Source organism: Phocoena phocoena, chromosome 19 (assembly GCF_963924675.1).
Source record: "Phocoena phocoena chromosome 19, mPhoPho1.1, whole genome shotgun sequence".
In the NCBI taxonomy this organism is placed as follows: domain Eukaryota; kingdom Metazoa; phylum Chordata; class Mammalia; order Artiodactyla; family Phocoenidae; genus Phocoena; species Phocoena phocoena.
Window position 1 is genome coordinate 18,526,358 of NC_089237.1, and position 70,876 is coordinate 18,597,233.

The 70,876-nt window shown below is 47.3% G+C and overlaps 2 protein-coding genes across 5 annotated transcripts; one reads left to right on the forward strand and one right to left on the reverse strand.

The window, feature by feature from the left end:
• Positions 1–1,055: 1,055 nt before the first annotated feature.
• Positions 1,056–15,146, forward strand: ETV4 (ETS variant transcription factor 4). Of its 4 annotated transcripts, XM_065897198.1 has the most exons (13): positions 1,056–1,198; positions 1,725–1,835; positions 2,012–2,105; positions 2,327–2,374; positions 9,283–9,336; positions 10,485–10,611; positions 11,085–11,246; positions 11,471–11,757; positions 13,593–13,667; positions 13,829–13,897; positions 14,054–14,226; positions 14,498–14,599; positions 14,922–15,146. In XM_065897198.1, the coding sequence occupies exons 2-13, from the start codon at positions 1,776–1,778 to the stop codon at positions 15,144–15,146; spliced, it is 1,476 nt and encodes a 491-aa protein (XP_065753270.1). In that variant the 5' UTR covers positions 1,056–1,198; positions 1,725–1,775. The 4 variants fall into 4 exon arrangements, with proteins under 4 accessions (XP_065753270.1, XP_065753268.1, XP_065753267.1 ...); XM_065897196.1 differs by lacking the exon at positions 1,056–1,198 and having other exon boundaries at positions 1,776–1,835; positions 13,593–13,652; XM_065897195.1 differs by lacking the exon at positions 1,056–1,198 and having other exon boundaries at positions 1,776–1,835; positions 10,488–10,611.
• Positions 15,147–18,997: 3,851 nt separating this feature from the next.
• On the reverse strand, positions 18,998–46,814 carry DHX8 (DEAH-box helicase 8). The gene is made up of 23 exons (XM_065897178.1): positions 46,585–46,814; positions 41,673–41,758; positions 41,099–41,171; positions 40,601–40,686; positions 39,804–39,913; positions 39,075–39,416; positions 38,551–38,695; positions 38,254–38,457; positions 37,475–37,562; positions 35,521–35,618; positions 34,418–34,565; positions 33,198–33,379; positions 31,849–32,043; positions 31,357–31,542; positions 31,021–31,231; positions 29,986–30,167; positions 27,614–27,754; positions 24,677–24,832; positions 22,166–22,303; positions 21,551–21,679; positions 21,176–21,372; positions 20,518–20,697; positions 18,998–19,689 (listed from the first exon to the last, which is right to left on the reverse strand). The coding sequence occupies exons 1-23, from the start codon at positions 46,730–46,732 to the stop codon at positions 19,470–19,472; spliced, it is 3,645 nt and encodes a 1,214-aa protein (XP_065753250.1). The 5' UTR covers positions 46,733–46,814; the 3' UTR covers positions 18,998–19,469.
• Positions 46,815–70,876: the final 24,062 nt, after the last annotated feature.

Consider the following 70,876-nt stretch of genomic DNA (forward strand, 5'->3'; position numbering starts at 1 on the left):
CAGCACTGTGTCTGGCACAATAAATATTTATTGAATGAATTGGTAAATGAATGAGGTGACAGACTATGAGTAGCTTTTGGCTAGAACTGACAGCAGTCCTGCCCCCAGATCATCAGATCCCTTGGGGCTTTTGCTCCCTCATACCTTGTGTTTGCTCTCAGGATAAGAGGAAAGATGGCGGAGAGAGAATTGCATTTTCAGAGGTCCATGCCGGGCCTCTAGTTTCTGCTGCAATCAATAGAAAGTGGGTCACAGAACAGCTCTGTAGAGAACAGAACCTTGAGAAAAAGTCTGGATTCCGTGCCAGCTTACATCTATTGAGGGCCTACTGTGTATCAGTTGTTGTCATATAGCTTTAATTTATTTAATTGTGGCCTCAAAGGGCTGTACAGGAGAACATAGGGGATTGCGGGCTGCAAACCCCAGCGGCGCTGACGGAGTGACCTCCGCAAAGCCACTGCCCCTCTCTGAGTTTTCATTTTCAGTCTCTGTAAAATGGAAAAAATAGAACCCCTTCCCTAACTTATGGGAGTGAAATGAGCACGTGGAAGCAGAGCGCTTCATAAATGCTCTTTATTATTGTTCCTCTGGGCATGGAAGTCCGCTCGCTTCCCCCCAGGGCGCACACACAGATATATTCACACTCCCACGTACACGCAGATGCACAGAGATGTGTGCAGACGCCAACCGGAGGTGCTATGCGAGCCTCAGGGCCACAGACGAGTCCCGCAGAGGAGCCGTAGGGTCCTCGACTTCCCCCGTTTTCTCTCAGCTATTTATGAATGAACTCCGGCCGCGAGTTTATTTTTTTATGAATGGGAGCCCGAGCGGTGAATGAAGCCGGGAGCCAGCCCCTGCGTTCTGATTGGCCCCCGCGGCTGGGAAACTCCGCCCCTCCGGCTCGGCCGGGCGAGTCTCGGGATTGGCGGGCGAGCCGGGCCCTGGGGTTTCATTCACAAAAGTCAATGAAACAAAGGGAACAGGGTGGGGGGAGAGAGCCGAGGCCGAGGCGAAGGAAATGCACCAATCAGCGGCTCCCCCGGGCTCACAACTGTCGGCGGCGCCCGGAAAACAAGCCGGTGCGCGGGGGACCCGGGGCCGGGGCCGCCTCGCTCCGGCCTAGCCCCGCGGCCCTCAGTGAGGTCCCGGGGTATGCTCGGGACCCCCCGCTGCTCCAGCACAGACGCCCGGGCCTCAGGTGAGGCTGCGGGAGGGAGAGGGAGGGAGAATGTCTGCGATTCCCAGCCTCGCCTCCAACACGCACCACACTCTCACCGCCGCCTCCGCAGATTCCAGGGCAAGGGGTGGGAGACGCTGGGATTCAGGGTTGGAGGGGGCGCCAGAGTTGTGGGTGTGCGAATGGTGCGGTCCTCGCCCGCTCCTCCGCGCGCCAGCGCACACGCGCGAGAGAGCGAACACACACACACACACACACACACACACACACACGTCTTATGTAACTGAGCCTGGGCAAAGCAGGGCTGCAGAAAGCAGCCGAAACGGCGAGCCCGGCTCCCAGGAGCAGGTGGGACCTCCTTTGGCGGGAGGGGAGTGGTGGCGGCGCTAGGCTCGGCAGGCGGAAGCCTCCCCATCGCCTAAGTGAGTCGGAGAAGTTTTGCCGTCGGACCCAGAGCCTCGCGACTGCCCCTCCCGGTCGCCCTTCCCCACCCCCACCTCGCTGCCTTCCCCCAGACGGTGTGCAAACGCAGCTCCCCCGCCCCCAGGTCTCTGCCCCCGCGCGGGGCCCGGGCCGTGTGGCCGGAGGGAGCGGCCGGATGGAGCGGAGGATGAAAGGCGAATACTTGGACCAGCAAGTGCCCTACACCTTCTGCAGCGTGAGCGCTGCGCCGGCCTCCACGCCCGCCCCCTCCCTGCACCCCGCCCCTACCCACCCAGCGGCCCCAACGGGGTCCAGGGCTGCCCGCCCCGGAGTCACCCCGGGACCCCAGCCCCGCCCCCCAGACCAGGCGGCCTCAGGGTGACTCGGGGGCATTCTTCCCCTTCTCCGCAGAAATCTCCCGGAAATGGGAGCTTGCGCGAAGCGCTGATGGTCCCGCAGGGGAAGCTCATGGACCCGGGCTCCCTGCCGCCCCCCGACTCCGAAGGTAAAGAGACAGAGCGACAAACCGCTACCCTCCCCACCTCACACACCCCGAGGGCTGACCCTGGAGCCCCCGCCCTTTTCCCAAAAGGACTCGCCATCCAAGGGACTCTGGTCATTATCCGCCAGTACCCCCAAGGGGAAGGTCATCCGGCTCGCTAGGGCTCCCGCTCTCTCACGAGCACCTCCAGCTCACCTTCTCCAATTCCATTATTCACCCCTCAGATCTATTCCAGGATCTAAGTCACTTCCAGGAGACGTGGCTTGCTGAAGGTGAGTGGTTTTGTGACCTTTACTATTATTGGGGTGGGGGATGCTCTCTACCCCTACTATTCCAGCCTAGCCCGCTTCCTCTCTCCTCACCCTCAAGGGCCTCTGCAAGCCCCCTTCCCCACGTCCCCTGCCTCTCCACTCTTTCCAGCTCCCAGCGTGGTTACTTATATTGATATTTATTTTCTCTGCCTTGAGCCAGGCTTGTGTAACTAGGCCTGCGGATGAATCAGACCATTGTGTGGGGTATTTGCCTATTTGAATGGAAGTTGGCCCCAGGCCCGTTTTCCTGGTTGAAATTTTCATTTGCAAAGTTTGTTTGGCACCAGCCGCCAGGCCGAGGTGTAGGTTGGGGTGTTGCGGGAGTGGGGAGTTTAAGAAACAGGAGGAGGAGAAGTAGAGATTCATTTGTTACTTGCTTTCTGGAATTGCCAAAACATTCATTGTTACACCCTTGGTTTCTCTTCTTCCCAGCCCGCAGCGCCAAACAATTTACTGTTTGAGCCAAAAGAACTGCAAAAGTTTAAATAATTCTTTTTTGCCTCACTTTGGCAAAGCAGCCCAGGGCTTCTCCCTCAAACAGCCTTGATTGTAATTCTAATGGCAACTGATCCTCCCGCCTCCTTCCCTCCTGACTACCTCCCTCCCCAGGCAAATTGCCCCTCCAGTTTGCTGGGGGCGGGGGTGGGGTCAATAGCGAGGCCTCCTCTGGGTAGCGAGGTGTGTTGGCGGGGGTGGTCTCCTGGTTGGATTCCTTGGTGTGTTTGGGTGGGGCCTGAGGGTGTCGCCGGTGGGGCTGCAGGTAAGAGGCTAATGGTGTTTAGACAGTCTCTGAGAGGGAAGGGTTAACACCCCCATCTGAGGGTCCCTTCAGTGTAACACTGAAAACCAAGAAACTACAGCACTAGGAACCCCTTCTTGAGGGCTTTTCTCTTCTTTGGGATCTCCCCTTCCCTCCACCTGGGTATCTTTGACGATTTTTTAAAACTCAAACCCAGCTCCTCTAGAGCCATCTTTAAAACCTTGGGGTAGAAGAGAAAGACCCCTGACTAGGTGAGACTAGATCTGTCTTGACGACTGTGGTGTCCCCAAAATATGTACGCTAACAGACTGACTGTTTAGCATAGAGCAAGCACTCAAAACATTTTGTGGAATTTGAGGCTGAACGGCCTCGTGGGTGCTGGAGGGATCTGGGGGTTCTGGGGGAGATTGTGCACGTCTTGTCTTCCCCGATTCTGCAAGCCCTGTGTGCCCAGCTGCGAGTTACATGCAGAGCTATGCTCAGTCCTCCCATCTTCCGCTCGAGGTTTCGGAGCTGGGCTGGAGCTGAAGGACGCAGCGGTGTCGGTTTCCACCGTCTCTAAAAGACTTCCTTTCCCAAAGTCTGATTTCTGTCTGGCTTGCCAGGCTCCTCGTCTGTCAGCTGAGGGTCCCTAGGCTCCCCAGGTGGGCAGCTCCCGGGGCTGTGATCTAGGGGTAGGCTCAGAGGGTGGCATTTTGGAAGCAGCTGGGTTTGGAATGGGAAGGGGAGGAAAACGTTCTCATCTGCTCTCAACCTTGGAAGCCCCACCCCTTGGCGGTGGGGGTCTAGAAATTGTACTTGTGTCTATCTGCATGTGTCAGTGTGACAGCCAGTGTGTGTGCTTCCTGCTGCTGCCCTGGAAGTCCCTGTACACTTAAATCCAGTGGGTGGGGAGGTGGGGGTGGGGATCGCAAGACGGAGGTGGGGGGGGGGCCGCTGGGGTCTCCTTGGTTCCCTGTCCTTCCTTCTGAGGGAGCAGCTCAGGTTCCCAGCTGGCGATGGATGGCCAGGCGTGAGGGGGGGATGCTGAGGCCGATCGCTCCTTCTCGCTCTCTCTGCGGAGACAGATGCAGCTGCCGGGGCCCTGTCCCCCTGCACCATCCCAGCAGCGCCCCAGCCTCCTCTCCTGCCTCTTCCCACCAGGTCAGTGACCCCTGCAGCCCAGAGGGAGTTTTGGGGTGGCAGGGAGGGACTAGCTCCTTTGGAAACTTGCCAGTGGTGGGGCGCGTGGGACTGGAGGCCAGAGCCCATCCTCCCTCAGCTTGATTTCCCCCTAAAGCCCCAATGTGGAGAGACGCAGTGGGTCCTTGAAGTGTGGGTGAGGCTGTGAAGATTTCGGGGGAACACCAGGCTGGATTCTGGCGGAGGCGGTTCTGGGTGCGGCGTCTGGTGTCCGTGCAACATTGAGGGGGAGGGGCAGGGGGGCTCTGTAGAGGCAGCTCAGACAGCTTTGGGTTGGAGGTTTTCTAGATGGAGAGGGTGGGGGTGAAGTGAGACTAAGAAGGTGTGTCTGTTTTCGGGGTGCCTGGGATCTGCTGAGTTGCTGGAGAAATAATCAGGCTACTGCAGGGAAACCCAGGCTCAGACAGGCTGAGCCCAAGCTGTGTCTGGCTATGGTTAAAGATGTGCCGCTTCTGGACAAGGGTTCCTTTCCGGGCTTGTCGGGAGCCCACAGGAACCCTCAGAGACAATGATGTTGGTCTCTTTGGCGGTAAGGAACATTGACTCTGGGTCATGTATGTCCTTTGTATGAGGCGGGGGTCCATAACAGGGTCGGTGGATTCCCAAAAGCTCTGTGGATAGGTTGCAGGGGTCCTTGCGCCCTCTGATATGTGTATAAAATTGTTGGGGGTACACCATACACAAAGGAATGTGAATTTTTCTAGGAAGAGAATGGTCCATAGCTTTTATGAGATTCTCAAAGGGGTGGGTCTGTGCTCCCCTTGCCATAAGAATAATTGCTCCCAAATCTTCCTCCAAGGTCTTCAGCTCCCTTGCCCCTTGGTTTTCCCTCATCGTATTTTTAAGTCCAAAAAGAGAACCTGTGTGGGAAGGGTATGCATAGAGGATGTGTTTCATCCATGTGCTGGCGTGAAGTAGAAGGCATCAGGGTGTGTGTGAATCTGCGTGTGTACACGCTGGTGCTGCAGTCTGTCTGTGGGGCGATATGGGGTTAATCCCCTCTCCCAGTCTTTCCTAGCTACAATGCCTCCTTCTACATCTTTCTGTCTCCTCCCCTTCCAGAAGGCTCTTGGGGACAAATGTCCCCCCCACAGATAGAGAACTGGTTCCTTCCAGCACACTGCCAGGGTGGGGGCGGGGTAAGGGTGAGAGAGATGAGGCCAGTGGTGACACGATGGAGCAGAAGCTCCGGGGAATGGCCCCCCTTCCCCCTGGGGCTCCTTAAGAGACCCCTTCACCCTGTAATTGCACCCTAGGAGGGGGAGAAGGTGATGGGGCATGTATCATATAGGTGGGTGGTTTGCCTGGGGTGGGCTTAGCTACTTGGTGGTTTTCACCTCCCAGCTCTCCTGGAGTCCAGCTTGGGAGGCCCCTAAGCCCCTTCTCTTCTACTGACCCCCGCCCCCCATTGGAGGGATGTTCCGTAAAATTCTCTCTTTCTGGGTATCGTGCTGGCTTGGCACATTTCCCGTCCCCTCCTTAATCATCTGCCATGTCCCCAGGCAGATAAGTTCCACCTTAGTGCCAGGATGGAGTTGAGGGCAGACCCTGGCACACTGGCTTGGCAGCCAGAGCTCAGCCAGCTCAACAAATACAGAGCGGCTGACACTCAAGACCAAACACGGTAATTAGAAATTCTCCTGCTGTCCAGGAATGAGAGGCTCCGCGTCACTGTTCCTATTCCCATCCTTGACAGTCTCTGTGCGACTGAAGCCCTGTCCTGCCCCTTTGGGAGAAGCCGGTGTTCCGGAGAGGGGCCAGGCAGGGACTGGGGTTCCCACCACAGCCCCTTCTTGCCTTGGCTGATTTCTCATGGCCTTGGGATGAAGATGGTGCCACCTCTTTTGAGGTGTGGTCAGTGTGCTGGGGCGGGGGTGGGGGGGCTCCTCTGGGACTGCTGGGGGGACTGGGGGTTCTGGTCAAACCCTCAGGCCTGAGGCAAGAGGAGAGACAAGATGACCCCAGGGCTCTCTAGTGTCACGTGTCCTGGTCTGTGACGCCAGCAGGAGATGCCCCCAGCCCGTTACCTCCGTGTAAACCGGCAGTTAATGTAGCCCCAGAAGCAGACCTATGTGCGTCAGCCTCCCCCGTGTTCTGTACCTCCTCCACCCTTGGAACCCTCCTTGCCCAGGTGGCAGGGAGGGAAATATTGTCCATCTTGCTCTTATCACCCCCATCCTGCCACTCTGGGGGTCTTGTCTGGGGGTGGGCACAGCAGGGATGGGCTTGGGCCTTGCACCCTTCCCTTTATCCAGTTTTCCAAACCTGCCTATTCTTAAGAGCTACCAGGGGCATGCGTTAAAATACAGATGCCTGGCCCCCACCCCGGGCTTATGGAATGTGACTCTCCAGAGGAGGGGACTGGGAATCTGTTGTTAACAATGCCCCGGGATCCTTGATTGGGCCCAGTCTGGGAATGGTTGCCTTTGTACCCTAGTCGCGCTCCTGAAAAGATGTGCTGTGTGGTTTTTTGGTTTATTTGTTTTTGCCACGGGATTTCATGCCCTAGTGATCTATTTGATCGCTTTAGGATTGTTCTATGCTTACTTTTCTTTCATAAGTTCTTTAGCTGCTAGTGGTTCCTGATTCTTAAACCCCTCAGCCATTGGGTTCCCTCTGTCAGGAAGTCACCTACCTACAAACGTATATTTTATTTATTTTATTTATTTTTTTATTGAAGTATAGCTGATTTATAATATTGTGTTAGTTTCAGGTGTGCATCAAAGTGATTTGGTTGTACATGTATATATGTGTATACCTATATTTTTTTATTCCTTTCTATTATAGTTTATTACAAGATATTGAATATAGTTCCCTGCTCTATACTGTAAATCCTTGTTTATTTTATATATGGTAGTGTACCTTTGTTAATCCCACGCTCTCAGTTTATCCCTCCCCCCCACCCCGCATAAGTGTGTATTTTAAAGCACTTGACACCTCTGATATTTAAAGTAAGTTGGTGAAGAATCCACTTGCCAAGCAATTGATCACAGCCTAAAGCATCCCTTGTGAGATGTGCTTTTCAGGGGACCTGCCTCTAATGTTACCTGGTGGTGGAGAGGGGGAGCCCTAAAGGGGAGGGAAGGGCTGATTGGTTAGGATCTCTTCAGTTCTTGCTCCCAGGCCCATGTTGCTGGCTCTCACCGGCCTGAGGACAAGGCGTCATTGTAGTTTATTCATATAGTTGACAAATAACGCATTGAGTGTCTCTTCTGAACGAGACCTTGTTTGAGGGGTGCTGGGGAGTCAGACAAATAAGACAGACAAAGCCCCTGCCCTCAGCAAGGTTAACTTTCTGGTAGAGGAGATGGACAATAAATTACACATAAGTTACATGTGCGTAAATTAATAAGTTCAGGTAGTCATATGTGCTAGGGAAAAAATAAAAGAGGGATGCGATCGAGAGCCAGGAGGGACCACTTTGGTTTGGGTGGTCAGAGCAAGCCTCTGAGAAAGCAAAGTGAGCTAACACTTCAAAGGCCAGAAAAAAACAGGCCAAGATGTGGGGAAGAGGGTTCAAGCTGGTCAAGTTTGAGGACCCAAAAGGAGACCAGAGCTCTGGAGAGTAACAGGCAAGGAGAGGCAGGTGAGAGAGGTAAGCAAGAGCCAGAAACTTGGGCGCCACAGAGGCCAAGGGCAAGAGTTTGGGGTTCATGCTTTAAGCAAGGGAGAGAAGTGATCGGATTTCTATTGTAAAAAGATCCCTCTGACAGTTTTGGGGAGAGTAGACGTTGGGAGTTCTGATAACATGTCGTGGCTGACATCCAAGGAAGAAATGATGGAGCCTTGGCCCAGGAGGGAAGCCGTAGAGACTGGGGTGTGTCCTGTATAGACTAGGACGAGTGGCCGTGACCTCCAGCCATCTCCTCATATCCCACACCCTTACCAGCCATTCTCAACTCTCCGGTCATTTTATCCATGAGTTTTCCTATTGTCCAATCTGAGAGCAGTCTCCAGGGAACAAAAGACCCCTCTCCATGGGTTCCATTGCTTCATCTTCAAGCCAGTCTCTTCCCAGATTGATAGGAAGGTCCCTCTCGGTGTCTACCCTTCCCCTTCCTGCTGTGATCTATTTATTCCTGAGAGAGGGGCAAAAAGTGGGCAAAGACTCTGGGGTCAGGAGAGGTGCTGAGCTGTATCCCACCTGAAGGAGTTAGTGAGCCCAGGATAAGAGCTAGAAATCAAAGCCCGGATATCCAGTCTGGAGGCCACGGATGAGCTGTTGTTCTATTTTAGCTTTCCTGCCTAATCCCCAAACTCAACTCTCCCCACGCTGGCGCCCTGGGAGTGCCCCTCAGAGCTCCAAGCTTGGGAACCCTTCTCTCTCTCCTAGCTGCACATCAGAGCGATAAGGCACCTGGCCTGCCAGTGTCCCCAGCCTCCTCTCCCATTGTCATCCTCTTATCACCTCTCTTGAACCATTCTCTTTCTTCCATTCCATCTCCTTTACCAGGCTCTAGATTTCTACCTTTCACCCGGGAGGTTCTATAAAAGGCAGATAGATTCCTGGGTCCAGCCCAGATTCAGAATCTTCCCATATGATTCTAAGTCCACAGAATCTCACTCCTTATAGTACCTGCCCACCCCAGATGTGACTCTGCTGGGAGCTTTGAGGGAGCTTTGTAAACTCTGAGGGGCAGGGCTGTCTTCACTCATAGAAGTGGAGGGAAAAAAAGACAAAGCATCTAGGACAAAACTCTGGAATCTGCTCAGACGGGTTCTGAGAACTTGCAGCCTTCCCTCCAGGGTGTTAATGGAACCCAGAGATGGAGGTCGCTAGGACCTGGGGTGGAGTTGCCTTCAGTCCTAGGAAAGCTGTTTCCCCGCTTCGGGCTGGTGCTAATCTGCAGGGCTGCGATAATGGTGTCTGCCAGGGGCTGCCATCCAGGGCCCCCACCCCAGACTCACCTCTGGCCTCTCTCTGCAGCTCAGGTACCGGACAGTGATGAGCAGTTTGTTCCTGATTTCCATTCAGAAAACTGTGAGTAGAGGGCCCTGGGTAGAGGGAATGGGGAGTAGGGGAGGGCAGGAAATGAGTCACAGGGATAGAGAATCACAAAAGATCAACTTGTTCTGTCCTCTAGAAGAGGGTGAAGGGCAGGGCGCCCCATTCTTGGGTTTGGACTCAAAGACCAAGCAATAACTGGGAGATGAAGACCTCGCTTCAGATCGGGGCTTGCCCATCCTAGTCGTGTGACCTTGGAGCAGACACTTCATCTCTGTGATCCTCCATTTCCTTATTTCTGAAACGAGGGGCTTGGACCAGTGCGGCAGGGTCCAGTTCTACCATTCTAAGTTACTTTCATGCAACTGGGGGCGATTTTGCCCCCCAGGAGACACGGGGCAATGTTAGTTGACATTTGGGGTTGTCACAACTGAGGGTGGGGTGCTATTGGCATCTAGTGGGTAGAGGCCAGGGATGCCGCTAACATCCTACAATGCTCAGGATAGCCCCCATGACAAGGAACGTTGAGAAACGCTGCTTTAACGTCAGATACTTTGCTCTCAACCATCTTCAGTGAAACGAAAACAGGGCACAAATGATCGACGACAGAACAGTCGATTGCAGGTTTTGACTCTCTCACATTCACTGCCTCCAAACCAACTCTGCTGCTCAGCCCGGTGGCTGGAGTTGGCGAACCCAGCAGGGGCCACAGGAAAGGCCAATGTTCTTCTCGGATAATTAGGAGCATGTGTACGATGCTAGTCAGCTGACAGGCAAGTGGGCTGATAGCCAACCTTAACCAGAAAAAGAAAGATTCTTCATAGCCCTGAAGAAGAAAACATTTTTCTCCCTTGGAATTCTACAGGGCAGTCAGGAAAACCAGAGGCCTTTCGTTGGAGGTGCTCACTCCTAGAAAGGTGTTTGGGGGGTGGGGGGATTGCGTTAAATGTTGAACTTCAGACAGTTTCTTTGGTTCATATTGGACATTAGCCTGAGGTATAAAGCTACACATAACGTAAACAGCCAAACCGTTCTTAGAAGTGTCTGACAACGGAGATCCAGAGAAGGGGGATGAGGCTGTACTGGCACCCAGCTGATCCTTAAAGAGCAGAAGGTGTCTGAAGCTCTTCCTGCCTCTCCCGTGACACTCTCTGGCCTTGCTCTGCCTCTCCTGACCCCCACAGTAGCTTTCCACAGCCCCACGACCAGGATCAAGAAGGAACCCCAGAGTCCCCGCACAGAGCGGGCTCTGCCCTGCAGCAGGAAGCCGCCCCTCTCCTACCACCATGGCGAGCAGTGCCTTTATTCCAGGTGAGCCCCAGCCCCGCCCTGGGGAAGGGTTGGATGGAGGGTGGGGGTGGGCACCTGTGAGCACTGGCAGCAGTTGAGATGCAGGTTAGACACAGAAAGGATTTCCGAGCTCCTGTAATACAGTAATATAGCTCAGGATTTCCTGAGTAGTTAGGATGAAAAATGCAGCAGCGGGTTCAAGGGATGTGTGTTAAGACCCAGGCAGAGTGTTTCCACTGGAGAAGCTGCTGTCTGACCCAGCCCAGCTGCTCTGGGCTGGGGAGAGGTGTTCTAAAGATTACACCCAGCTTCAGGATTAAGAAAGGAGAAAAACAAGTTCATTTGGGGCTGAGTCTGGCTCATGCTGTTCCTTTCCCGGCACCCTCTACTCTTCTCCCATAATCCCTGTGACCTGACTTCCCAGGGAGTGAGGCGTTCAAAGATGCTCGCCCAGCTTCTCTGCCCCCTCACCCCTGTCTCCCCCTCACCTCCAGTGCCTATGACCCCCCTAGACAAATCGCCATCAAGTCCCCCGTCCCTGGTGCCCCCGGACAGTCGCCCCTGCAACCCTTTCCCCGGGCAGAACAACGGAGTTTCCTGAGATCTTCTGGCACCTCCCAGCCCCACCCTGGCCATGTGTACCTTGGGGAGCACAGGTAAGGTGACAAGGAGAACCGGGTCTCACCAGTTGTTTCTCAATCCCTGAGTGTTCTTCGCTGCCCTTAAGAAACCTGGCATGGGGGGAGGTAGGGAGGAAGGGATATTGACATCCCCCCCATCCCCCCCACCCCGGAGCCCACTCTGTAAGCTCTGGGAGCAGCAGGCACAAGGAGGGCTTCGTTTAATCTCTCTTCTTCCTTCTCCATCCAACCACATCCAGCTCTGTCTTCCAGCAGCCCCTGGATATCTGCCACTCCTTCACACCCTCTCAGGGAGGGGGCCGGGAACCTCTCCCAGCCCCCTACCAACGCCAGCTGTCGGAGCCCTGCCCACCCTACCCCCAGCAGAGCTTCAAGCGGGAATACCTTGACCCCCTGTATGAACAGGCCGGCCAGCCCGGCCAGCCCGGCCAGCCGGCAGTGGGCCAGGGTGGAATCAATGGGCACAGGTACCCAGGGGCGGGGGTAGTGATCAAACAGGAGCAGATGGACTTCTCCTACGACTCAGGTAAGAGATGCTCCCGGGAAGGAGATGGAGGGGTTTTGGTGGGATTGCTGGGTGGGGTGGCATGTGATCAGTTCCATTAAACCCAGAATGTCTCCCCACAAGTTTTTTTACCTTCCCATCCATTTACCAGTTCATACATTCAACCCACCCACCTACCACTTCTTTTCATAGATTCAAAAGAACTGTCACTTTTCAATCAGCAAACTTATATTCAGATAAGAGATAAGTGACATGTGCAGGTCCTTGCCCTCGGGTAGCTTGTGACTTGATAGGATAGGAAAGTTAAGACATTTCTTCCTGTTTCTATTTAGCAGGTGCTTGGGGGTTTAATTACCTGCTGAGATTTAAGTACCGTGCCAGGAGCATGAGTGTGTGCAGTTGGAGGACACAAAGATGAATAGGACGTGTCATTGGTCCCTGTCCCCACAGAAGCTTAAAAATACAAAGGGATTTTAATGAGGAGAAACATGAACTTGAAACTAGCCAGGTTCACAGTTCCCAGTTGGAAGGCGGGGTTCACATGTGTTTTTCACATCCTGTTCAGAGCCTCCAGGTTGGAAGGACGCGCCATCCTGGCCAGACCGGAAGTAGGGACTGCTTTAAATTCTAGTTCCACCTGGCTGTTGACAGGAGTGAGATGCACTCAGCTGCTGTGTTCAGAAACAGCTACAGCTCAAAACCCCATGCGCCCAGGAAAGGCCCAGAAAACCTTGTCTCCTGTTAACATTGCTACCAGCTCCAAATTTGAGTTTATCGGCAAACTTGCATTAGAAAAAATAAATTCAGAGATTAGGGTAGGCTCAGAGCTGGCCGGAGCTTTTGAATTTCTCTTTTCCTGGTGCCCAGTCTTTTCGGGGCAGGGGGGTGAGCCCCAAATCCTCCAGGCTGCCCCAGCAAGAACCAGAAGGGTGCACCCACCTCTCCTCAAGCCCGGGCCCTAAGCCTGAGCCGTGCCCGGCAGTGAGATGGAGGAAGGAGGAGGGAGACGCTCTTGCCGCCGACCTTCAAAGGATGTAGACCGGAGGAGATCGTGTTACATGCCCTTGAACTCCTGCCCCTCCCCCTTCAGCTTTCTCTGAATGGAGTCAGGAATTCCATTCACAAAATGGAGGCATGAATGAGCCCACCCTCCCGCCGCCTCCCGGAGGTGTCGGGTTTCACCATCTCATTCATAGGTGGGAGTGGTGGGGGTAGGGCGGGAAGGGGCTGGCACTTGAAGGGCTGGCTTTGCACCGGGGCCGCCTCCAGGTGGGGTGGGGAGGTGTCAATTCCGTGGAATGGAATGAAATAGAGTGGACTGTCTGCTGTCAGACCTGAAAACACACAGCCCCGTGTGCCCGCTGCCTCTTCCACAAATAGATGCATGCGTGTTCTCTCTCTCCCCCCCCGCCCCACCCCCACTCCTTTCCTCCCTCTCTCCCTCCCTCCCTCACACCCGCACTGGGCTGGAACCTGCCCTGCTGACCGGACGTCAGCCCATTCCAAGGGAATCTTAGGCTGGGACACTGAACCCTTTCCCCGGAGGTTCATCTCTACCCTCCTCCTCCCCATAAACTCACAGGAAACAGCTGCTCCCTGGAATCCTGGGCCTTGTGGAGCAGCTTTGCCCAGCCCCAGCTGCTGCCCTCCAGGCCCTCTGGCCCCGCCCTCAAGTTGAGGGCTTCCGGCTTCTCACTCCCTCTGGGGGGAACTTCCCCTAGGATTCGGCGGTAGGCAGGCCTCTTGGAAAAGAACCGGAAAGCAGGCTGGCAGAAGAAGTTCTTGAATGTGTGCAGGACTGCCGCCCCTACCCCAGCTACCTATAACATCGCCCTTTTTTCTTTCTTCCCCCCCAGACGTCCCTGGGTATGCTTCAATGTACCTTCACGCAGAGGGTTTCTCCGGGCCCTCTCCAGGTGACGGGACCATGGGTAAGGCAGCCTCCTACCTCCCCTGCCAAGCCCTCCAAGTTTGGAGGAGGGAGTCGTGCCTTGGGGGAGGGGCTCCTGGCCAAGGAGTCCCTCTGGATTCTCTGGGGTCTCGTATCAGTGAACCCCCAGATCTGAGTGATCCCTGCAACTTCCTCCTCAAGGCTATGGCTATGAGAAACCTCTGCGACCATTCCCAGATGATGTCTGCGTCGTCCCTGAGAAATTTGAAGGTCAGAGAAGTGACCTTTCATGCCCTCTGTGTCCCCCAGGAATCACATCACATTTCATGAGAAAGGGCCTGGAGAGACCCCTGGGGAGAGGGGACCGGGTTGCCTGGGGGACCAGAGGGCACAAGCCCTCCACCGCCTGTTTCCCGTGTTCCCCAGGAGACATCAAGCAGGAAGGGGTGGGAGCCTTCAGAGAGGGACCGTCCTACCAGCGCCGGGGTGCCTTGCAGCTGTGGCAGTTTCTGGTGGCCCTGCTGGATGACCCGACAAATGCCCACTTCATTGCCTGGACCGGCCGGGGGATGGAGTTCAAACTAATTGAGCCTGAGGAGGTGGGCCTCTCAGATGTCCCCACCCCTCCTCCCAACGACTTCGGGGCCTGGAGATGAGAGGACCTGGGAACTGGTGGCACGTGCCTTCACCAGCACCGCTGCTTTATTTAACCTGAATTCCTGCCAAACCAGGGTCTGTGGGCTGGTGCTTACCTGCAGGGCCAGCTGAGCATTTGCACCAAGAATCCCAAGGACTCTTTCTGACCTGCGCCCCATTATTTCCTCCGCTGAGCTGCCATCACCATCCCCAAACTCTGTCTCCTGTCCCCAGGTCGCCAGGCTCTGGGGCATCCAGAAGAACCGGCCAGCCATGAATTACGACAAACTGAGCCGCTCACTCCGATACTACTACGAGAAAGGCATCATGCAGAAGGTCGGGGTTAGGGGTCCAAGGACAAGGGGGTGGGGGGCAGCGGATGTGGGAAGGTGATGGGGGCAGGAGAGCACTCTCGCAAGTTTGAAGGAGCAGACAGTGAACCAGTCAGAGAAGTCAAACTGTGGACAATCCCAAGATTTCCCTCTCCCAAAACAGTGATACATATAAATGGTAATGGAAAAGCCTAAAGCATGGAGAGGTTGAGATTAGAGAACAGGAGCTTCTTAGAAGAACCTGCTGGAGGAGAAATGTGCCCCGGGCATCTGTAGGAGGGCTGCTCTCCCCACCCCAACACTGACCCAGCCCTCTCTTCCCACAGGTGGCTGGCGAGCGTTACGTGTATAAGTTTGTGTGCGAGCCCGAGGCCCTCTTCTCTCTGGCCTTCCCGGACAATCAGCGTCCAACTCTCAAGGCTGAGTTTGACCGGCCCGTCAGTGAGGAGGACACAGTCCCTTTGTCCCACTTGGACGAGAGCCCCGCCTACCTCCCAGAGCTGGCTGGCCCCGCCCAGCCCTTTGGCCCCAAGGGTGGCTACTCTTACTAGCCCCTAGCAGCAGCTCCCCTGCTGCCGGGGGTGCTGCCCTGTGTACATAGAGCTGAATTTGGTGTCAGGGAAACTCCCACTCTGAAACCCACAGATGTCTTTGGAGCAGATCCCCTCTGCCCATCAGTCACTCCAGCCCAGACTCTGAGCTGCTCCCCAGAGTTGATGGGAAGGGAAAGTGGAGACACTGCGAGTGTGAAGGTGGTGTCTCGGAAACTGCTCCGGGGACTCCACCTCTGGCCTCTTCCTAGGTCCTACTTAGAGGCCAAGCCCCACTCCCTCTCCCCCATCACAGAGAACAAGAGTTTGTTCTGTTCTGGGGGACAGAGAAGGAGCTTCCCCACTTCATCCTGGCGGAGAGGGAGACATTGAGCTCCCCTGATCTCCCATGCTGGGGAGACAGCAGCCTGCGTCCTGCACTCTGCTCCAAGCTGTGGCCCTGGAGGGTCCTACTTGGCAATTCTTGGTGCTCTTTGTTCCTAGAGTCGGGGAAGCTGGAGTGAGGAATCTGGGATGGGGGAGGGCTTGCCAGGTGGAGGAGGGATGGCTGGGCTCTGCTCCCAGGGCCCTCTGCCTCTCCTCTGCCTTTTCCTAGGCCCAGGCCTGGGATTTCACCTCCATCTCCACTACATCTGCCAGACCCTAATAAAGGCCCCTGCGTCTCCTGTGAGTTCTCCTTTGTCCTCTTTGCTGCCATGGGAGAAGGACCTGGGGCTGGAAAGAGCTCTGGCCTTGGGGGCACGTAACCTGAGTTTGGGGCCTGGCCCTGACACTTAACTTCCCTTATGGGTTTAGGAAAAAACAATTGACCTCTGACTTTTTCCTCTGGAAAATGGGCTCAGTGATACCTGCTCTTTCCCCCTCCCAGGATTATCGTGTGAGGACTGTCTGAAATAATGGACAAAGGGTACTTTGCAATCTGGCCTAGTGCCCGCTGGCCACCTGCAGCCATCTCCCTGTCCAGGCTGAGGGAAGTGGGAGCCTAGTAGAGCTTTGAGGGCCTCCTGGGGCTTCTTCAGGCAGAGTTTGGCCTGTGGTTTCTGTGATCACAGTTGCTCCCATGACCATGCTACCCATGTGTACCCCAACTGTGTGTCCCCTCCCGCCGTGGCTCCAGGTTGCTGTTTTTGCTGAAGGTGAGGACAGAGTTTGTGCGGAGAGGATCTGGAGAGCGGGGAGAGAAGCAAGGCACCCAGGCAGGAGGGTGCAGGGAGGCTGGAGCAGCCCCGAGCCCTGGGTCCTGGCTAGTGGAGGAAGAACAGGCCAGACCTTCGCAGGAAAAGGGAAGGAGAAACAGCATGGATTCTCCTTGCCCAAATTTGGGGGAAACCAGAACCCTGGGCCGAGTTTTTGGGGTTCGGGGAAAGGCCAGGTTGCAAAAGTGACACCTAGAGAGGAAGTGTAACAGTAGATATGACAACGGGGTGGCTGTGTGTAAGGGAAGGGCAGGATGGGCGGTTCTAGACCCAGCCCCTGTGTAAGCAGCTTCCTAGGAGCCAGGCTCAGGTGAAAACGGGTGCTCTCCATCCAGGTACATCAGAACTGCGGGGAACCACAGCTGCGCTGAGGCAGGGCCGGCCCAACCCCGTCAATGCTTCACCCTCAGCCCCTGCCCAGTGCTTACGCCAAGATGGCAGAAAGGGATGCCACTCGAACCCTACCCACAAATAAAAAGCAATGTTATTTTTTTCCCCAGAAACAGAAAACAATGCTGATTTTCATAATTTAGAGCAAGAGACAGAAAATTTTAAGAAACAAGTTTTTAAAAATATATGATTCAATTGTACATGAAAGCCAGAGTATCATGGTGGGAAGAGGTGTAAAGTCAAGTGGAAACCCTGAGGTCCCCAGTAGGCGCACATGAGGAGAGACAGGAATTTAGGTGAGAAGCAGTGTCCTGGAAAGGTCTCCACAGGCTGAGACACGTGACCTCTGCCCTCTGAAAGGCGCGTTGAGACACTCCTCACAACTCTTGTTCAAATCCTTACACTTGGAGGGCACTGCTCCGAGTGGAGACAGCTACCAGATCACAACCACGACCACTGGAGAGAATTCTCTGGCTGAAGGAGACAGCCAAAACCAGATCGTGCTCCAGAATGGATGAAGGTGAACCCCGGACCAAGGCACGTGACCCAGCAGGAGAGCTGACACGTGGCCCGTGGGGATGTTCCCCCGACACACAGACAAGTACAAGACTCGGCACATGTGCAGGGGCAGGAGACTCCTGAGCTAGGCTCCCACAGGGGTGGGGTAAACAGCATACTCTTAACAACCGAGAAGACTCCAGCTCCCTGCGTGAGACCCACATCCTCTCCTGGGCTGTCACTCAATCTCGGGAAATACTGGTTCAAGGAAGAGAAACGGGGGCCCCACTGTGTAGGAGCAGCAGGCGAGTCCTTCCCAATCTGGCTGGGAGCCCCTTCTCCCTCTGGGCAGGCTCAGCAATACCGCCTACATGCTGTTTCCTGGTGGACAGTCAGAAGGTCAGACCCCAGCCATGTTGTCACAGCAGAGACATGACCCCAGCTCTTCGGGGAGATGTTCAAGGAACACCCACAGAGCTGGTGTCCTTCTTTTTGCTCACCTAACCCAGAAAGATGACCAGCCTGCTGTCTCTCACCCTTGGCCTGTTAAACATCCCCTTTTCAACTTCAGCTTAAAACCCAAACCTCCTTCCTTGGGGGCGATGACTTCAGAGGTGCGAATGCCGTCAGTGCTGGTCACCCAGCTGGGAAAGGTGGGCTGCCAAGCCCAGAGTTTGTTCCTAAACTGGAGAGACCTGGGCTGGAATTAAGACTGGCGAGCTGGGTACCCAGCCCCTGCTTCCACTTTACTTTCCTCGGTCCGTCCCTGCACTACCTCTCCCTATAATACCTTAAAGGTTAGCACGTAAAGATCCCCTGCCCTTACCTGCTGGCCTGGGCTTCCTGAGAGGCACACTCAGAACCGCAGGAGCTCACTCAGCTCAGTAAAGGGGCGGGGACCTACAGTCAGCAGATTCTGCTGGGTTGTTTCTGAATTGTGTCTTCAGGGTGGCTGGTTTGCTGCTCAATGACAGCCCACAGTCCTTTATACCCTAACATGTCATATGGTCTCTTTTAGTGTCCGGCGTACCACTGTATACATATACATACATAACATAGGATGTCCCCAATCCCCCAGGGGCTTCTCTACAAGACCAACTTCCCAGAAGTTCCACAGCCTGGCCCAGCAGCACCTGCCTGATGTTCTCCCAAGTCCAAGCCCAGAGGCTTCTCAGGAAATGTGAGGAGGGCACTTGGAGGTGGCCATTCCCCAGCAAATGCTAGGAGAAAACCACCAAGCACGAGGCCAGGAGCACAGATCCTAGGCGGCACAAACAGGCTCTGAGAGGTGCTCTGCTGATTTTCAGTTTGGGGGTGGAGGAAGGGAGGCTTTGACCAAAAAATCCCTTTGTCAAAGACCTCAGGAGGATAAAAATAAAACCAAAATAAACTGAACGTCGTGTCATTACTTACATGTTGCAAAAGGAAATAGGACACGTGCGTGTTGTGAGCACGGCAGGCGGGAAAGGGAGCCAGGGAGAGCCTTCTGTATTCAATATGCGGCATCTGTAACCACTCAGGCGCCCAAAGTGGAGCGCCTGTGCAGTGGATGTGGTTAATCACGGGGCGGTCCACGCAGAGCCGGACCAGCGCCGGTGCTGAGAGATAAGCCTGGAGGTCTGGCTGTGCGTCACCTTCCAGCCCAAAGAGGCCCCGGGCTCTGGTTTCAGGGGACTCTCCACTGAAGCCACAGATACTAACCCTCCCCACCCTCAGCCCAGGCCAACACTAACCCTTCAGCTAGAAGAAACAGCCACAGAAAACCAATTTTGTTTCCTTAAGAAAATAAATATTTGCAGGAGGTTAAGCAAAAGTACAGGGGCTGGACAGGGGCAGGAAGCAGGGCCAACACTTTCAGCGAGCTCTGTGGCTCCCTCCTCCAGAGTACCAGCTAGGGCATCAGGGCCCTCACTGAGTCCAGGTACCAGGTGCTCATGACTCCCCTTTCCCATCCGAGGGCTGCAGAAGTTTCCCGTCTTGGAGATGATGCAGTGTGCCCCCATGCTGGCTGTGAGCCCTGGCTGAGCGCCTTGGGGTGGTGGGGCTTGGAGGCTCTGATCAAACCAGGCGTAAATCCCTGTTTCTATTTTACCACCAGGGAAGAAATGAGAGACAAGTTTAGGAAATGCCCAGTTAAGATAGTCACTGGACAGCTGTATCCTCAGGATGAGCTTGTCATCAGTAAGAGCGAGGCCAAGCCCTGGCCCACTGCTGCAGAAGAGACAGACAGACTCGCCTCTCAGCGCCGCCGGAAGGCTCGGGATATTCTCCAGGCGTTGGGCTCCTCATAGCGGTTGTACAAGGGTTCAAGTCGTTGCTGCTTCTTCTGCTTGCTTAGCTTGGTCGGGTCAGAGACCTTGAAGAAGGCTGGAGCAAACTCCACGAGCCACCGGGGGTCAATGGTGGTGACCTCACGCATGTACTCCTTTGTGGTCAGCACCAGCTCGTGGTACACCACCCTGAGCGGGGTACAGAGACAGGGCTCAAGCCTCCGATACAGGCCTGGCTCCACGGCACCCTGGTCCCTGGTGGGCCTCAGCTGAGCTTGCATTTGACCCTCTTACCTCTCCTGCCTGAGCCCTGAGGAGACTGTTTATGACAGCCACACCCCAATACTGAGGAGCCTGCACACCTCTAACCACAGAGAACTGCCAGTTCCAACGATTTAAATGACACGGAGCCAATCACATCCCTTCTCTGGACCTCGGATTCCTGCTCTGTGAAATGGGTGGTTTTCTGGGCTGTATCCATAGAACTCTAGGGCCCTGACGAGGACCTCAGAGGCTGCCACAAGGGGATGGGGAAAGCCAAGCAGGCAAGGCTCTACATCTCCAGCCCTCTTCTACCACCATGGTGGCACCGTGGTTTTTAATTGGTTTTATGTTAGGGTGGGTAAGATTCCAATTTTTTTTAAAATACTACTTGAAAAATAAAAAAATTTTTTTAACCACCTCACTAGATAATCTCTAAGATCCTTCCTAGCTCTTACCCCCAAGATTTTCTCTAAAAAGGGCCTCGGGACTTCGCTGGTGGTCCAGCGGTTAAGACTCTGTGCTTCCACTGCAGGGGGTGCGGGTTCAATCCCTGGTCAGGGAACTAAGATCCCACGTGCCGCACAGTGCGGCCAAAAAAATAAAACTAAAAATAAATAAATAAATAATAAATTAAAAGGCCTGATATTGTGTCTAATGCAGGCTCCTGCTTCTCTAGAATAGGAAGTGCTGGGGGTGGGTGAGGATACAAACACAAAAGGCCAGTAGATCCACAAGTTCTCTCTGCCCACCTACCATTCGGGCTGTCTGTTGAAGAGAGCACTGGAAGGATGGATGTAGACCACCTGCTGGTCGATCAGTGTCCGGTAACCCTCCTGTGGGTCTTTCTTGGCAGCGTTCCGGAAGAATCCACTGCAGATGGCCTTCTGCACTCGGACTGTGGACTTACCACAGGAGACCACATCCAGCTTGTGTCTAGCAGGAGAATAAATCAAGAGAGGACAAAGGTGTGAGACTATTCTGCTTTCAGAGGTTCTATCTTCTGGAATGATGGTACCCAACACATCCTTCTTGGGGTCCCCAGAGTTGGCACCAGGACCCTGCTTCCAGCCCTTCCAGGGGCAGCTCTACACAGCGGGCAAGATGGAGGCCACAAGAGCCAGACACTTTGCTTAGGTTGTAATTCAAGCCAACTAATAATGTTGCAGACGCTTGTAAACAAAGAGCATTGTCAACAACTAACATATCATCTCCCTCTTAGGAACTTTCTGAAGTGATTCTCAGCCACATCCTCACCTGGGGAGGAGTACAACAAAGACGGAAAAGCTGGAGGAAAAGAGTTATGTGAGGAGCAAGAGGACAGGTGCCTACAGCTTCACAGGTTCGTACAGAGACAAACAGACACGGCATTCAAGGAGGTTCAACTTGAACATGAGAAGTCACCGGGTGTTACCTGTCCATTATGCCCAACATCTGCTTGCGAATGTCCTGGGCCCGGCGCAGAGAACGAGCCTGGATAAAGTTCTCATAGCACCATGGGTTGGAGAACTTATTGTTCTTCCAGGAGTTGTACACGGCCAGCAGGGTGAGGTGGTCCCCTTCGGTCTGGTGGAATTTGGCCTTCTTCTGATCTGCAAGGGCTTGTTTATCCTGCAAGCAGTGCGGAGAGGATCATTTTCCACCCCACAGCTACTAACTGAACATCCAGCAGTGCTGGGGAGCTCTCTGCGGCCCCATCAAGTGTCCACATTAAGCACTGTGGTGGCAACAGGCTGATTTCACCCAACTTCACCTGACCCCTATCTGAATGTGGGCCTGAACTCCCTACCTTGGGCCTGTAGAAGACGTTCTGCACAGACAGCATGGACACAATGGTCAGCATTTCCTCACTGCAGCCTAGATGCACAGACATGATCAGCATTTTGCACAGCATTGGCTCCAGGGGGAACTCTGCCATCTAGAGGGAGAAGAAGAAACTACAATTGCATCCCTGGGGAAGACCCATCTGGGGTTGCTAGTGTAAAAACACTGGTCAGAGTGGGTAACAGACCACAGGAGGTTTACCTAAGCACTATGGTGTGGGATGCCTGGCTCTATCAGAAGACTTTTTTATTTTTAATTTCCCAAATAAACCCAACAAAATGTATGTGACCAAGAATATAACTACCGTTGGGATAGGTGGGAATTTTGCAGACATCTTTTCAAATTAAGGCTAAACTCAATAATATATCATGAGGTAAGATTAACTGAACAGAATTTCTTTTTCTGTAATGAAGAAAGAGTTTTAAGTGATAGCGGAAAATCCAGGTTAAAAACAGGCATGTAGAATTCTACTCAAAGCTTATCCAGGGCCTCAGAGTTTAATCTTTTAAACAGAACAGAGTATGGAAGGTTAGCCAGGGAACCTTCCCCAAAGCACCAGAAGTTAGGTTCTGTCCCCTACCCTGCGGCCCAGGCGAGTAAGTAGGCCCTCGTCGTCCAGGGCCCCCAATGTGTATAGCTGCTCCATGGCTGTGATCAAGGTTTCCATTGGCGGGGCATCCATAAAGTCAAAGGACAGCAGGTCATTGATGCCCATGGCCTAGAACAGAAGAGAAGAATGTGTGTGATGGGAAGGTCAGCCTCACTAGTGTTAATATGGAGGGAGACTACTTGTCACCTTCTCTCTTATATCTTCGACTGCAATTAGGAAGCCACTAGCAGGATCAGCAGGAATCTCCAGGAATGCGCCACACAAAACTCAAGACTGATAGAAAGCATATACTTTCTCGGGAAACTTTAAAAAACACTCTCTCAGAATGAGAGTATGTACAGCTTAACGACAAAAAGATAAAAATTTAAAAATGGGCAAAGGTAGACATTTCTCCAAAGAAGATATAAAAATGGCCAACAAGCACATGAAAAGATGCTCAATATAACTAGTAATTAGGGAAATGCAAATCAAAACCACAATGAGATACCACTTCATACCCACTAGGATGGCTATAGCTATAATTTAAGAAAGAAAAAAAAAAGAAAGAAAATAACAAGTGTTGGCAGATATGGAGAAATAGGAGTCCTCATATGTTGCTGGTGGGAATGTAAAATGGTGCAGCTGCTGAGGAAAACAACTTGGTGATTCACCAACAACTTAAACAGAGAATTACGACATGATCCAGGAACTCCACTTCTAGATATATACCCAAAAGAACTGAAAGCAGGGACTCAGACAAACACTTGTACGTTGAGTTCACAGCAGCATTTTTCACAACAGCTAAAAGGTAGAAACCAGCCAAATGTCCGTCAATAGATGAATGCATAAACAAAACACTGTATATACACACAATGGAATATTATTCACCTTTAAAGATGAAATTTTAACACATGCTACAACATGATGAACCTTGAAAACACCATACTAAGTAAAATAAGCCAGATCAAAAGGGCAAATATTTTATGATTCCATTTATCTGAGGTACCTAGAATAGGCAGATTCATGGACACAGAAAGTAGAATAATAGTTACCAGGGGCCAAAGGGAGGGGAAAAGGGATAGTTTAGTTAAACGGGTACAGAGTTTCAATTTGGGATGATCAAAAAGTTCTGGAGATGGACGGTGGTGATGGCTGCACAACACTGTAAATGTACTTAATGCCACCGAACGGGACACTTTAAAAAGATTACGGTGATAATGTATCGTGTATTTTATCATAATTAGAAAAAAAAGACAACAACCAGCTTGCCCTGTCTCTTGCATACACAATTTCTCCTGTGCACCTAGGAAGTGCCTTGTACCATGTTAGGTGGCAGGGATAAAAAGGCGACTAAGACATGGTCCCTGCTCTCAGAGTTCACAATGGTGAGACACGTGGACACAAAACCACCTGCAATCTGCCTGGCACAGAGTGGGTATTCGATACATTTGTTACCAAATTTGATGACTAAGAGCAACAAGTGAATGAGGCACTATCCAAGTGTGTGTAAAGGGAGATGTGGCAGGACCTACGCTTTCTGTTTCTTTCCCATAAAGTGATGGTGACCATAAACACAGCGGGTGTTCAATAAATTCTTATTGTATAAGAACTACAAGGAATTATGTTAGCAATCAGTAAGCACTGTGCCCAGTGCCTTTACCTGCATTATCTCCTTTATGTTCACAGGAGAGACTATTAACAGCCCCCGCTTTTGAGAGAATAGAGGGCAGAAGGCCGAGCACATAAATTTGCCAAGGACACACAGCTCGGAGCAGAAGTTTGAGCCACAGATGCCTCTCTGTTCTCACTCCAGAGACTGGAGCAGGTTTTTTTTTTTTCTGAAGCTCTGTTTTAGCCTCTCTTACAGGGAATGAATAATAAATTACAACAGAGCACTCTGCATCAGCAAAGTGCCAGGGCTCCAGCACAGCATCAGTGTGGGGGGGTGGGGTAGGGGGCGGGGGTGCCATCATCTAGGAAATTACTCATGCAGCTCCCCCTGCCAAAAGACAATGAAGGTCCTCACAGGGGACTGAGAGAGGAAGAGCAATGATTCAGAATGAAAACCAAGTCCCCAGGGGGCCAGGCTGAAATCTGTACTAACAGTTCCCCTTTTTGGATTGGGGGTTTTGCTTCTGTTCTAAAAGAACAGAATTGGATCTGAAAGTTAAAGGGTTGAGGGAAGTGAGTTTGTCCACAGTTTGGCACTGATTCGACTTTTCCTAATATCCTGTTTGAAAATGCTCCCAACTAAAACCTTTTATAACCAAATACCCTGCTGGTTACGATGGCAAGAAAAAAATGTCACAGCACACATGCCAATTTAGCCCCAGCCCCGCAGCAGAGAGGCTGTTATCACAGCCGTTTGCATTCCACTCAAAGGGACTGGTTCCATGAGGTTACTGGAGTATTTAACAAGGTTCATAAAACTGAGATTCATTTACTAAGGCCATAGGATTGGACTGTTCTACCAAAGCATTCTAACAAGACAGTGATTTCTACCTTGAGTGAGAGCACTGTGCTTGCTAAGTTGGTTCTCTGGATTTCCGGCACGTTGGTGGTCAGCATTTCATCTCGGTAGGCACGTTCTGTGTACAGCCTGTAACACTTTCCTGGGCCTGTCCTCCCAGCTCTGCCAGCGCGTTGCTTTGCCTGAGCCTAGACAAGTGGGCATATAAAAATAACACATCTGTTAAACACTGCTTAACAGCTTTACCCAGGCAATCTGTTAAAAGAGGGGCACTCAGCGACAGGCAAAACCTAAAATGGGGTTTACTTCACTTCCTTTAGGGTCATTCCCAAGACTACCTACCAACACTCTTATCATCCCCTCTCCAACACTCAGCATTTCAGGAAAGTTTGTTCAAGTGAGGCCAAATACAAGCAAGTGAATAGAAGAAATATGGTAAAGATCACAGAAATATACCTTCAAAATAGTGTGGCAGGGGCTTCCTTGGTGGCGCAGTGGTTAAGAATCCACCTGCCAATGCAGGGGACATGGGTTCGATCCCTGGTCTGGGAAGAGCCCACATGCCGCGGAGCAACTAAGCCCGAGCGCCACAACTACTGAGTCCACGCGCCTAGAGCCTGTGCTCTGCAACGAAGAGTAGCCCCCGCTCGCTGCAACCAGAGAAAGCCCGCGTGCGGCAACGAAGACCCAACACAGGCAAAAAATTAAAAATAAAATAAAATATTAAGAAAAACACAAAATAGTGTGGCACATCATAAATGAGAAAGCATAACACAAAGTGACAAAACCCACCCTCCACAGTGATGACCAAATGTAAGTGAACTGAATAAATATAATGTTAATCATACCAGTGAATGAGTCTGCAGCTGTTTTAAAAATTCGGTTTGAGATGCTCAATGACAGGAGGAAATGTTCACTCACAGAGGTGAAAAAGCAAGTTGCCAAACAATGTAATACTAATTTTATTTATTTTTTAATCTTAATGCAAATATACAAACTACCAGAAGTAAAAACCTAGGAAAAAAATACCTTAAAATGTTAACTGTGGCTAATTCTAATGGTAGGCTTGTAGATGAGTTCTATTTTCTTTATCAAATATCCAACAATGAACATATATCACCTTGATAATCAGGAAAATTAAATAATTAAAAACCGCATACTTACTACACTACTAGAATTGCAACCTGAAACAAACATGAAAAAAGATGGGCAAGAAAAACATCAAAATGATGACAGTGATTGGTGGTAGTAGGACTATGGGTAACTTCCAAAATAATGTAATATTATTTCTGAACTTATGGGAGAAGGGCGCTAATTTTTGAAATTAAAAAAAAAAAATGTCAGTTAGCCCTAGGTTGCTAGGAAACAGTGAACAGCAATCTGAAGAGGGCTGTTTTCTGACAAAACCATCTGTCTTATAAATAGTATCAGGATTTAGAAATTCCTCTGCCGGCTCCAAACCAAAGGACGGATTATGAAAGGTCACTACCCACTCAAAGGCAGGCGGCAATCACACACCGTGGCAGATTCCACAGCATTCTACAGGTGTCTCTCCAAATCAGGGAGAGCAGATAATAATAAATAATTTCTCCATCACTGCGAGTTGCACGTATCACCCCCAAGAGAACTGTACAGAGTACACATGCTGGGGCCAGACTGCCCTGGTTTAAATCCTGGCTCCACCAGCTGTGTAACAGGCAAGTCACATAACCCCACTGGTTGTCAGTCTCATTTGTGAAATGAGGATAATAATAACATCTACAACAAAGGATCAACTGAGAATATAATGAGTTCATGTATGTGAAAGTAGCTGGGACAGTGCCTGGCACTTAGGAAGTACCCTGCAAGTCTTAGCTATTATTACTAAAGTTTCAAAATGAAAACAGCCTTATGGTATTATAAATTATGAAAGTAATACATACCTCTTACAGAATATTAAGACAATACATATAATATATATAAAATAGATAACTAATAAGAACCTCTTCTTCACTTTGTTGTACAGCAGAAACTAACACAACATTGTAAAACTATACCCCTATACAAAAAATTTAAAAAAAAAAGACAACATATAAAAGTACAGGGAAGAAAATGTGCTTTACCCATCAGCACAGTAACCAGCAGCACCACCAAGAAATAACGCTGCTAACATTTCGCCAACATGCTTTCAGTTGCAGGCACGTTTACATACACTGTGCGCAAGCACACACATTTTTAAACACAAACTGGATTATACTACTCATGCTATCTTGTAGCTCACTTTTTTCAAACGATATACCAGAGTTATATGCTTATGCCATTAAATATAGATACACACCACCATGTTAATGTCACATAACATTCTATGGAATGAATTTCCCATATTTTATTAAACTACTTCCCTTTTGGAGCTCATTTAGAATTTTTCCAGGTTACCTCCAATATAAACAATGCTTCAGTGAACATCCTTTTCCATTACCTTTGGATATGTGTTCAATCATTTCTAACTTTCAGATATACTTCTAGAAGCAGAACTGTTAGGTTAAAGAAATGAACTTTTACCTTTCGGATACATTGTGGCCAAACTGCCTTCAAAAGGGATGATCAGGCTATTCATTTTTAAATATAATTTAGGTAGGAAATTATTCCATAATTACCAAAGAAACATATTATCGTCTCATGAATTATTACTATCTCAGATATCTGTGGCTAAGTGCAATACTTTAAAATATATGTTCTTACCACTTATATTAGATCATCTAGGGTGCTAGGATTCAATTTCTTTTTTTTTTTTAAGTTCCAGTTTTATGGGGCTTTTTAATGTTGACACACAATTCTGGAGATTAAAAACAAACAACACAAAATCTCCCTTATCTCAAGAAAGCAGCCAGCATCTTAAAACAATAAAATTCAAAATACAAAACCATAAAAAATTTCAGAAAAGCCCTAACCAGGATTTTCAGAAAAGCTGCCAGTAGAAGCTGCCATACCTGAGAAATAGGAGTTACCACGAGCTGGTCGATCCCGGTCTTAGAATTGTAAACTTTCTGCTTCACGAATCCAGGGTCCACCACATAGTAAATGCCGTCAATAGTCAGTGACGTCTCTGCAATGTTGGTGGCAATCACGACCTGCACGCAAGAAGGACACAGCTGGATTGAGCTGCCCAGGCTCAGCCCAGAGGTGTGAGAGGAGACTTCTGAACTCAGACACCTTCCCAAAGGGATTGTGTGGCTCTCCCTCTCTCTAGATGATTAGAGAGCACTTAACCTCAGTTTGGCCTCAAATGGGCAGAAGGGGAGATGCCTTCATCTTAAGGGTTAGGTTGGGGAGGGAGTGGTACCTGAGAGAACTGGAGTAGGAAAAAGCAGTGGCCAATCAAAGCCAATTTCATTTGGTGCAAATGGTTACATATCTCATTTTCTAGATCCAATGTTGATTACTACAATTTTAATTTTCTAGCACACTGGGAAGGCAGAGATTTCCTGGCATCACATGTGCCAGTGCAAAATGACGATTTTTCTTCCCCCACGGGGACATCTGGACTACAAAATGGGCTGTTTGTGTATGTGGAACAAGAGGGAGATTTTTTTTCTGATCATGAAATGAACTATAAGGCGGCAGAGGAATTTCACAGTTTGTGTGTATGCAGCAATATATGCGATCTAGAAGATTACTGGTCTCAGCTTGGCACTGCCACTGTTCTTCCACCCAGAGGTTCAGATAATAAAACACAAATGCTCAGAAAAATCATCGTTAGGAGGCACCAAAACATCTCACCCCATGCCAGCATCTTACCGGCCCTGAAACGCTTCTACCTGCCAGAGAGCGGCAGAAGCCCTCCCGGAGAGAAGTGTCATCACCAGGAACAGAACAAAGGAGGAATCACTGTCTTCCCACCAAACCTGCTCCTCCTCGTTTCCCTTCTCAGCATCATCTTCTATCCAGCTGCCCAAGCCAGAAACTGGTAGTCATTCCTGACTTCTCCCCTCTGCCCTTCCCTAAACCTCCAGGCATCCACTATGTCTTCACCGTTCTAACTCTTTAATGTTATTCAAATCCTTCTGTCTTCCAGATGGTTACTAGATTCATTGTGGTGGTCATTTCATAATATATGCAAATGTCAAATCACTTTGTAGTGCCCCTGAAACTAACATAATGTTGTACATGAACTACATTTCAATTAAAAAAGAAAATCCATCTGTCTTCCCTTCCTAGGTATATACTCAAGAGAAATGAAAACACATGTCCACACAAAGACTTGTAAACAAATGTTCATACCAGCATTATTCATAATAGCTAAAATGTGGAAACAATCCAAATGTCCATCAACTGAGGAATGAATAAGCAAAATGTGGTACTCTGTTCTGCAACAGAATATTATTCAGCAATAAAAAGAAATGAAGTGTTTATACATGCTACAAGTAAAAGAAGCTAGTCCGCAAGGACCACATATTATGTGATGCCATTTATATGAAATGATGAAATGTCCAGAATAGGTGAATCCAGAGACAGAAAGTGGATTAGTGGTTCCCAGGGGCTGAGCAGAGGGGTGGATGGGGGATGATTGCTAAAGCGTGCAGGGTTTCTTTGAGGGGTGATGAAATTGTCCTAAAAATTAACAGTAGTGATAAATGGTGATTGATTAATGATTAATAATGGTAATTAATGGCTGCATAATTCTGTGAATATACTAAAAAAATTCTGTGATCATACTAAAGTGTACTGAATTGTATGCTTTAAAGGGACAATTGTATGGTATGTAAATTATACCTCAGTAAAACTAGTATTTTAAAATCCATCTGTCCCCTTTCCCACTGCCTCAATACACACACTCACAGTCAATTCCAGCTGCTGGAACTACACAGCTCCCTGAAATGGCCACACTCTCTCACCCCTCGGCTATCACAGCCTGTTCTGTCTACTCAGAATGCATGTTCTCCTGCCCTTCTCGTCTAGATGAACATCCACGTGTTCTTCAGGACTAGCTTAGATCCTCACTTCCTGTAAGAACACTGGGTTGGGTGCTCCCCCACTGGGCATCCAGCACACCAGCAGCACGTTCACACTATATGTTAAAGGCCTGTCTACCGGTGGATGTCCCACAGCAGACAGAAGCCTGTCCTCAGACTGCAGCCCTGGTGTCTACCCCAAAGCCTGGTAGATGCTCCAAAATATATCTGTCGAATGAAGGAAAAGAGAGGAAGAAGAGCAGGATCACATACAAGACCCCCATTCCTTAACAAACTGGTTGGACCACTTTCTAAGACATAATAAACAGGACTCACATACACCTTAAGCAATCCCCGTTAGGGCCAGCTGCATACAGCACATGGTTTCAGAGCACAAGAGCCTGTGTTACCTTTCTGCTACCAGGTGGAGCTGGGTCGAAGATTCGGGTCTGCATCTCACTGGGAAGAGCAGAGTACACTGGAAGGATAATCAACTCTGGAACATCAGGTCCCAGGGACTTCATTCTTTCATACAGGATCTCACAAGCAGTATCGATCTCTTCCTGACCAGTCAGGAAGACCAGGATATCACCTAAGAGGAAAACAGAAGCATTGACTTTCTGTGTGTGTGCCCTATACAAAGGCCACAGTGACATTCACCGAACTCCAAACAATGGAAAACACACTCATATTCTGACCTCTAACAAATCAAGAGGTTTTCATCTATCCATGTTTATTCATTTGTTTGTTTTTGGTTTTTCAAATTTTTAAAAATTTGTATCTATATTTAAATAGATGCATTTAAACCCTGCACACCATTATTTATATTTCCATCACCACCATTTCAAACATGCAAGCCTGAGACTTACAGACAGACCAATATTTAAAAGGCATTTTTTTAAACATCTAAACTACAGATGGTTTTTTTGTTTTTGTTTGTTTTGGCCGTATCACAAGGCTTCCAGGATCTGAGTTCCTCGACTAAGGATTGAACCCGGGCCCCCGGCAGTGGAAACATGGAGTCCTAACCACTGGACTGCCAGGTAAGTCCCTAAAAGGCATTTTTTAAAAGATGAGCAAAAATACCTACATTAGCGATTCCCTGGTGGCGCAGTGGTTGAGAATCTGCCTGCTAATGCAGGGGACACGGGTTCGAGCCCTGGTCTGGGAAGATCCCACATGCCGTGGAGCAACTAGGCCCGTGAGCCACAACTACTGAGCCTGCGCATCTGGAGCCTGTGCTCCGCAACAAGAGAGGCTGCGACAGTGAGAGGTCCGCACACCGCGATGAAGAAAGGCCCTCGCTCTCCGCAAATGGAGAAAGCCCTCGCACAGAAACGAAGACCGAACACAGCCAAAAATAAATAAATAAATTTATTTTAAAAAAAGAACAAAAACCTACATTAGGACTTGGTGTAAGAGGAAAAAATGCTCTTTCCCCCTACCTGGTGGCTCTGTTAAATGGATCTGCATGACAGTGATCAAGCTGGCATCCAGATAATCGGTTTCAGGTTCCTTTGTATACAATATTTCTACTGGGTATGTTCGACCTGGGATGGTGAAGATGGGAGCCTCATAGAAGTACTGAGAAAACTTCACCGCATCCAAGGTGGCTGAGGTGACAATCAGCTTCATGTCCTGCCGTTTCTGAACCGTCTAAAGGGAAATGCAACGTAGCTGACGAAAAAGGACTGCCCAAAGAGGCACAGGTACTCAAATCCAATTCCCAGAATTCAGTTCCCAACAGGTAGAATAAGGGTCACCAAAGAGCACCTAGTTACCTTTTTCAACAATCCAAAGAGCACATCAGTGTGAATTGTTCTCTCATGCGCCTCGTCCAACATGATGATCGCATACTGAGTGAGGTCGGGGTCAATCAGGCACTCTCGGAGCAACATCCCGTCCGTCATGTACTTGATAACTGTTTCGGGGCTGGTGCAGTCCTCAAATCGAATGGTGTAGCCCACCTAAAGCAGAACAGAAGCTGAAAACCTTAAGACACAAACCTCTCCTTTTTGCAATCTCCAGGCAAGATTTTAGCCCAGGCTATTACCCATAATCTTAACAGACAGAATTTGACCAAGATGTACAATGACTTCCTCAAAGTAAAATCTGCCTTGGACTTGATCCTGAACAGATCAGTGATGACCATGAGAACCCTCTCTCTCAGGAGAAACCTGAAAAAAGGTAGAACTGCTCCCATTTTAGAGACAGAGATCTGGGCCTTTACACTTTCTTCAGGCATTTTCAGCATAGCTTCGCCAACCACTTACCTCTTGGCCTAAGCAACAACCAAACTCCTCTGACACTCTTTTGGCCACTGACATGGCCGCAACTCTTCTGGGCTGGGTACACCCAATCTTGCCCCTGGAAGTGTAGCCCGCCTCTGCCAGGTACTGGGTGATCTGCGTTGTCTTCCCAGACCCTGTCTCTCCGATGACAATCAGAATCTGATTGTCATGGACAGCCTGAAGACAGCCAAACATAAACACGGGCATTAAAATCTGCCGCACATTTTGGAGTAAAGCAACTGATTATGCTCTAACACTAAAGGAGAAGAAGGGGAAACAGTAGTATACACACGGAAGATGACAATCAGAGCTTAAATTATTTTTAGTGACGCATAGAAACAAATGCTAACAGTGATTTTCTATGAGCAATGCTCTTTCTTATTTTAATCGCATGTATGACAAATTTTAAACTTTATGAGAATTCTCTTTTTAACTGACTCAAATTTTTTTTAATTTGTTGGTTTCCTTAAGTTCATAAAACCACAAAGATGATGCCAAAAGCATAACTATCCAGATAGACCTAATACTTTATACACGTACATGTATTTTTTAAGTGTTACACAAACATGGTTAAAGAATTCAGTAGTAAATAAAAAAGTTAAATACAATGTTCCTTTCTACTGCCATTCCCAAATCTATAAAGTCACTTTACCCCCTAAAGTCACCTGATTTCTATACTGTTTATAACAGCAAAGGACATCCATCAACCTATACATGTCTATTAACACAGGACTAGTTAAATGAGCCAGAGCACATCCACATAACAAAGCACCTTAAAAAAAAAGGGAACAATGCTGAGCTATATCACTAAGGGGAAAAAGCTAAATACAGAGCAGTGTCATTTAGAAACACATACAGCTCATATAAAACATATAATATCTGTGTTTTCATATATATTTGTACTTCATTGTATATGTATAAGATGTCATTGAAAGGATTCCCTGGAAACTAGTAAACTCAGTTGCCTCAGGAAGGTTTAGTGGTCTTAAATCAGATCTCCAGAAAATGGAAATAAGTATCTGAAGCAAAGATTTGCCTCAATGTCAAGTCAAGCATCCCCGTTATTCTTATTGTCCAGAGCTATTTGTCTGTGCAACACAAGACTCTGTCCACTTGCTCTAGGGATCCCTAGTTCAAACAGATTTATTTCCTCATAGGAAAAAAAAATGTGTAGACTAATATATACATATTTCTTAAGTACTTGGAAATGTTTTTTTCCTATCACCTTCGGAAAAGCCACTTCAAACGTGCTAATTTCAATTAAAACATGTCATCCTCTTTTTAGAAAACACCCTGACTTCCCCACCAACACATCATAAAGGGCTTCTCACCTGGACCAGCTGCTCCTTCAGTTTGTAGATGGGCAGGCTCTCTCTCTGTTCAATGATTGACATCTGGGTCTTTTTTCCATAAGAAGCTTTGTTGCCCCCAAAGGCATGCTTCTTCCACTCGGGAATGTCATTGGGCATCATCCCGATACCCCTCATGTTGGCAGCAATCTGCCTGCCTTCCGCTGCAAAGGAAAACAGGCGACTTAGTATCATCCTCATGCTACCTCACTGCCCTCTCCCCCCACACTCAACAAATCACGTTTCTCCAGTACATCCCTCCTCTCTGCTATCTCTGTCTTGAAGCCACCATCTCGCTCCCCTGAACTACTATAAAAGCCTCCTAATTCACCGCATGTGTCTACTCTTGCCCCATCCAATCCATTTTGTAGGGCACCCTCAATAATCCTTTGGAAATGCAACTCTGATCTTGCCACTTCCCTGCGTAGAACTTTGCACCATTTCCCCGTGAACTTTAGGATTGAGCCCTAATTCCTAATGCCATCTCCAAATTCCTGGCAGCCACAACTCACCCCCCACCTCTCTGCCCATCATTCTCTCTATTCCAGCTACACAGGTCTTCCTTCCCACATCACAGCCTCAGCACAGGCTATTCCTCAGCCTGGAACATACTCCCCAATCCCCATGCCAGCCCCTTTGACAGACTAAGTCCTATTTATCCTTCGGGTCTCCACCTTCCCAGGGAAATGACCCACCATAGCCAACTATACTACCTGTACTTCTTATCTATGTAGCACTCATCGTGATTTGGTCAGTAATTTGGTAGTATTTGGTTAATATCCATTTTCCCCACTAAAATGTGAGCCTCAGAGAGCAGGGATCATGTCTGCTTCCTTCACAGTTGTATACCCAGGTACCTGACACAAACAGTAAGTATTTGTTATGACTGTATCCAGCAGTCAGTTAATATTTACTACACAAAGATTTATATGAAAAGAGAAGTTTCAAAGCTGTATTATCTTTGGAATAAAAATGTTTAAGTTACTCAGAAGAAAACAGCCAGTCTAATGATTTGACCACGGTTACGAAAACATTTAAAAAACAAAACAAACCAAAAACGTGCTCTAACTGAAGGGAAAAGCTAAATCACCAAAGCCAAGGCTAAATCTTTAGTCACGTACTGGCAGTGCCTTCGCCCTGTGTATGTGAAAGTTCAGATTTTTTTTTTTTGGAAAGTCCACAGTCCCCTCCCGGAGTCCTACCATCAGGTAGAGGATCAACCCAATGTTTGTTGAGTCCCATGGGAATAGAATCCATCTCTGCTTCCCGCTGGGCCTGCTTGAGTTCCCGCCTTTCTTTGGCGAGGGCACTCTGCATCATTGCTGCTTGGGAGAGGGAACCATCCGGGTTCTAGTGCAACAGAGGACAAAGCAACATCAGAATGGGGTCTCAGCATGCATTAAATAACCAGGAAATAAAATTCAGATGTTAAGCCACTCAAATCTGAAAAGAGGCCCACCCAGAAGAAAGTTCATATTAACACACCAGACTGCATGAAAGAAATGGATAAACTGTACTATATTCAGAGAAAATGAACAAGGACAATGATAAATCACTGAAGAAATTAGGGATTTGGGGCTTGAAGATGGAACCCCAAGAGAATGGACATGTAAGAAACATAAGAATTCTTCTGTATGGTCCTGAGAACTAAAATTGAGACCAATGAGATGCCTCAATAAAACATATTCAGGTCTACCTAAAGAAGAACTACTGATCAGATCCACCTGGGGATGGAATGGGTCTCCTCAAGGGCTGGTGAATTCACCACATTGTCAAGCAGACATGAGAAGACCACGTGGGAGGAACACTGAAGAAGGATACATGGGCGGATTACAAGCATCAGCTGGGCTGGGAGATCTTTAAGATACCCTTTTCCAAACCTAAAATTTTATCATAATTATTCAGTGAATTCTTCTCCTCACACTGCGCGTCACAAGCTTTCTACTGGGGGGCCCAATTGCTCAAGTGAACCCTTCAAAATTGCCCTTGAATCTGCAAGGTAATGACTCAAGCCCTAAAGCCTGGGCAAAGGCAGTGATGGTAGATCCAGCACTCATAGTTACCTCTGCTTCCTCCCAAAACACACTAAAATGAGAGTATAAGAATTTAAAAGGCAAAAACAACAAAGCCAAGTCAATCTTCCTCTAAAACAAAAATATTCTGGACCCCGACCAACAGTCACTACTACCTCCCGTAGCCTGAATTCTGCTTACTCAGATCTAGTAACCTGCTCTGAAAAACTGAATTGCCGCTTTAGGAAAAGAAGTTCACTTGACACATCCAGGTTAGTCTCAGTGTTTCTCACCTTAACAATTTTGATAGGGCTCATGTCCATGCTTTGCTTGGTGTGCCCTCTCAGGAATGGAGGCTCTTCCTCAACCAGTTCAATCTCAAGGTCCTCATCTAAAAGTCCCCCAAAAGAAGAATTAGCCAAAGAAAAAGAGAGAAATGACTGATGGTTTTCACCAAAACAATACATTTCCACAAGCATCAGCAATCTTTATCAAAGATAGCTCCCAAGGTCAAAACTGTAATGCAGGTGTCTGTTTCCCCCTCCACCAGCCATTTCTAGGGCATTTGCGCCCCAGCCCAAGAACTGATCAGAGCTTTCTTCAAAAGAAGTTAAGCCTGTGGACCCAAGAACTGATCAGAGCTTTCTTCAAAAGAAGTTAAGCCTGTGGAAAAACGCTGTCTGACACTCTAAATGGCACTAAGGCATTTGCCATCCAACTTCATATGGAATAACTCCTAACCCACAATAGATTAGGGAAAAAAATTTTAGTTGGACAAATGGACAATACCAAATGCTGACAAGGACGTGGAGCAACAGAAACTCACTTACACTTATGGTAGAAGTGTAAACTGGTACAAAAACTTTAGAAAACAATGTGGACTCCCTGGTAAAGTTGAATACACACATTTCCTACCACCCAGAAATTCTCCTCCTACATGTTTAGGAAAAAGAGACGGTCTTACATATGTGAATTAAGAGACAAACACAAGAACTTCATAATAGAACTATTCATAAAGGTAAACAAAAAAACTGAGAAGACAGCCTATATGCTCATCAAAAAGTAAAATGAGTAAATAATGGTAAATTTATATACAGAAAAAGTCTACAGCAATGAAAACGAGTGAAAAATAACTATAAAAATCAACATAGAGGGACTTCCCTGGTGGCACAGTGGTTAAGAATCCACCAGCCAATGCAGGGGACACAGGTTCAAGCCCTGGTCCAGGAAGATCCCACATGCCACGGAGCAACTAAGCCTGTGTGCCACAACTACTGAGCCTGTGCTCTAGAACCCGCGAGTCACAACTACTGAGCCCGCATGCCACAACTACTGAAGCCCACGCGCCTAGAGCCCATGCTCCACAACAAGAGAAGCCACCGCAATGAGAAGCCTGCGCACTGCAACAAAGAGTAGCCCCCACTTGCCACAATTAGAGAAAGCCCGTGCGCAGCAACAAAGACCCAACACGGCCAAAAATAAATAAATAAATTTTTAAAAATCAACATAGATAAATATGGAAAGAATGATGGTGACTCAAAAAAAAAAAAGTTCAAAAACAGACAAACTGAACAATACAATGTTTAGGGATAGATATACAGTAGATAGTAAAACGCTAAAGGAAAATAGGAAATAATTAACGCAAAATTTAGAATGGTGGTTGCCCAAAGGAGGAAGGAGGAAGATCTAATCAGAGAGCGGCATGTATGGGTTTCAAAGGTATTGGTAGGTAAAGTTCTACTTAACTGGGTGGTAGGTACACAGATGATCATTTGTTATTGTTATATAAACTATATAACTATATACACAGATGTTCATTTGTTATTGTTATATAAACTATATACACTTTATTAAGGAATTTATTTCACCATTTTAAAAAATTGCCTATGGGCTAAGTCAAAAATTATTCCAGGGCAACTCAGAGGTAATCTAGGCGGATCCAGGGTTTACAGAACAATTACTAAAAATGTGAGATCAAATTCACTCCGCAAAATACAATTATGACTTTTTATATCCTAAAAACTGATTATAAGCAACAAGTGTAACAATATATACATATTTATCAGAAAAATGAAGCTTTTTGCTTCCATCGTAAGGAGACCCTTTTCCTTTGAGAGATGAGTGGTGAGACCCAAGGAACAAATGAGTTTAAGCACTGGGTTAAACTACAAATAAACCCTATCCACGGCTCAACTTGCCAACTGTCCTCCCAACCCATCATCCTGCTCCATCTAAGTGGCTGGTTACCTTCTTCATCATCCACTTTAGGGAGAATGCCGGTCTCTTCATCAAAGTCTGGAAACTCCTCTTTGGAAAGGACATTGGCAGCAATCATCTAGCCAAAGGATAAAAGGAAGCATTTGTCACCTGCTAGATCAAAACTCTTCTTTGGTAGGAGAGTTAATACAGAGATTTCATGTAGGAAACCAAGGTTTTTTCCTCTGCTGATCCAGGACTGCAGGGCCTTGAACACCGTATATCCCATCCCTAGGGGGGCACGACAACACGCCCCCAAAAGCACAGCTCAACGGTCTCGTCCCCAGGGTGTTACCTGCTCCCTCCCTTGACTCCACAGCATTCTGCGCACCCCTCACTATGTAATATGTAAGTCTTCCCAGTTATCTGTTTCAATCTATCTCCTCCCCTGGAGGAGAGATCCTCAAGGGTAGGAAGCATGATAGGTCCTCATAGCCCTAGCATCTGCACAGTGGCCTGGCCAACAGCGTTTTTATGTTTACTGACTAATGATGAAAACAAGAATGAACATTTATATAACACATAACACAGGAAGGCACTAACCTAAGAGCTTCACTTCTACTAACTCGTTTAATGCCCACAATGTCACCACTGGCCCTGTTTTACAGATAGGGGCGTGGAGGCACAAAAAGGTAGTGTAACCCGGCTCAGGATCACAAGCTAGCAAGTGGCCTAAAGTCACCCAAGCCATCATGCTCCAGGGCCCGCACTCCTAAACACCATGCTACCTGCTGAATGACTACGTGGCCGTAAGAGCAAATGGCCCCAACCTGCTTGATCTCCCACTTCTCCGGGTCAGAAATGCGGGTAAGGCGCTTGCGCTCCAGCGAGTCATCCTCTACTTCAGGGGCACTGACAAGGGAGAGGTGGGTGGGTCTATCCGGATTCCTCATAGAGGTCTCCTCGTTGGTCTCCCCGACAAGATTCCGTCGTCGATTTGGGTTTAGATCTTCTCCAGTCTCTTGATCCACATCCTAAGGCACAAAAACAAGGGACAGAGCCTACCTGCCGCCCTCTTATGTTTCCCTGGCCATCAGCTGTGGAAACCGGCTGGATATCTCACCTACCTTCATGCTCAAGCTGGTCTTGGTCCCAGTGAAGGACAGCACTTTGACCTTGACCCTCTGGCCTTTGCTCACCACATCAGCCACATTGGCCACACGGCCTTCCCGGCGGAGCTCAGAGATGTGCACCAGGCCTTCCCACCGCTTCCTAAGGGAGAGTCACACACGTCTGGAACATGCCTAAAATACTTTTTCCCCAACCGATTTCCACCCTTGTTGGAAATGAACAAAGGGAAATGGTCTTAAACTCAAGAGGAAAGTTCCAAGAAGGTGGCCAAACAATAAAATAGGATTACCACCCTCCCAGAGAAAAAGTTGGGGGCCAGGGGGCAACAAATTCTCATCTGTCTCAACCAGCAAAAGGGCAGATCTCCCGAAGGCAGAGGAAGGAATAAATGGCTCTATGACATTTCAAATAAAAAGCCAACTTCTAACAATCTGATACAGTAATTTTTTAGAATGTGAAAATCCCGTGATAAAAGAAATTCTGTCCTTCAGTGGTGTGAAAGAAGAGTACCGGCCATTACCTTAGTCCCTCCAGCTGCACAAAGCATCCAAACTGCATGATGCTGGTAACTTTGCCGTTGTAAACGTCCCCGATGGCGGGCTCTTCTGGGGGAGGGCGGTCCACGTGCTTATCCCGCCATCTGTCCAGATTCCTCTCCCCATACTTGTCTCGGTCTTTCCGGTCTCTGGGGGGACTCTGACTTCTGCTCCTGGACTGATATCTAGACTTCCCCTTATTCCTCTCCCGGGTCCGGGAACGTGATCGAGAGCGGGACCGGTGTCTCCGCTTATGGTCTCTATTGCGGTCTCGGTCTCGCTCGCGGTCTCGCTCTCGGCTCCGCTTCTTCTTCTTTGTCTTGTCCCTAACAAATCAACAAATACCTGTCTGAAAAAGAAACCAGCCCAATTCCATCTCTGCCTTCCCAAGCACCCAGCACAGTGCCATGTACATGGCAGGTACTCACTAAATGCTGAACTGAACCAGAGTTTCAATAACTATGACATCCCTGCAGGCCAATAAAGGAGGCCACAAACATATTCATCCTCTTTCAACCTGGATTTCTATCTTCTGAACACCTCAGCATGTACTGCATAAACATTCTCGACAGGGCGCAATGAAAATAGATGCAATAGTACGGTACGTGGCCAGTCTAGATTCTGTAAACTTGCCCAAAATTTTGCTTGGCTGGTCCAGAATTCAACTATCACCATATCCTAAACTTCCAAAGGACAGGACGCTAGGGACAAACCGGTGCTCAGCATCTCTGTGCTTCTCCTGGCCTGCTGCGCTGGGCATCAAGGCCTCCAGTTCTTTCAGGACATCCACAGCGACTTTCACATCATCCTCATCCAGCATGGTCTACAGGGGCAGAGGCAGCCAAGTTAGGAGAAGAGGGGACAAGAAAAGTCACTCAAGAATCTGTACTTCAGGTACCTCTACAAATCTAACACCCCCTACATTTCTGATCACTTATGTAAAGAAGCAGAGAGGACAGAGATTTCCAACACAATTTGAGAGAGAGGAAGAAGGTATGAGCAAAGGTTCCTGGAAATCATTTCTACACTTGGCAAATCCCCCTTGTCCTTAATACAAGCCTATGGAAGGCAATTAGATATCACTCCTCCCGTGAAAGCATGAAAATGAGGATTATAAACAGAAAACAGATGTCAAAATTTTTTTCTAAAATTAGAAAAATTAAATGTCAGAAAAATTAAATGACATCTAAAATTAGATGTCAAAATCTAATTTCGCACATCAGGCATCTGTTCCAGAACCTTAAGTTGTTTCATACTTGTTCCAGATCCCCAATCACTGCTTTCCATAATTCCCAATCCCATTTCCCTAAAATATGGTTCTCTGAACCCTTTAACACTATTCTATACAACAGTATGTGCTCAGGGAGTGACCACTTTCACTTTGAAAAATATGTTACAGTGTAGACAAACTTAAAATTAATAACTAATGAGACAAAGAAAAGGGGTGAGGAGGGGGGAAAATGCAGTTACAGCAGATACCCTCATCCTCATGCTCTCATGATAACAGTACCCGAACTGAAGGGTTGTCTGGCTGGCAAAGGACTGGAAAGAGTTCCTTCAGCTTTTCTTTTTCAGTTTTGGGTTTAACAACTGGATCTTGTTTCATTAAAGCGCATGAAGGGGTTAAAAAAAAAAAAAGATATATTTAATACTCTTAGTGGTTAACAAGAGAACTTCAACATTAGATTTGCATCAAACTAAAAACAGAACATTTTTCTACATATTACTCACATACATTACTATAAACGAAATTCAATTTTCAAAAAAAAAAAAAAACACTGATTACAAAACCCTTAACAAACTATCCTGGCGTGGCAGTGGGGAGTATGATTCAGCATTCATTTGATTGGTTATGTCTTATCATTTTAATTTTGTCTTAAGTCACTTGAAAATTTTACTAGAACATTTACTTGCTCAGCAGCTGCTGCAAGGGAAATAAATGTAATTCACAGGACGCTTACAATCTAAACTATTCTGGAGATGAAGCTTGGCTAGGAGCTCTGCTCACCTTTGCTTGTGGAAGGCTTCGCTGGAGGCCGCATGGTTTGTATGAGACGCAGCAAGTTACTAATAAGAGAATCCTTTGAAAAGAAACAACAAAAATTGTCAGCTCCTGGATCAGTGCTTGAAAACACTAAGAAAAGGGGTGTCCTTTAGAAAAGGGTGGTTATGCACCTGAATTTGGCTAACTGGGACAAATGAAGCATACAGCGTCAACCTAATATGGCACGAACCTAGTAACACAGCCTCAGAGAAAGCTATTACTTAGGGCTCTTTGGGGGGAAGTAATTTAGTTCCCATCAACCATTTTATTTCCCATGGTTTAGAACTACCTCTCAAACCTAGACTCTTGCTTTTCACTTCCTGATTCACAGAACAAGAATGTAAACACCCATAAGGACTTAATAATGGAAATCCTGCCCCATTTTCCTAGAAAGGTGTCACAGGTAATTCGGTTACATTACCACTGCTTAGTGGCATGAAAACATCACACTTAATGGCTTACTTGATTGGCATGTACTATCAAAATTTAAATCCAACAGTGACATTGAAACAAAACAGGGTTCTCTACATACACATACCGTGAATTCTGCACCATTTTTGACCAGTGAAGCCTTAAAAGTATCAAAGGTGGTATTTTTCTCAGCAAGACTGATCACAAATTCAGCTGCAAATGAGAAAAGGGATTACAACCAGAAGGATGGAGACTTCAGCAAGAAATCAGTTTCAAGTATGTTAAAAACAAAACCAGGGCTTCCCTGGTGGCGCAGTGGTTGGGGGTCCGTCTGCCGATGCAGGGGACGCGGGTTCGTGCCCCGGTCCGGGAGGATCCCGCGTGCTGCGGAGTGGCTGGGCCTGTGGGCCACAGCCACTGGGCCTGCGTGTCCGGAGCCTGTGCTCCGTTGCGGGAGAGGCCACAGCGGTGGGAGGCCCGCGTACCGCAAAAAATAAATAAATAAACCAGTTGGGTTATCCAACAGTCATAAAAACCGACGACCACCATTCAATAAGGGTAAAGAAAGAATTTAGACTACCAAGATTAGCCATGTATAGTCTAGTTAATTTTCATAAGTAAAAAAAAGAAATGGCTCATCAGGCCCTTGAGTGTATTTAAGGGAGGAAGACCTCCTTGTCCCAGATCACTGTACTCTCTTCATGAAACTGCTAGATATGTACTCCACCATATAGATTCTAGAGGCAACCACGTCCAAGAGCATGAGCCCATGTGCATGTGTACATGCACGCACACATGGACACACGCACAAATAGGATGCTTTCTACAGTTTCTGAAAGGACACACCTGATCTATATATGAGGGCCAGGCAGCTGCTGGATGGTACAACATAAGAGTCGGTGAAAGACTCACTTGCCCCTCTCCCCCTGATTTTTCTCTACAAACCGGCTTCAGTTTGAAATTTCTAATATTAGAACTATTTATTTTTTTGGCGGTACGCAGGCCTCTCACTGTTGTGGCCTCTCCAGTTGCGGAGCACAGGCTCCGGACGCGCAGGCTCAGCGGCCATGGCTCACGAGCCCAGCCGCTCTGCACCATGTGGGATCTTCCCGGACCGGGGCACGAACCCGTGTCCCCTGCATCGGGGACTGCACGACCAGGAAAGCCCTAGAACTATTTATTAATTACGAGACTTTCGGGAGAAAAGTGCATTATGATAGGCTGAGATAATAAGCCTCACACTGTAAGTTCCACATGAAAATTTTAATGATTTCATTTGGATTTCTTTTTTTTTCTTTTTTTTGCCGCACCACTCTGCTTATAGGATCTTAGTTCCCCGACCAGGGACTGAACCTGTATCCTCCGCAGTGAAAGCATGGAGTCCTAACCACTGGACCGCCAGCAAATTCCCTTCATTTGGATGTTAATCCTTCAAAAATAATAATAACATGGAAGATCTGGATAGCTAACTTATAAACTAGTAACACCATACCTTTTCCATGCTGAAATTTGCCTTTACCTTTTTTATGACATTAAGTGAAAGCCAGATGCCATCAGCTTTTTTTAAGTAACAAGTTAATAACAACATCCGTGGTTAAGACTTTTCAAACATCTACTACATGCCAGGTACTATGCTAAGTGTTTCACATGGGTTATCCCCATGGTTCTCACAACGACCCTCATAGGTAGGTACCATTATTGTCTCTGTTTTACAGATGAGGAGGCTGAGGGTTCGAGACAGTGACTTACCCAATAATAATTGGTGGAGCCAGGACTGGAATCCAGAAATCTGATTTCAGAGCCCAAATTCTTTAGAGAAATGTGGAGGGAGAACTAAGTCACATGGTGCTAGTCATACAGTGCTCAAAAGAGCCAAGCCTGAAGCAGCCAGCGGCATATTCATACTGTAGCCGTCATTAATGAGGATTTTGTTTTTTAATTTTCAGAATTATATGAGGACATCATTAAATTAAGTACCAAAAACTGGATCAGTAATTAAAAACAAGCTCATTTTTGAAAACAGGAAAAACAATGAGACTAATTTTTTTTTTTTTTTTTTTTTTTTTTTTTTTTGCGATACGCGGGCCTCTGACTGTTGTGGCCTCTTCCGTTGCGGAGCACAGGCTCCGGACGCGCAGGCTCAGCGGCCATGGCTCACGGGCCCAGCCGCTCCGCGGCATGTGGGATCCTCCCAGTCGGGGGCATGAACCCGTGTCCCCTGCATCGGCAGGCGGACTCCCAATCACTGCGCCACCAGGGAAGCCCCAGTGAGACTAATTTAAATGATAATACATCAAGGTCAAAATCAAAAGAATCAAGTCAACAAATAAAACACAAAAGAAGTAAATATATACCTTTTTGTTATTAAAACCAACTCTGGCAATTTAGTTTCATCAAAACAATATTGTTGGACTTCCCTGGTGGTGCAGTGGCTAAGAATCTGCCTGCCGATGCAAGGGACACAGGTTCGAGCCCTCGTCTGGGAAGATCCCACATGCCGCGGAGCACCTAAGCCCGTGTGCCACAACTACTGGAGCCCACGTGCCTAGAGCCTGTGCTCCACATCAAGAGAAGCCACCACAATGAGAAGCCCCCGCAACACAACTAAGAGTAGCCCCTGCTCCCCGCAACTAAAGAAAGCCCATGCACAGCAACAAAAGACCCAATGCAGCCCAAAAAAATGAATATAATTTAAAAAAAAAACAATATTGTTTATCACACTTTTCCAATATTAGTATTTTTAATGTTACTGTTTTTGTAATTCTGTGTTTAACAGTGTGATTTATAAGAAGAAATACATACTTGGTCTCCATTCCTGGCATGGAGCTCCTAAAACCCTTGGAATTTCCTAAGTGCAGAGAGTAAGTTATCTTTTTTTAATGTTCCTGAGATAACCTTAGGAAAGCCCCTAGGTAACTAGGATGAGGGCTAGTTGCCAGGGAAACCAATCAGGAGATTAGAGGGCTGGGAGTGGAGAGGGGCTGGAGATTGAGTTCAGTCATCAATGGCCAATGATTTAATCAAATGTGCCTATACGGTGAGGGCTCTATAAACACCCAAAAGGACAGGGTTTGGACAGCTTCCAGGATGGTGAACACATAGAGATTCGGGGAGAGTGGGGCACTCAGAGAGCATGGAAGCTCCTCTCTCCTTGCCACATACCTTCTTTTTAGCTGTTTCTGAGTTATATCTTTTTATAACAAACCAGTTAGGGACTTCCCTGGTGGTGCAGTGGATAAGAATCTGCCTGCCAATGCAGGGGACACGGGTTCGATCCCTGGTCCGGGAAGATCCCACATGCTGTGGAGCAACTAAGCCCGTGAGCCACAACTACTGAGCCTGTGCTCTGAAGCCTGCGAGCCACAACTACTGAGCCCTTGTCCCACAACTACTGAAGCCCACGCGTCTAGAGCCCATGCTCTACAACAACAGAAGCCACCGCAGTGAGAAGCGCGCACACCACAACCAAGAGTAGCCCCCGCTCACCACAACTAGAGAAAGCCCACGCACAGCAACAAAAGACCCAACACAGCCATAAATAAATAAATAAATATAATAAACCAGTTAGTAAAATGTTTCTCTGAGTTCTGTGAGCCACTCTAGTAAATTAATCAAACCCAAGGAGGGGTTGGTGGAACCTCAGATCTATTGCACCTGACAACTTGGACTTGCAAGTGGCCCTCGAAGGTGGGGGCGAGGCAGTTTTGGTCTCAATAACTTTTTGTTTCCTCTAAAAGAGGCTAAGGCATTAGTACACTGTAGTTCAAAAGACAGAGAGAGAGAAACAATGTAAGCGCACTGACTGAGAGAATCTACCTTGTTCTCTACTGTATTCCTAAGCCTCTAGCTCAACAAAGGTTTACTGAATGAAGGAACATATTACCCAGAGAGATAGCAAATCGACGAGAATATCACCTCACTATTATCTAAAAGAGAACACTGAGGAAAAATGACACAGGATAGGTACATCTTGATGGGAGGCAAGAGAAAAGTGAACTAAAATATACAGGTGCTATATACTAACCCTGTGAAGAACACAGTATCATACCTATTTCACAGATGGGAAACACAGCTTCACAGAAATGACATCTTACCCAAGATCACACATCTAACTTCCCTGACCCCTCTTTGTCATGCATGTGTCCCTTCCCTTCCATCCCTCCAATTGATGACTTCATCTTCATTTAGAAAACAGAACAGTCACATTGGAACTCTCTCCCTCATCTCCCTACCACCAGTCCCTAAATCCATCTGCATCTACAACCATATTCTGTCCTCCTTCCTGTTAAAATGGATGAAGCATCCCTGTACCTGTCAAAAAATCCCTCCACTCATGCTCTCGACCCCATCCATCCCTCTGCTTGCATAAGGACTCCACCTGCCTGTGGCCTTAAGCTGTAGGACCCCAGTCTTTTCCATTTTCTCAGTTTGGGTTCTCCCTGTATACAGTTTGTCCCAAGACGTCTCATGTTTGACAGACACTAGACATTGGTGCTTGAGAGACAGTATAAGCATGAATGGTTAAGAGCACAGTTAAAGCCACAGACTACAAAAGACCTGGATTCCAGACCAGGCTCGCTCACATTTGATATGTGATCTTGAGGGGTGTTACTTAATTACTTGGAGCCTTGTTTTCTTAAACTATAAACAGATACTATCTCACAAAGTGGTATGACAACCAAATAAGATAATGTAAGTAAAACACTGAGCATAATATCTGGCATGTAATGAGAACCCAGTAAGTGTCTGCCATGAACATCATCATCATTGCTGTTGTTAACGCTGTTTAATTGTCTGTGGCTGAAAAAAAAAAACAGAGATGGCCGCTCCAGGTTTCACCGACAGCTCTGGGAAATGGTTTCTATCAGCTCAGCCCGGAGGGCTCTCAAGAGGAGGCCACTGCCGCAGGTTGCCTGGGCCAAGTCTCTGACAAAGAGACAGACTCACACGGACCCACACGCTCGGTCCATCAATCCCCTTTCTCCTTCCCCTTCCCTCAAGCCCAAACCCAGATGGCGCAGAGACCTCCGCGGACTCACCCAGATCCTTGTCGTTGATCCCCAAGTGATTGTCCAGCTCAGTGCAAACCTTCGACACTAAAGACAGATACTCGAGTTTGGCTAGTTCTTCCGCGGGGCCCAGCTCTGTTCCGGGTACGGCTGCCGCCGTGGCCACGGCCACCGCCATGTCGACGATTTGCCCCGGGCCCCTCACTGCCAGTCTTCGGAGCTACTGTACCCGCCGGTCCCCTCACTGCCGGTCTTCCGAGTTACTCCCGCCCCGCTCCAGCTTCCTCTTCCGGGTCGGCGCACTTCTCTTTTGTTTACGGTAAGTTGATATCACCAGGAGCTTCTCTTGCCGTTATCGGATGGACCATAGAGATCAGACAGGAAGTGCTTAAGGAAGGGACGGCTGAGTGGATTACTCTGCACACAGAGAGGCGCCCTCTACAGGCCAACGAGGTTCTTGGCCGGCTCTCAGGCTTGGAAACGTTCATTCTCCACGCGCTTACGCCCTACGTCGGCAGAGGGCGACCGGGGCCTGCGCAAGGGGATCTGGGGAAAGGGGGTCGCGACCTCCCCCCATCGAACTCCACCCCGCCGAACCGCGCTTTAGAAGCTTTGAAAAAGGTACCCGAATTCAAGTATGGAAAAGGCAAGATTCGCTTTACAGCCGATCCCTATATTCCTGGGGCTTTGCTTCCGCTTGGGTCATGACTCTCAAGCGATTCTGTAACAAACCAGCAGGCGATGGAGTCTAGTTCTGTCATTAACTCATTTTACAGACGAAGAAACTGATACTTCCACTATCTGAGTGACCTCGGGCCAATTAATCTCTTGGGGCTTAGTTTTCTCATCTGTAAAGTGGGACAATGTTGCTCTAACTAGGTTTAGGTGATGATCAAATGAGATGACTGTACAAGGAGCCTGACTCGTAGTAAACACACTACAAATGGCAGTTGCTATAATCCCAAAGCTGAGACAATAGTCACCGTAAAGTCTGTCAAGCGTAGATCTCCTCAGTCTGAGACCCTAGAGAGCCACGTGGCTCCTCTCTTGTGAAAACCACTTCTCAACCCCCGATTTTCCGGATGCTCATACCCTCAGTCCTCTCAGAACTTGTTCCCCCAAATATCAGCTGTGCTGTGAACCCGAAGTCGATAAGCTCAGGTCTCCCAGCTTCTGCTTCAGGCCCCCTTTTCCTATGTGACAGACGTGAGGATTTTCCCACACTACACTGCTCTGCGTGATGAATGAGGAAACAGGCACCGCCAAGTGAGCGGCTGTCTGATCAAAAGGGATGAAATCAGACCCTTTTGCTTCTGGCTTCAGGCTACGTTACCCTGCTGCACCTTTGAACTCTGTTCCTCCAACATCTCACCGTGGACTAAAGAATAGCAGAGGGAGAAAACCCCAGAGCAGTAGCTCTCACTGCTTCCAAGAGCTCCATGTTTCCACGTTCCTAAGGAATTAGTACTGTACCCTCTGCATTCTTCCCACTCCCCCTTTCTCTTCCTCCTTTCCCCCATGAATGGGGTGGAAAATCCTGCCCTTGATTCAGTGAGCTCAACTTGCCAGCCTGGAGTTACGATACCTGGGGCTTATTCCATTGAATTCTTTTCTTTGTGCTTCTTTGCCTTTCAAAATATATATAAATTAATGCTCTGCTTTCCTCCAATATTTAACTGGATGGGGGAAAAAAGCGTGGAGTTTGTTTTGTTTTAAAAGCTCTGTGGGAGGGCTTCCCTGGTGGCGCAGTGGTTGGGAGTCCGCCTGCCGATGCAAGAGACACGGGTTCGTGCCCCGGTCCGGGAAGATCCCACATGCCGCGGAGCGGCTAGACCCGTGAGCCCTGGCCGCTGAGCCTGCGTGTCTGGAGCCTGTGCTCCGCAACGGGAAAGGCCACAACAGTGAGAGGCCCACGTACCTCAAAAAACAAAACAAAACAAAACAAAAGCTCTGTGGGAAAAAGAGCTATAGAACCATAACATGTAGTAATGGTAGCAGTACTATAAGAATTCTTTGAATTATTTGGGAATTATTGAACACACATCTCAGTAGTAAATATTAACAGCAAAACTGACTAAATTTTATTTGCATATGCCACTAAGTACACGTTTTCAGAAGTCAAAGTTTTTTTATGCAATACACATATATTCTGTAATACCAAGGAATTTTTTCATTTTTTGAAACCAGAGGAAAACAACAAATGCATAGATACTGATAAATTGACAGCCCAAACACAGATGCATGTGGAATGCTCCTCTGTCTCCCCATGAACGACACTAGACCAAATGCAGTTCAAAAGTGAGTTCATGGAGGGGAGGGATAAATTGGGAGATTGGGATTGACACATACACACTACTATAAAATTGATAACTAATAAAGACCTACTGTATAGCACAGGGAACTCTACTCAATACTTTTTAATGGGCTATATGAGAAAAGAATCTAAAAAAGAGCAGATATATGTATATGTATAATTGATTCCCTTTGCTGTACACCTGAAACTAACACAACATTGTAAATCAACTATACTCCAATAAAAAATTGTTTTAAAAAGTGAGTTCACTCTTACAAGGATATATTTAGAGCACAGGAAATATAGCCAATATTTTATAATAACTATAAATGGAGTATAACCACTAAAAATTGTGAATCACTATGTTGTACACCTGAAACATATAATAATGTACATCAACTATACCTCAATAAAAAATAAAATTAAAATAAGTTTTTAAAGTGAATTCATTCTGGGAATTCTCTGGCGGTCCAGTGGTTAGGACTCAGCACTTTCACTGCCGAGAGCCTGGGTTCAATCCCTGGTCGGAGAACAAGGATCCCACGAGTGGAGCGGCACAGCCAAAAAAAAAAAGAAAAAGTGAATTTATTCTCATTGTCCTTTGGATATGTTTTTAAATATTAAACCAGATGTAATTAATTGCCTGTTATTATTATATTGCTTTCCTTGGACAGCCTCCGTGTGGCCCCTTTAATACAGCTGTTGATAGTTCCCATTAAATAATCTACCTTCACAAAACAGTATTTAAAATATCGAGGGACTTCCCTGGTGGTCCAGTGGTTAAGACTCCAAGCTTCCACTGCAGGGGGTACAGGTTCCATCCCTGGTCAGGGAACTAAGATCCCACATGCCATGTGGTGTGGCCAAAATAAATAAATAAATAAATAAAATAAGAGACTGAAACAAATAGCTTATGCTTAATCACTACCACCACCCGTGATGGATAAGAAATAATTTCCCACTGCCCTCCTGTAATAACAAGGGCTTTGCTTTTATGCCTGTTCCTAGACTGATGTATGTGTTCAACCCTACCCACAATTCCCACATTATTTCTGTTTTGTCCCAGAGACTGGTCCCAGCTTCTGGCATTGGGGTAAGAACTTGGGGCTTGGGGGAAAGTAGGAAGCAGAGAAGAAAGTCTTGAACCTCTTGGCAGCCCTAGATTGGCTGGATGGAAAGCAGAAATAATCTACGTGTGTGTAGCTGAAAGATGGCATCCTCAGGGAAGTTGGTGAGAAAAACCACAGGACTTCCTGTCACCAAAACAAAATGGTAGGCCTTCCCTGGTGGCACAGTGGTTAAGAATCTGCCTGCCAATGCAGGGGACACGGGTTTGATACCTGGTCCAGGAAGATCCCACATGCCTCAGAGCAGCTAAGCCTGTGCGTCGCAATGGCTGAGCCTGCACTCTAGAGCCCGCGAGCCACAACTACTGAGCCCGCGCACCACAAATGCTGAAGCCCGTGTGCCTAGAGCCTGTGCTCCGCAACAAGAGAAGCCACCGCAATGAGAAGCCCGCGCACCGCAATGAAAAGTAGCTCCCACTTGCCCCAACTAGAGAAAGCCTGCACGCAGCAACGAAGACCCAAAACAGCCAAAAATTGAAAAATTAATAAATAAATTTATTTTTAAAAAAGAGAGAGAGAAGCCACTGCAATGAGAAGCCCGTGCACCGCAACGAAGAGTAGCCCCCACTCGCCACAACTAGAGAAAGCCTGCACGCAGCAACGAAGACCCAATGCAGCCCAAACTTAATTAATTAATTAATTAATTTAATTAATTTTTTAAAATGGTGTTGCTGCAACCAAGAGAGCCCTGACTTTTTCTGCTGGGACCTCAGGGGAAACAGCTCTGCTCTGGAAGGCAAAATCAGAACGATTTGCTTCTAAGCCTGTGACTACCACTCAACTGTTACTGTTATTAATGCAGGGAGAGTTCAGAAAAAAATGGCACCTACTTCACTGCTCCACCGGGGCCCTGACCCAACCAGAGACTCTGGGAACCAACCGAAAGTCATTGGTGGGAACGGCCTGAGCCCTTTCATCCGAGGCTCTCACTGAGAGGGACAGGACCCCAGAGAGAGTGAAGTAGTGAAACACCCCTCATTTTTTACTCTTTTCCCCCAAATTCTTCTCCAAATTTGAATCAATTCATCAAACATGTATTGAACATCTACTTCGTGCACAGGCACTGTGGTAGGTTCTAGAAAGGATCATTAGGGGTCAGAAAGGCGGTAGAAAACCATCAAGGAAGAACTAGAACATTCTTAATACCATATGCGTGACTGGGGGCAGAGCTGTGTTTATTAGTCCCGTCTGTCTGCTGCCTAAACATAAGGGCAGGTGATTGGAAGACAAAAAACAAAGCACACTTGCTTCTGGTCCTCTGAGGTCAGCTGAGGGGAGGGAAGGGGGCAGATGGGGCCAGGGCCATCTCAGAGGGCCATTCCTCCTGTTGCAATCCTTTATTTGTCTGCCTTATCTTACAATGCTCAAGCACAGCCCCAGTTTCGCCCCAAATGTCCCTGACCTAAAATTTCCCCTCCTCTTAGGCCATCAACCCGCCATCATTAACAAAGGATGCTTTGAGCTCTAAATTCTCCAAAGTTTTATATTATTAGGCAAAAAAAATTCCTTCTTAACAGACTTTTCCTTTTTTGTCGCAGTTAAGTTTCCTCTTTTCTCTCTCACTTTAAGGGCTGTCTTTAAAATGTCAGGGGAAGAAAAACAAATCAGACACCCAGACACCCTTAGGATGTGAACTTGTTAAGAGAATTTATTCCCCCATCTCTACCTCCTCATCGTCTGTGGAAAAGGTAAGAAATTTTCACACATTTATTTATTAGTTAATCGTCTTTAAGTGACCCTGCTTCGGGATGTAGTGGATATTTCGTAGACTTCATTTAGGTTGGTTTTCTTTAAAAAGAAATTTTGGGGGGATTTCCCTGGTGGCACAGTGGCTAAGACTCCACGCTACCAATTCAGGGGGCCTGGGTTCGGTCCCTGGTCAGGGAACTAGATCCCACATGCATGCCACAACTAAGGAACCTGCCTGCTACAACTAAGACCTGGCACAACCAAATAAATAAATAAATATTTTTTTAAAAAAAAAGAGAAGAGAGGGGAAAAAAAAAAAAAAGGCAAGGAAGCCAATTAGGAGATCAGCATATGGCAGGATTTAAAACTTTAAAAAAAAGAAAAGGAAAGAAAAAATTTAAGTCAATATTACAAGTCTAGGTGACAACGTGACAAGTTACACTGAGCTTTCTTTTTTTTCTCTAGTGATACTTAGCCCCGACCTCTGGGAGCAGGGTATTTTTGTAGCCTCTGGTTTCTGCTTGAGGTCGTTCTTTAGTAACTTGAGGCTTTCCTCAGGAGAGATGCAAAAAACAAGGCAAACCAAGAAGTATGTTGATAGGAAAAGAGCAGAGAAAAGAGGAGCTGGTGTTCTGTTTGCAGGTCAGGCATGTAAACAGCTGCCCAGTTAGCTCCGGGCCAGAGGTTCTGTTTGCAGGTCAGGCATGTAAACAGCTGCCCAGTTAGCTCCGGGCCAGAGGTCTGTGTTAGTCTGCACACTTGCCACTAACTCCAAAGACACTGCTCCTTCGGAAACTCCATTTCTTCCCCCAAGAAAAGAAGGATGACTTCCCGGCATGCCCTCCGTCCCAAATCTGAGCGTGCCCCGCAGAGCAAGCCATGAGGGACTTCTCCCCGGGCTCTCCAGGCCCTGAGCCTCAAAGGAGCTTTGGTGGTAGCAATAGCTGCTGCCCTGGTGCCGAAATAGCTGCCTCTCCGCCCTGGGATTAGAGTCATTATGGTGACTGATGCCTCCAGAGTGAAAATTAGCAATCTGGTGAGGTAACTAAAAATGAATGCATCTCTTCCTAGGGTTCACTACACCCAGCTGAGCCACCAAATAAAACCAGCATATGGGGCAATTAGGAAGCCGGCTCCTGCTTTCAAGGCCAAGAAAAAAGAGACAGAGTTCAGGGCCCCAGCTTCCCTGCCTGCTTCAGTAGTGATCACAAATCCTAATAAGCATCCACTTTGCCTCTCAGTAGTGCCCCTGGTCTGTCCTCCATAAACACCAACCTGTGGTTTCACCTTTCAAAAAAATCATTTGTTCCACACAACAACATCTTACCCTCTTTTGCTGCAAATTGGCTGAGGGAGAGGAAGGAGGGAAGTGCGGATAAACCTTTATCACATAGGTTTGTGTGGGGCAAAGATATTCTTTCTTCTTAGTCATATATTTCATATATTTGCTTTTTTTTTTTTTGGGGGGCCGCTCTGCTCAGGTTGCGGGATCTTGTTTCCCAGACCAAGGATTGAACCCGTGCCCCCAACATTGGTAGCGTGGAGTCTCAGCCACTGTGCCACCAGGGAAGTCTCCCCATTGGAAGCACAGAGTCCTAACCACTGGACAGCCAGGGAATCCCAGCATATATTTGCTTTTACATGACCCAGAAAGACTCTGATCTTCCCTAACTCTCAAATAATAGTGTGAGTAGAATTTACCCGAAATTTTTTGCAAGACATGGAGATCCCATAATGATTGATCAACCTCCCTACTGATCACATGCAGAAATCCCCATCCTGTTTTATCCCCATGGACTTGGACCTGATGGGACTTCACGTTTGACAAGGATTGATTGGGGTCACGCTGTCAGCTACTTGCATATTTGGATTTAAATGCAGTTTCAATCACTTGTACTTCTCATGAAGTTTTTGTTTTTTGTTTTTTTTTGTGGTACGCGGGCCTCTCACTGTTGTGGCCTTTCCCGTTGTGGAGCACAGGCTCCGGACGCGCAGGCTCAGTGGCCATGGCTCACGGGCCCAGCCGCTCCGCGGCATGTGGGATCTTCCCGGACCAGGGCACGAACCCGTGTCCCCTGCATCGGCAGGCAGACGCTCAACCACTGCACCACCAGGGAAGCCCCTCATGAAGTTTTAGAGTTAGAAGGGATTTAAGAGATAATGTAATCAAATCAATTCATTAGATGCCATCTTTATTTGAAATGGTTCTACTCCCCTGACCTCAATATCTGAAATTCCTCTCTCTAACCCCATGTACGACTACTGAGCCCTCATGCCACAACTACTGAAACCTGCACGTCTAGAGCCCGTGCTCCACAAGAGAAGCTGCTGCAATGAGAAGCCCGCGCACCGCCATGAAGAGTAGCCCCTGCTCGCCGCAACTAGAGAAAGCCCGCACGCAGCAATGAAGACACAACACAGCCAAAAATAAAAATAAATAAAATAAATTAATTTTTTTTTAAAAAAGAAATCTTTTCTCTATCTGCTTTCACTCAACCTACTCTCCTTATCTGTTTCCTGATACAACCAGAGCTCTGCGAAAAGTAAACTGTACTCAAATCTCTCTGTTCCCCCTCCTCCCACCTGCCCCCTTGTCCAACTTACAACCAAAAATGTCTCCAGAGATTGCCACATGTCCCCTGAGGGGCAAAACCAACCCTGGTTGAAGGGCCACTGCCCTAAAGTCTTCAATTCTCATACTCCTTGACATGTGGATAGCATCGTGAAACCCCTCCTTCAGGAGGCTATCCTTAATTTGGCTTTCACCACAGTGCAGTCTCTGATTCATTATCCAAGGATATAGTGATATTCAAAGCATGTCGTAGGGTGGATATAGGAGTTGCTCACGTGTCTTTTGCTCACCTCTTATTGGCTACTTATCCACAAGGCAGATGAGTAATGTAACCTTTATTGTGGGCAGCCACATGTCTAGCTAAGTCTGGGACTCTGGTCCTATAGTTTGTTTGTTTGTTTTTTGGCCGCGCCACGCAGCTTGCGGGATCTTAGTTCCCGGACCAGGGATTGAACCCGGCCATGGCAGTGAAAGCACTAATCAGTAGGCAACTCTCCCAATTCTGTTCCTATAGTACTTTCAGGTCCTGTCTTTTTCCCATTTTTCCCCCTTCCCTGCTGAAAGTACAGATGTGATAGTGTTGAGTCATATTGGACCAAATGAACAAGGTCATGACCCTAGGGTTCATAGAGCAAAAGGGTAGAGCCTAAGTCTCTGACCTCCCACAGACACCACTCCAGCCCTAGACTCCTCACTCCTGAATTCGTTGTTGTTTTTTTTTTAATATTTATTTATTTATTTGGTTGCTCCAGGTCTTAGTTGTGGCTCGCCGGCTCCTTAGTTGCGGCATGCATGTGGGATCTAGTTCCCTGACCAGGGATCGAACCCGGGCCCTGTGCATTGGGCGGGTAGAGTCTTATCCACTGCGCCACCAGGGAGGTCCCACTCCTGAATTATTATGTGAGAAAGATATACACTTCTGTCTGGTTTAAACTACCATATTTAGGTGTTGCTGTTACATCAGTTGAACCCACGTCCTAATGAATACAGATCCAATCAAGTTCAACTATCACTTCTGGCAACTCTCAGATCTCTATCTCCAGCCCCTGCAACTCTCAGACTTGACTCCCCTATTTCGGTTACCTATTGGAAGCTCCAACTGGATAACCAAGTAGGATCCTAAGCTCAGTATATTTAAAACCAAAAGCATCCTTCTTTTGGTTTCCCCAAACTAACACTGCCATCTTCCCTAATGTTGTTTAAAAGGCATCCTATTCTCCAAGTCATCCAGGCTCCAGATCTGCGATGCCTGCCTTCCTTATGAGCCTTCTATCCAATTAACAGCTCCCCAACAACCTTAGCTCCCCCTGCACGTCTACATGTCCCCTATGCTTCCACCAGACCAAACCACTTGCTAGCCCCCCCTCCTTCATACGCCGTCTACTTCCAGAACTATTGCAGATTCTGTACTTAACTTCTACTGAAAGTCCCTACCCAGCATGCCCTTCTCCTCAAAGGCATGCCTGAGTCATCCCACAGAAGTCCATCCCAAAGCCTTGCACGTGGTAGGCATGAAAATGTTTTTCAAGTTGAAGAGATCAAGTGGTTTGCCCAAAGCCACACGGCTAGATGTTCTGCTGTATGATGGAGACTGCATATTCAAATGATAAACTAGATTTCCTGCTTATTTTTTTAAATTGGGCAGACAATGTCATGACGACATGGACTTCTTAGGAAAAGGTAGTGATTTGAGAAATTCTAAACTATAATTTAAATAAGTGTTCTGCTATTCTGAGCTTTTGGCATACCATGTAGTATAATTATATCATGTGTCTGTGTAATACTAGATAAAATATAAGCATTTTATATAGTTTCATGGATGAAATGTGAATCTTCATCCAAACATGCTCTTGCCTGCCTGATTCTTTATAGACCAAGGAGCCTTTAGAATACTGAGATATTTTTCAAATTGAGTGTGCTCAAATCAGATTAAAAATCACTGAGGGATCCTCTCAGCCAATTTTAAACAAATCAGAGGGCGCTGTGGTCAATAGTTGAGCCATGTGACCTGCTCTTACAATGAATGTCTATAACCAACCTTTTTATGTGCCTATGATTTTTTAAAGATTTTTTTTGAGCCGTATGTAAAAAAGAGTCAGTATGCTTTGAGTACCTACATAGGCACATGGCTAGATACTTTACGCATCATCATCACAGCCGCAGGAGGTAGGTAGGAGCTGCAAGAAACAGGGAAGTGGGGAGACAGGCAGCAAGGCAATTTGGCCAGGTCTCAAATGATGGGGCCTCTAAATTCTGCTGCTTTTCAGAAGAAAATTTGAGCAGGGTTGGTTTAAGCCTTGAACTATACCCTTCAATTCTTTCCAAGAACCATATTGTCCCCATTTGCCTCGCCTAGTCATTCACAGCTACCTGTGAATTTCAACTGGGTTTGTGATCAAAAGGCCGTCTGATGCTCAAGTTATTATCATCCCAGCTCAAAGGAGACTTTTCTTCCTCCACGGCGCATGGGAACATGATCTTTGGGTATCATTCAGCTTTGGGTATAAATATAAAAGACAGACATTAATTGCACACACCCTTGTATGTTAAAAGTTGTATATATAATGATATATATTATTAATGTATTTGTTTAATATAGTTTTGAATTTTTGACTTCTTTTAAAAAGCTATTCATTTAATTTTCTACATTTTACCTTTCCCTTTATTAGTTTTAACCTGGTTTATGTAAAACAGAAAAATTTCACGTTCAATTATGTTCTTTTATGCCTACACTAGTGTTTTTTGTCTTTTTGTCAGTTCTGCAATAATTCTTTAGATTGGTTTGCATCTTTTATTATTCACACAGTTTCATTTACCGTTTTTTAAAATAAATTTATTTATTTTTGGCTGCATTGGGTCTTCGTTGCTGTACGCGGGCTTTCTCTAGTTGTGGCAAGTGGGGGCTACTCTTTTTTTTTTTTTTTTTTTTTTTTTTGCGATACGCGGGCCTCTCACTGCTGTGGCCTCTCCTGTTGTGGAGCACAGGCTCCGGACGCGCAGGCTCAGCGGCCATGGCTCACGGGCCCAGCTGCTGCCGCGGCATGTGGGATCTTCCCGGACCGGGGCACGAACCCATGTCCCCTGCATCGGCAGGCGGACTCTCAACCACTGCGCCACCAGGGAAGCCCGGGGGCTACTGTTCGTTGTGGTACGCGGGCTTCTCATTGCGGTGGCTTCTCTTGTTGCAAAGCACAGGTCCTAGAGCACGTGGGCTTCAGTAGTTGTGGCTCAGGGGCTTAGTTGCTCCGCAGCATGTGGGATCTTCCTGGACCAGGGCTCGAACCTGTGTCCCCTGTGTTGGCAGGCGGATTCTTAACCGCTGCACCACCAGGGAAGTCCCTCATTTACCATTTTTAAAGGTATTGTTTAATTAGATACTGAATTCCAGAATTTAGGTCTTGCCTAGGAAATAAATTTAAGTTTAAAAGTCTCTGCTTTACATATTTTGATACGTGAAAGTAAATATTGCACGTTACCAGATTTCTTTGTATTAATAAATTAAAGGTTTTCTGATTTATCTCATTATTTTTCAGCCCCTGCTGCTAGCTAAATCTAAGGGCAATGTGAAGGTGTCAAAATGTGAGAGCTGGGCTTCCCTGGTGGCGCAGTGGTTGAGAGTCCGCCTGCCGATGCAGGGGACACGGGTTCGTGCCCCGGTCCGGGAGGATCCCACGTGCCGCGGAGCGGCTGGGCCCGTGAGCCATGGCCGCTGAGCCTGCGCGTCCGGAGCCTATGCCCCGCAACAGGAGAGGCCACAACAGTGAGAGGCCCGCGTATCGCAAAAAAAAAAAAAAAAAAAAAAAAATGTGAGAGCTGTATACCTCATTGTGGCATTGGACCATATTATTAGTCTCATTTACATATTAGAAAACTGAGTCTCAGAGAGATGAAGTAACTGTATAAATAGGTTAGCTATCAGGCTCACAGTGAATTTCCTAATCTCTGGGAATGGTTTTGTCTCTGTTACATGACCCTTCCTGCCCCTCCCCTTGTCAAAGTTGACTGGTCTAGGACCTGACACATGACCCAAGCCAGGCCAATCAGATTTCTTCTCCAGAATTTTTGACACTGGAATTAAAGGAAGAGACCAGGCCTACTCTAATGGTAAAGTTATGATCCATAAGACACAAGAGCTACCAGAAGCCATGATCCCCTCTCTGGGGAAAACACTGAGCTAAAAGAATAAAGCCAACATGTAGGGAGAAAAAAAAAAAATCCAGAGAGAAAAGAGTGTCCTGGAGGCATTTAAGTCCCTGACTTCAGTTATCCCTGATTCTAGATGTCTTAGGATCCTTCCACTAGTTTCCCTTTTTGCCTAAGCTGGGTCAAGCCATCTATACAATTAGTAACTGGCAGAGCAGAAGCCAGGATTGGAGGGTCTGACTCCTGAGCCCATGCTCTTTTTGCTACAGATCAAGTTCACCTGATCACTCAGATCTTGTCTCTGACAATGTGGCAAGGGACAGCACAGTACAAAAGCACGGAACCCAACTCTTCAACTTTACGTGATTCACACACATATTCAAACTCCATCTCCCACAGGGTGTGGGAAGCTGGTGTTCCCACTGATGTAGATTTCAAGATGACACATGTGCCTAAGGGCATGGGTTAGGAAGGAAATGCTACACTCCCAGCTATGTGTCTACACTGGACTTGGGTGGCATGGTGAATAATGAGCCCCTTGAAGCCACACCCAGGCAAACTCGTACAGGCTTGGAAGGATAGGAAGGGAAAACAGAGGAAGTAGAAAATCTGAAATAAAGGTAAAGGTAACAGGCCTCTACATGGTTACATGGTTTGCTGCTTCCAAAGTATTTTCCCACACATTATCTTGTTTTGAGTCCAACGGTAACCCTGGGGGAATAGAGAGCAGGTGCAGTATTACCTACATTTTAGAGAGGAAAACTGAAAAAAGACACCTACCACGGTGCCAGGGGCATAGTGTTTGCTCAAAAAATTCATTCATTGATTCCATGTGCTACTGATGCCCAGTGGACATTTGAGGAATGAACACGTGGTTCAGAGGCATAAAGTGACTCTTCCCGGGTTGTCTTGCTCTGCACTACACTACACGAAGCTACATCTGCAACTGTGAACATTTCTAACCCCATCATGAACTCATGCACTGCAAGTTCGGAGACCTTAGGTCCCCACTGCATGGGAGAGGCACTTCTCAGGCCTGCCAGCCCTGAAGAAAGTTCTCAAGGCAGTGTTTACTGGCCCTAGAAACAATTAGATCTTGCATTGAAAGGTTTTGCTACTCAAGCAATCCGTTTCAGAAATCTATGCCTTGAGCACACACACACACAAAAAAAATTGCTCAAGAAAAAAAAGAAATTACCGCAGGAGCTAGCGAATGATTTCTGGATCATACACACAGCCCCAATCCCTTTTTGCTACTTTCAATGACATGTGAAGCTGATTCAAGGAGGCAGGAGGACATTCCACTGCCTAAGTCGCGTGGAGGTGAAAATCCTGCCCTTCTGTTAGTAGACAATCCTAGCAGCAGAAAACATGATTTCTCCTGCTGAGCACATGAAAGATGATTGAGGCCCGTCATTGCTTTATTCCCTGTCACCAGAAGACTAGCAGTTCAGAAATCACATGCAGAAATTAGATCAAAATGTAAATTGGGGCAGAGGCGTTGCTGTCATTTGGGGACTCTCCTCCAGCTGAAGTTGCCAAAGCTCTTCCTACACCCGCTAGGAGATATCTGTCACAGACTCCCCAGATGCTTCAGTTCCTCCGCCAGGCAGAATCAGTTGGGTGAGAATCTCTAACTCAGATCTGCCTTGGACTATCAGAGATCCTGGCTAGATTCCAATCAGACCAATCTTGAGGAAATGAGTAGAATAATTCCCATGGGAAGATAAATGTTTCTTAGGGCAGATTCTTCCAGGTCAGCCAAGATCAACCTGGGATCCCCGTGGGCTTTCGGGAAAATGAGAACTCAGACCTATCCCAGGTCTCAGAGCAGCTCTGGGCCTTTTGGTCATTCAAGCCAGCAATCCAGCAGAGCAGCCGAGCAGTAGGGGCTGAAGGCTTCAGCAGTGCAGCTACATTTTGGCTGATCATCTCAAACCTCAAGGGAAGAAAATAAATTGTAAATTGCATTGGTCCCCTTAGATCCGTGAGCAGTCTCCAGAGAATTTGATATTCACCAAAGTCATCAAGAGACTGACTTAGAAATCAGAAAGCTAAATTGACCACTTACAATGAGGATGAAACTTTTCAGTGCTGGGAGTACCCCGCCTGAAATTATGCAGGTGCTACGACCACACGGCATCTTCCTCAGTTGGATGGTCCTAACTGACTTACTGGGTGGGCATCTCTTCAGCTTATAGGGTCACGAGGGCCTGACCAAGCTTCTCAAGAGGTCAACGGTTGTCCTAAATTTTTAGCTTTCGGTAGTTGGCAATATCCATCCAATTTTTACATCTTGTTTCTAGGAATTTATCCTATAGACGTGTGCACGTAAGTGTGCAAACTATATGACTAAATGCGTGAGAATGTTCATTGCCACACTGCTTAGCGAAAAACTGCAAACAACCCTCGCGCCCATCACCAGGGAAATGACAAAATGAATCATCCATACTGGGAAGACAGGGCAGTTGTGAAGTGGCAGAGCTGTAAGAAGAATAATATTCCATTGGTGTTTCTTAAAGAATAGATGATACAATAAACATAGTTTTAGAACCAGAAAAAAATTAGTAGATGGATATACACATACTTGAAAACATATGCTTTTCTACATATTTAATCCAGAAAGCAGCACAAGTAACAGGAGAGAGAACTAAGGAGGAACAATTAATGTTCTCTTTATACCCTTCCGTGAAGCTTGAAATTTTCATAATTGAGCATCTATTATGTTTAAATTTTTTTTAACTTTTTAAAAAAGATTCCATTCCCTAATCATTCTTCAAAATAATGTCAGCCCAGCATCTGTCCCATTTGACTATTATCTGGACTATTAATTACCCAGTGAGCTTACCAGTTGAACTTAATAAGGCCTCAGGGAATTGTGACTCCAAGGCCCCGTCCCTGCCCACAGCTGTAAAGGGGGAATGTTTAATCATTTGATCCCATTAGAGGCAGATGATTCATGTGGTTGTATAATCATTTCTTCTGAGAAACAATGATGAGCAGAAAGCTGGGTCGGTTAAGGGAGAAAAATTCATATTTTTAATGCTTCTTCTGACCATCCTAACACATACTATCAAAAGAAAGGTGGGAGGTGAAAAATGGGGAGTTATTGTTTAAAGGATACAGAGTTTCAATTCTGAAAGATGAAAAGAGTTCTGTGGATAGATGGAGGTGATTGTTGCACTACAATGTGAATGTACTTAACGCCACTGAACATTTTGGAAAATTTTGTTATGTACATTTTATCGAAATTTTTAAAAAACAGAATGCATGCAGACAGCTACCCTTCCATTCAACCTGATTGACTAAATCACACTTTGCACATCCGTTAAATCAGGATTTATTATTTTTTTTAAAGCATATAGTAACAAGAAAATAACACAAAAACAAACACCCTACTCCTTTTTTTTTTTTTTTTGCGGTACGCGTGCCTCTCGTTGTTGTGGCCTCTCCCGTTGCGGAACACAGGCTATGGACGCACAGGCTCAGCGGCCATGGGTTACAGGCCTAGCCTCTCCGCAGCATGTGGGATCTTCCCTCACTGGGGCACGAACCCGTGTCCCCTGCATCGGCAGGCAGACTCTCAACCACTGTGCCACCAGGGAAGGCCCCTAGTCCTTCGTCTTGTTTGTTTTGTTTTACTTTTTTTACTGAAGTAGAGTTGATTTACAATGTTGTGGCAATCTCTGCTGTACAGCAAAGTGACTCAGTCATACACACATACACACATTCTTTTTTTAAAATATTCTTTTCTGGACTTCCCTGGTGGCGCAGTGGTTAAGAATCCGCCTGCCAATGCAGGGGGACGTGGTTCGAGCCCTGGTCCGGGAAGATCCCACATGCCACGGAGCAACTAAGCCCATGCACCACAATTACTGAGCCTGTGCTCTAGAGCCCGCGAGCCACAACTACTGAGCCCGAGTGCTGCAACTGCTGAAGCCCGCACACCTAGAGCCTGTGCTCCGCAACAAAAACAAGCCACCACAATGAGAAGCCCACGCACCACAGCGAAGAGTAGCCCCCGCTCGCCACAACTAGAGAAAGCCCGTGCACAGCAACGAAGACCCAACACAGCCAAAAATAAATAAATGAATAAAAAGACCTCTCTGTTAAAAAAAGAAAAAATTCTTTTCCATTATGGTTTATCATAGGATACTGAATATAGTTCTCTGTGCTATACGGTAGGACCTTGTTGTTTATCAATCCTACATATAATAGTTTACATCTGCTAATCCCGCACTCCCAGTCCTTCCCTCCACCACCCCTCTCCCGCTTGGCAACTATAAGTCTGTTGTCTATGTCTGTGAGTGAGTCTCTTCCTGTTTTATAGATAGGTTCGTTTGTGCCATATTTTAGATTTCACATGTAAGTGATATCATATGGTATTTGTCTTTCTCTTTCTGACTTATTTCACTTAGTATGATAATCTCTAGTTGCATTGCCCTACTCTTTTTTTTTTTTTACCATTTTGCTTCTTTTTTTAAGACATTTTTTTAAATTTTATTTTTCCTATTATTTTTTTTTTTTTGGCGACACCACGCAGCATGTGGGATCTTATTTCCCCCACCAGGGATCAAACCCACGCCCCCTGCACTGGAAGCGTAGAGTCTTAACCACTGGACTGCCAGGAAAGTCTGCCCTACCCCCTTTTTTTTTTTTAACCATTCTTTTGTTAGTGATTATCCGTCAAATTTGCACAGCTGCCTTTTTTTAATTTATTTATTTTTGGCTGCTTTGGGTCTTCGTTACTGAATGCAGGCTTTCTCTAGTTGTGGCGAGTGGGGGCTACTCTTCTCTGTGGTGCACAGGCTTCTCATTGCAGTGGCTTCTCTTGTTGCAGAGCACGGGCTCTAGGGACACGGACTTCAGTAGTTGTGGCTCGCGGGCTATAGAACGCAGGGTCAGTAGTTGTGGCACCCAGGCTTAGTTGCTCCATGGCATGTGGGATCTTCCTGGATCAGGGCTCGATCCTATGTCCCCTGCGTTGGCAGGCGGATTCTTAACCACTACGCCACGAGGGCAGTCCCTACTCCTTTTTTTAATGCATTCTATCTGAAAGCAGAATCAAGGGCAGCCACTGGGATTTGGCAAATTAGGGCCACTCCCTCCTCAGAATGAAGCAAAAAGTCCTTCATGTATTACCCATCTCCACAGAGATCTTTTCTCTCTATTAACGGGGTACTATTTTAAAAGGAAAGATTCTTTGTAGGACACCAGAAGGGGAGCCATTTGTAACCCTCTTTTAGAGGACCAGGACACATGAAAATTAATTGCAAGCCCTCAGGGGTGACAGTTGAACGATGCATCAAGGTGTATAAAATAAAGCAGTGGCCCTTCAGGAGGGTCCCAGCACAGACATCCCCGCAGCTTCTCCTGCAGCACGTAGACCTCATTAGTCACTCATTAACACCCAGTTGTCTGCCCAAGTCACATAGGAGATGCCTGACTCTGGCCAACTCAGAAAAACCACAGATGAGCGGCAAGTTCTGCATGTATAAGTTTTCTGATTGCAAGGAAGTATCTGGTGAGCGAAAGGGACCAGTCCTTTTCCTGTTTTTCCAGTTTGAATCTGAGCAGAATACAGGTCTGGAAAAAATGCTCTGTCCTCAGAGATTCTGGGAAAATTCTAAGTAGGAAATATTTTGAAAAACCTTTTGAGCCAAGAACAGGCCAAGGTCCACATCGTCTTTCTCACCCAGAAGCCACCTGCTTCCTTCACTCCTAATTTAACTTCTTTGGGCCTCAATTTTGTCATCTGTAAAGTTGGAGAATAGTAGTGCCTATCTCACTGGGTTGCCGTTAGGACTAAGTGAGTTAACAGCGGTAAAGTGATTAGCACAGAACTTGGCACAAGGCACTCAACAGGTGTTGAGAAACACCACCATCACCATTGTCACCTTCATTATTTTAGGCCTCTGTGTCCTGGCCTCTGTCACAGCCAGCTCTTCGCCCATCCCATTCTCTCTCAGTCATTATTTATCGTTGATCTGGAAATATTTCCCTTGGCTCCTGTTTTGTCCTCTCCACAGATTTTCTCCATATATTATCCACTTTACTTCAATAGCAAGAGCTTGACAAGGTCATTTTCATAACCCCTCTATCTTATGAGCGATCAGTGAACTGAATGGCACACAGGTAGAGGTAATTATGGCTCTACTAAAAAATAGCTGACCTTGGAAAGCTACGTTTGAGAGCCAGAAGTAAGGTGACCAGCTATCCTGGGTGGCCTGGGACTGAAGGGGTTCCCAGGAGGTGGAATTTTTGGTGCCAAATCCAAAAAGTCCTAGGCAAACCAGGACAAGTATCACCATGGGCAGAAAAACATAATGTAGATCCTGGATTCAAATTCTGGAAACTGGATTCAAATTCTGATCCTGTCACCTCCTAGCTGTGTAACCTTGGACAAGTCACTTAACCTCTCTGAGCCTCAGTTTTTTCATCTGTAGAATGGAGATAACCAAAGTACCTATATAGGATTGTTGTGAGAATTAAATGAGTTAATGAATGTAAACAGCTCAGGATAGTACCTAGCACATGGTATGATATGTGTGATAGTATGATATATGTCATAGTACGATATATGTCACTTACTATTAGTAATTCAAAGTTGTGTAATATCAAAGCATAATAATCCAAATGTACAATAAAATCTGTTTTGACCAGATGCAATCTAGCCTGGATCTTTAACTGAATTTTGTTTGTTTCAGTACTTCCCTTCTAAGTGAAAGGTACAAAAGCAGAACAAGCCAATATTTAGTTCTTCCCAAATGTAAAGTCCGGACATAGTCTTTGGTGCAGAATTGGTTTTGGCCCAAATCACCTATGTACATTTGCCGTACATGTCAATCATTGCTGGCCAGGAGTCATCATTGCTACTGCTGTTGATCCTGAATCAAGAAACGACCAAGAGAATTCCCTGGCTGTCCAGTGGTTAGGACTCAGCGTTTTCACTGATGAGGGCCCAGGTTCAATCCCTGGTCAGGGAACTAAGATCTTGCAAGCCTCGTGACGTGGCCAAAAAAAAAAAGAAAAGAAAAATCCAAACACCTTTACTATACTATTCTAGAATCACCAGGACCAGGACAATGTAACCCTCCTTTAACCAGAAAACTCCATTATTCAGAACCTCCTCTACTCCCAAACACTCTAGTTTATCAAGGTACAGTATTATACTATTTTATATAAGAGACTTGAGCCACTCAGATTTTTTTTTAATTTATTTGTTTGTTTTTATTTCTGGCTGCATTGGGTCTTCGTTGCTGCACACGGGCTTTCTCTAGTTGCGGCGAGCAGGGGCTACTCTTCGTTGCGGTGCGCGGGCTTCTCATTGTCGTGGCTTCTCTTGTTGCAGAGCACGGGCTCTAGGCACACAGGTTTCAGTAGTTGTGTCACATGGGCTCAGTAGTTGTGGCTTGCGGGCTCTTGAGCACAGGCTCAGAAGTTGTGGCACACGGACTTAGTTGCTCCGCAGCATGTGGGATCTTCCCGGGCCAGGGCTCGAACCCGTGTCCCCTGCATTGGCAGGCGGATTCTTAACCACTGCGCCACCAGGGAAGCCCCGAGCCACTCAGATTTTGATATCCTTGGCAGGTCCTGGAACCAATCCCCCACCCTCCCCAGTATACCAAGGAATGTCTATTCCTGTACTAGGGAAGCCAGTCCTAGTGATGCGTTTACATCACAAAGGTTAAGACAGTTGTTCGGAGTTGAACTGTGTCCCTCCAAAAGATATTGCGGTTAGGATTCTGCACCCAATTACAATGGGTGGTTATTTTCCCCACACTGTCGAGCAATTCTCTGACACCAGCTGGCAGTCCTGCAATTGAATTCAATTCTGACATTATCTATCTGGAGACAGCGTCAGACCCCACAGGATAAGGGCTCAGTCCTAAAAGTCTGCCCCCCACCCCACTTGCCAATTACAAGTCCAGGTTGTCACCTGTGCTTCTGACCAACCGGCTATGGATCAGAGATACCAATGACCCCCTCCTTGGGTTTGATTGATTTGCTAGAACGGCTCTCAGAACTCTGAGAAACATATTACTTACTAGATTACAGATTTATTATAGAAGGATATAACTCAGGAACAGCCAGGTGAGAGAGCATAGGGGAAGGCAGGTGGGAAGGACATGCTCTCTGAACACACCACCCTCTCTGAATCTTCAGTCCTTTGGTGTTTTTACGGAGGCTTCCCTATGTAGACATGATTGATTAAGTCATCAGCCATTGGTGACTGAACTCAAATTCCAGCCCCTCTCCTGTCTCCCGAGGTTGGGGTGGGAGAGACTGAAAGTTCCAGCCCTCTGATCACCTAGTTGGTCTTTTTGGCAACCAGCCCCCAGCCTTAGGTGCCATCCAAAAGTCACCTCATTAACATAACTCCATGCTGGACACCACCGAGAGGGGAAAGATAAGGCATGCCCTACCATAAATCCAAGGTGATATAAGGGAAGGCTTCCTGGAGGAGGTGGACATTGAATGATAAGTAAGAAAACTTAGACCCATGGAGATGAGAAAAGGAATAACCCAGGGACAGGAACAGAACAGGCAAATGCAGGAGACAGGATGGAAAGAGCAAGAATTGTGAGCACTTTGAATTTGCTGGGTCTTGGCCTACCTTAAGGGAAGCAGTGGGACAGATACTTGGAAAGGTATCAATAGATTGGGAGGTGATCCTCCAGGGCATTGAATGCCTAGCAAACAATAAAGAACCAATAAACCAGAACCCTCAATAAAATGGATGTTTATTTTGTTTGTTTGTTTCTCCTGCTGCATGCGGGATCTTAATTCCCTGACCAGGGAGCTAACCCGTGTCCCCCTGCACTGGACCGCCAGGGAAGTCCCTGTTTCTGTACTTCTTAAAAAGAAGCGAGATTTTTAAGTGATATTAATCTATTGGACAGAATTTCTCTGTTGAAGCACAACATATGTGAACATTCCTAGCATACTGCCTGGCACACAGTAGGTGATCAATAGATATATAAGCTAATTATTTTAATGTTAGTCAAGGAAATCGTACAATCCACACTTCAGTACAGGAAATGATTCTGGAATGGTGGAAACAGTCTTAACGCAACCCCAGTCTGTCTGTGCTTCAGAATTTTCCTCCTTTTTTCTAAGGAGGGTGTTGTCTTTAATTCAGACACATTTGTCTGTGAAAAACATGATCCCCTGTGGATTCATTAAACAAATGCTTATCTAGAACCCTTTATGTGTCAGGCAGTCATTCAGGCATTGATGACAGACGTTGGAAAACAAGACAGAAATGTCCCTGCCCTCCCGGAGGTTCTAATCTAGCCAGAGAGACAGACAACAAACAAGTAAACAGACAAATGAGTAAACAGGACGATGCTTGATAGCAATAGGGCTATGGGAAATATAAAGCAGGGGGAATAATTCATTCAACGTTCTTTGAAACAAAATATATGAGCATCTACGACAGGCCAGGCACTGTGCTGGGTGCTGGAGATAAATCAATGAGCACAACCTGACTGAGGGATCCCTGCCCACTGGACCTTATGTTCCAGCTCCCAGAAGTGTTGGAGAAGCCTCCTTGAGGGTGAGACTTTTGAGCTGAAGGGGAAGTCTCTCCAAGAACGTGGCAGGGAGAAAAGCAGATGCATAGGGCCTAAGACAGAAAGGTGGCTTCCAGGAACAGAAAGGAGGCCAGTGGAGCTAAAAGCAAAGCAGAAGGGAACTGACACTCTGTGGAAAAATCCACAGGTTCCCAGACTTCCACACTAGTTGGGCACGGGAGTCCTGGGACACTGGGTCTGGGAATGGAGATAGGAGATGGGAAGATTTTCACTTCCTTCTTCCACTGACCCATTTTTCCTGTGCCTGGGACAGAACCCTGAAAGGGACATGTCCAGCTTTCTAATCTGAAACACCCAGGGAAGTGAGAATACAGGTGAGGAAGCACTCGTGTGCCACCACCCTCCAGGCCAGGAGCCCATCAGTCCTCTCTAAACTTTGGAGACTTCCTCTGCTACGTGCATTTCCACTCTTTTACTGGTAGGAGTGGAGGCACCCAGGGCAATGCGCCCTACTGGTTATAACTAGATTCACACCACACCCCACCCTACCCCCTACCACCCCGGAATCCAAGAGCCAGCCACCTCTCACTTCTCTTTTTTTTCCAAGCTTAGAATTTATCTGCCCCCAGGTGTGGAACAGTGTGAGATAAGCTGTGTTTTGATCTGCTTTGCTTGGTTCTATTTGTTTTCTCCACCTAGGGAATTCCCCCCACCCCCAAGCAGCCTAGACAAACCCACTTTCGTTCTTGTGTATTTCCCACCTCTGGGTGTGAAGCTGTCAGACCCAACAACTGGCAAAGAAAGCCATCTCTACAAGGGCAGCTTCTCTACAAAGGTGTAACAGGATTCTTTTGGAGGTAATTTACACTGGAAGTAGATGTTGGAAGTTATTCTTCATTTGCAGCTCACTGGCATTTCACACCAGAACAAAGCTCACTGGTCCTAGAGGTAAGGGGCCAGGTCAGTAATGCCTTTTGTATCTCTCTCCACGGCCCCCCCCCCCCCACCCCGCGCGCACACACACACACACTGTGATTTGCCACCTTTCTTTTTACTTCAGAGGAAAAAGAGGAGTTCCGAGCCACAAACCAAGAGCTGGCAGCAGGGACAGGGTGGATCAGGGCCTTCACTTCAATAGCCCTGACACTCATCGTGGTGTAAGAATGATCCAGCCTCCCTCGCCCCAGGGCTCAGCACTTCCTCCGCTCCCCAGCCACTTCTGGGAAGGCTCTCTTGCACTTACCGGGAGCGCTGAGAGATTGGCTTTGTTTCTTAAATTGCAAGAACTCCCATCCACCATGGATCAAGAGGTGCTGAGGTGAGAACTTGGAAGAAGCCCAAAATGGCAGTTTTCTAGAAGCTGGTGGAGTCGATATTGTCTGCCTGCTGAACAATCTTGGAAAGAGTCTTCTAGGTAGAAAAACCCAGGAAGCCAAGGGAGCAGACACCCCAGTTCCCAGCCCTGGGAGGAGACAGTGGGGTCACCAAGGGGCGGCTTAGAGAGGCTTCGCCCGTTTCTGTAACCAGCCAGCCCTGATCCCTGGCTTTGATGCGGACTGTTGATTGATATTGACTCTTTCCAGTTTTTTCTAAAGGGCAAGCCCCCACTCCCACCTTCCACGTGGTTGTCCTTTAAGCCCTCCTCGACAGATTCTTTGAAGCCACACTGATAAAAAGATAATAATAATAATAACTCAGAAACCACTCAAGACCGTCTGCTGTCCACACTCTCAACCTCAAAATAGTTTACATTTATAGAACACTTCACAATTTCCACACCCCTTCCCCCATAAATTACTGATTTGAATTTCATGACAAACCCTTGAGGTAGTAGGTAGCAGTTATTAGCCCCTTTTTTCCTGCAGAGGAAACTGATGCTCAGAGAGGTTAAGAAACTTGTCCAAGGTCACCCTGCCAATATACAGGAAGTGGTGAAATAAAGACCCAGATCCAAGCACCCAGAGTCCTAGTTCAAAAGGCCATTCCTGGGACTTCCCTGGTGGCGCAGTGGTTAAGAATCCTCCTACCAATGCAGGGGACATGGGTTCGAGCCCTGGCCCGGGAAGACCCCACATGCCACAGAGCAACTAAGCCCGTGCACCACAACTACTGAGCCTGCGCTCTAGAGCCCGTGTGTCACAACTACTGAAACCCACGTGCCTAGAGCCCATGCTCCACAATAAGAGAAGCCACCGCAATGAGAAGCCCGTGCTTGCCGCAACTAGAGAAAGCCCATGCGCAGCAACAGAAGACCCAACGCAGCCAATAAAGAAATAAGTAAGTAAATAAATAAATAAATTTATTTTTTTAAAAAAAAGGCCATTCCTAGTTCACTCTGTCCCTCTGCTGCATGGAACCTCAGATCCGCCCAGATCTTGGTGGCTGGCAAACAGAGACCACATGTGCTCAGGCTGGTGGGGGAGGAAGTGTAACAGGCATTCCCACCAGGGGTGGCAGCATGTGCACTGTGACAGCTTCATTACAATGATAAAATTGTCCTGTGTCAGTGACAGATTGGAAGACTGGGAGGCAGGTGGACCACGAACCTGAAAGCACCTCTGGGACAGCCCAAGCAACATGACCTATCCATCACCGGGAGCTGGCAGGGCCCATGAGCTCCCCCAGTGCTTCCGGGGACAAGACAGCCAGGGGGGCCCTGAGGGCCAGATGTTATCTCCTGCCATTTGCCTCTAAAATTCATCATTTCTTGGCGTGAATTGATGGAGGAGGCATAAAGGGGTGGTATAATGGGGTAGCACTTTTAATTCCTTTCTGACCCCCATTTAAGGCAGCCTCAAGGGGGAAGTTCCCCAAAGGTTAAATGACTTTAGGTGATGAACAGGAATACAATTAGACAAGTCAGCCAAGAGGGATCAGAGGCCTGTGGAGGTCAATTTGGCAGAATCGGACTTTTAAACGAATGAATTTACCCTACAGATATATTCTCTCATGGGCCAAATGA

Excerpts from the sequence above, each read along its gene's own strand:
- ETV4 (XM_065897198.1), top strand. The coding sequence starts at position 1,776 with ATGGAGCGGAGGATGAAAGGCGAATACTTGGACCAGCAAGTGCCCTAC. Across the intron at positions 2,375-9,282 it reads GGAGACGTGGCTTGCTGAAG|CTCAGGTACCGGACAGTGAT; the intron begins GTGAGTGGTTTT and ends CTCTCTCTGCAG. Across the intron at positions 11,247-11,470 it reads GTGTACCTTGGGGAGCACAG|CTCTGTCTTCCAGCAGCCCC; the intron begins GTAAGGTGACAA and ends AACCACATCCAG.
- DHX8 (XM_065897178.1), bottom strand. The coding sequence starts at position 46,732 with ATGGCGGTGGCCGTGGCCACGGCGGCAGCCGTACCCGGAACAGAGCTG. Across the intron at positions 38,458-38,550 it reads AGACCAGCTTGAGCATGAAG|GATGTGGATCAAGAGACTGG; the intron begins GTAGGTGAGATA and ends TTTGTGCCTTAG. Across the intron at positions 31,232-31,356 it reads TCTTTGGATTGTTGAAAAAG|ACGGTTCAGAAACGGCAGGA; the intron begins GTAACTAGGTGC and ends ATTTCCCTTTAG.